Source organism: Mytilus edulis, chromosome 9, assembly GCF_963676685.1.
Source record: "Mytilus edulis chromosome 9, xbMytEdul2.2, whole genome shotgun sequence".
Classification (NCBI taxonomy): Eukaryota; Metazoa; Mollusca; class Bivalvia; order Mytilida; family Mytilidae; genus Mytilus; species Mytilus edulis.
In genome coordinates this window covers 84549789-84621877 of record NC_092352.1, presented here as the reverse complement: position 1 = coordinate 84621877, position 72089 = coordinate 84549789, and the positions used below count along the sequence as shown (strand labels likewise).

Below are 72089 nucleotides of genomic sequence, written 5' to 3'. Positions count from 1 at the left end.
TTTTTTTATGCAACACTAGTAAGCATAGTTCGTCTGTTCTCGCTTCAAACCAAGCCATCATAAATACACCAGAGATGACTAAAATGAAAGTCTTTTCGCTCATTGAGATTTTTTGGTAGGTATTAAGCTTCAATTCGACCATTAATTACCGTAAATTTTCGATTTTTGCAAAATTACGAAAAATATGTTATAATCCTTGACCTTCCCGAAGCTTATACTTCGTTTAGTCGATTGTATGAAAGTTTTTTTTAAGAAACCGGTCTTTTACTGCAAAAAAAAAAAGAAAAAAAAGATAAAAGCGATTTTTGTTTGAAGTAACGAATCTCATTCTTACAAGAAAATGAAAGTTTTCGTGTTTTAGGTTGTGCTGAAGCAAACGTAAAAGTTGAAATAAAAATTACACTCCGAGATTACACTAAAGACATTTCGCTAGCACACATGGGACTAGATTTATTAATTGTTCATTTGCAAGTCAAAATTAATAATCATGCAAAACAAATGATAAAACTTCCCAATTTAAAATTGAGAAAAAACCGACAGGAAACCAAAGTACAAAGGTACGGCATTTATTTAAAAACAATCTCCATCCAACTTCAAAATGTGAGGTAAATCGATTAGCTTACGCTAGCCAAGCAACCAACAGACAAAATAAATCTTGACTCTCCGATCAAGACTATCTATAGACACGGAATAAAAAATAACGGAAAATAATAGCATGTTAGAAAGGTTACAAACACATTTATACAAACATGAAGCAGCTGTTTTTTTACTGAACTGGTCAGTGGTAATACAAAACTAGGGTTTCAAAAAGATGAAGAAAAAGAAAAAGACATTTAAACATGCTAAAGTTTCTGAAAAAGTAAATCAGACATAGTGTTTAACTGAAATTGAAAAAAAGGATCATGATAGTCTATAATATGTAAACATTTATTTCAGAAAGACAACAACAAAATGAAAGGAAAAAGTAAAATCACAAAAATACTGAACTTAGAGAAACTATATATATGTATTGCTTAAAAACATTGACTAGGGCCGTAACAGCCTCATGTTTGAAAATTTAAAACAAAGTCACAGTACAAAGGCTTGTCTTCATATCAAATTGTTTTCACGGCGAATGTCTTGCAAGAAGCAAACTCCCATTACTCCGATGTCGCCCCTGCTTAATTTTGCGTGATCCATGCATTCCCTATTTCCATTCTCAATTTTATGTTTCTGAATTACTTGTCTTTTGTTCATTTACTTCCCTACTAAATGTCTATAGTCTAAGTGTTAATTTTCATTTGTAAATGTCTGGTTTCGCAATAATGCATGTCCACCAATATCCAGACATTGTGCGAAAAAATATAGTTTAGAAGATATTATTCTATGCTGAATACAGAAAACATATAGTCGTTTCTTCATGAAGATTTGAACTCTAACATTAAAGAGAACCAAACTGGCTGTCCTTTTTGAGTATTTCCATCTGGTGTCTTACATTTAAGGGTTTAACTAGTATTAACATGATTAAGTCGTGTCAATTTACTGTCAAGACAGACGCCTTTATAGAAAATAAAGGAATATGCGGTAAACATACACGGGACCTAATCGAACACAAAGTCAGAGCTTAACAAAAATACAAATTATCAATGGTCAGCGTTTGTATTCCTGTTCATCTTTATAGTCGCTAGAGGGTCTTCAACGATGAAAGAATCTGAGAGTACTTAAGTTTCTGACAGCTAGTTCACACTGTTACGTTTGGAGTCTTCCTGTCCGTCATCCCGCAATCTGATAATTTGATTATCTATCTCAGGACCTGTGCATATATAAAATACTTGCCACTGAACATTGAACCAAGTAAAATCAATACACATCGTTTCATATATAAAAATCAATCTACAGATGATTATGCATTTCTTAGTTGGTTAGATTCCCTTTTGTGGGAGTTGAACACTTTTGCGGGACAATTTTCTTCTCATGAGAAGATATATTTTTCCCATGGGAATATTAGTTTTTTCTTCTTTTTTTTTCAGAATTTGTATGAAATATCGAAATGGACTGACAATCATGCACTAGTAACCAATGACTGGAACAATATAACAGGCATTTCAATAAATTAAAAGTATTTCTATCATACTTTTACACTCAAAAGTCTTTTTATATCGTTGAATGATTGATAGAAATTCTACCGTTCAGCGAATGATTTTACAATTTGAATCTTTCACCTTTGTTTTCGGTCAATATCATCGTGCATTTCATGTAATAGTGTTCGCTGAACTGTCACGTATCAGAAACATGCCTTTTGAATTTCAGAATTAAACTTATAATTTTGTTTTAATCTATAATTATACATGGGGAATGACGAATCGTGTTTTTGATTGTTTTCTAATTATAACCTTTTAATTTCGTGAATTTACATCATAATTATTATGAATATAATTATTCTTTTTCGTCTCCGTAACTCGATATGCGTGTTTTTCGCCACTACAAAGATGAGCACGAACTTTTTTTGTTCAAATTTCCTAATCATGCTTATGCAATGTTGTAACTCGTCTACACAAAAATCTTTTATTTCAATTCATTTTTGGTCTTTTCTAGATCTTTTATAACCTCTCAGGTAATTTTCAAAGAAAATCCAGAGTTTTCGGCATTTACAAGGACGCGTACGGATGAGGATTAAATATAATCTTTTTGTGATATATTCACTTGTACTTTACCCGTAGGCTGTCTTCGTGTACTGCAATTTATGGTTTACATGTTTAAAGGAATACGAATACTTTATTTCTCATAAAACTTCAATTATTAGTTGTCAAGAACATACATACACATAACTATAAGGTAAAATTAGTACATGCATGTGTAAACGATACAATTAAATTAGCTTGGAGGACTGACTTTCACATTTATAACTTTTACATAGTTTTTCTAATATTACAATATTTGATGAGTTTAACTGTTGATCAGCTTTAAAGATATAAGGGTTTGACTAACAGTAGTTCCTTAAACATTTCCTTCTTTTTCTATAGTTTATATGTTCTACAATTCATAATGTAATGGTACTCATCATCAATGTTGTTTGTGTCACAGAGACGACATATTCTGTCTTCTCTGTGTAAATCCTGAAACCTTCTGGACTCAATCGGCAACTACCACATCTATATCTGCGTAATATATGAATTTAGAAATGTAAAAAGGAGTTTTCTAATTGATAATTCTTTTTGAAAATATGACAGCATTATGTTTTATGCGATTCTGCATAAAAGCAAATAATTCTTCTTGAAACTGGTCTTTGGGTTTCTGTTTAATACATTTTGACACCCATTTATCACAAACTGTGCACAAGGACGGAAAACAAATATACGTCCTTGCTGTGCACTATAATTCGAAATAGTTGTAAATTGCAATTTTTTTTAATTTCTATTTTTTCCTCACTAGATAGGTGAAAGTATGTATAAAATTTATTGTAAATTGCGAAAATGCATTACGAGCATAAATTTATAATTTCAAGTTAGAATTTAGAGTCTCAACTTTTTTCAAAATCTCTGTAATATTACTCATGTATTATTTATGTTTATGTCAAAGGCGTTTGATTGGATAATAGGTAAAGGTAGGCGTGGTTTTTGGTAACTTTCCTCCAATCAACTGCCCCATTCGAGAAACCTGTGTGCGCTGATGCGTGTAAACTGGGTATTGTAACGGTACGTGTCTTACATCAGAACCTATCGTGCGTGACCAATGTTTATTGTATAATTTCTTGTCACGTGGTCAAATTATCTGAAATACAAGTTCTAAGGTGCCCTACAGCAGAATTACAGTTTCAGTTGTTATAATTCAGACACAAATTAATATGGTTATTTTGAAATCTGCTGCATTGTTTATTCCATTAGCAATCATATTCACGAAAAGTTGTAAATCTTGAATATTCTGTAATATCTTTATGAAGCGTGATTGAGAAGTAGATTCACACAGATACTGCAATCATTGTCATCTTTAAAATTTACTTTGCATGCACTAAATTTCTAATCCATTTGTTTAGAACAATAAAATATGTTTAAACTACTAAATATCTAAATGAGATTACATAGGAATAACTTGTGGTGTATTCATGTATACTAGTATGTAATAATAATAAAAAGAAACCAACAGCACTATTTGACGAAGACGAAGACGAAATAAAGGATTGAATTTTAACGTTCAGTGACATATATTACAATGATGTCGAAACAGAACTTGAACTTGACAATAGGTTTTCATAGAACCGTCGCTTTTCCAAAGTACGCTTAGTTGCGATTTCACAACTTCGGGTTCGCATTATAGTTATACATGTACAAAATAACTTACAATAAACAAATTCTGATGATTTCTTCAACTGTTCGAGGACTTTCTAGTTGTAATATAAATCTGTGATTTTTCTATATTCGTACTTTCGACGAAGCAAAGCAGTTCGATCTAGATCTGGACATGTATCATCATTAAACATTTACAATATTTTTTTTGGTACATGTAGAACATGTAGAAAATCCGTCTTTTCGAATAAAATCTTAATTTACGTACCATTGTAAAATTGAGAATGGAAAATGAGGAATGTGTCAAAGAGACAACAACCCGACCAAAGAAAAAAACCAACACTGAGCAGAAGGTCACCAACAGGTCTTCAATGTAGCGAGAAATTCCCGCACCCGGAGGCGTCCTTCAGTTGGCCCCTTAACAAATATATACTATATATATATATATATATATAGTCCAGTGATAATGAACGCCATACTAATTTCCAAATTGTACACAAGAAACCAAAATTAAAATGATACCAGACTAACAAAGGCCAGAGACTCCTGACTTGGAACAGGCCCAAACATGTTTATGATCTCAACCTCCCCCTATACCTCTAGCCAATGTAGAAAAGTAAACGCATAACAATACGCACATTAAGATTCAGTTCAAGAGAAGTCTGAGTCTGAAGTCAGAAGATGCATATACGGACCCTGGATTTAAATCAGATATGATCTGGCGGTTTTTGTCTTTTTTTCAAAATACATATTTTTAATTGTGACTATCTTTAGTTTCGAATCTTTCTTTCATTCTAATTAATTTAGTTTAAATGAAAATAAGGAAATTGGAATTAAAACACTGTTGAAGAGAAACTACATATTCGGGTTAAATTCACCTTAGTTTGTTAATTCAAGTTTGACATCTAACATCTTAATCCGTAATCCACATTTACCCGACAACCTTAAATTGTTTATTAAATTTTATCAATCAAATATCCTCACACAGGAAACTAGACAAAATAAGTTATTTGTAATGGTATTTATCAAAACTAAAATGATTGAAAATATCTTTGTAGAATATGAATTTGCCTAATAAGCGAATAATTATAATACATATATTTCAACATCTTCAATAGAGAGATTACTGATAAGATGCCCAAAATATATGTACATGTATACATATTGCGATTAGTGCTATATAGTATGTCAATGATATCGAATGCCCGCTGAGTGTTAAACATGTTTGACACTGCTGGTTTTAATTTTCTGAATCAAGTATAAATTTAAGAAAAGTTAATAGTTTCTGAATATTTTTAGATTCAATATTTTATCATTATTATTATTTTTTAAAGTCTCACCACATACAAACATAAAATGAGAATCACAGAACTAAACAAAACATTTAAACATTTGCATTGTGTGCATCAATCTTTAAAAAGATAAATGAGACGCGTATAAGACACAATATATAAATATAAACAAATTTTTACTCATTTACATTCAAAATTTACAGTGTCCGTATATAACAAATGAAATGAAACATCTTTTTATTTAAGAACAAGTGAAATAAAATGCCGTTTCTTTTCAATAAAATATTGTTGATGTTTTTGGCATCAATTGCAGCAACATTGTCGTTATTGAATAAATATATAAATTTTTCGCTATTTGATATTTATAAATTGAAATGTTAAGCCTAATGTATTATTATATGTCTATAATGGGCATTTTAAAAGGACAGGAATATAAAAAAGAAGATGTGGTATGATTTCCAATTAGACAACAGTCCACAAGAGACCAAAATGACAGAGACATTAACAAATATAGATCACCGTACGGCCTTCAACAATGAGTAATGCCCATACCGCATGGTCAGCTATAAAAGGCCCTGATATGACAATGTAAAACAATTCAAACAAGAAAACGAACCGCCTTATTTATATAACAAAAAAAAATGAATGAAAAATAAATATGTAAAACATAAACAAACGACAACTACTGAATTGCAGGCTTCTGACTTGGGACAGGCGCATACATAAATAATGTGGCGAGGTTAAAATTGTTAGCGGGCTCCCTATCCTCACCCTAGTCTCGATCAGTGGTATAACAGTACATGTACAACATAATAAAAAAAAAAGAGGGTTTGCATGGGGTTCAATGATTAGAGAATAATGCTCTTGAAAAATGAAGATTAGAGAATAATGGGCATAAAAAATAAAGATTAGAGAAATGTGTGGTCTAAAAATATAATGAACATTGAATGATCAATAAAAGAAAACGCTAAAAGATACCTGAATTTTATTGAATGATTAATAAAAGAAAATGCTAAACATTATCTGGTAACAGAATTTTCTCTTCTTAAAATTTAAAGAAAATTATCAAAGTTATCATTGTAAAAATATGATAAAAGTGAAAACAAACTTGGTAACTAAACCTTTTTTGGTTTCGTGGTAACAGACTATAGGATTCAGTCAATATGAACTGGTTTCCGATACTTCTACTCGGACTTTAAATTCAGTGGCGGATCCAGAGGGGGCGTAGAGGGCGTACACCTCACCTTTTGCTTGGACTTTTTTTTTAAATGATTAATCAGACTAGACTTCGTGAATTAATAGGGAGATGCAGCATCTAAAATGTCCAACCCTTACACCTTACCAGCAACTACAAAATATACGGAAATGACACGGCTGGGTATTTTAAAGTTACTGAAGGTAGATTACTGGCAGGTGTATATCCCCGGGCGAAGAATTTACTGATTTGTCAAAACGGTTAGGTGTAACTTGTCATATTGTAAAGTTTTGAATCGCGCTCATCTCTTTTTTTTATTATATGAATTGCGCCAATAAATGAAACTTGACACATTCCCCATTTCCATTCTCAATTTTATTACTTGTGTCATATTTATCTCGAAACTATTAACCTATTTACACGTACATGTAACATTAGAATACCTACTTCAACTGTTGAATAACTTTATAATTACTAAAATTCAAAATTATGTACTTCTCCTTCCGTATGCTATGTTTTTTTGTGTCAATTCTATCTTTCCATCAGGTCCATAGTGCACTTTTTTGTCAGTCTAAGTGCACTAAGGAGGCCCTTTCAGTTTGCGATTTCTGTACCTACATGAAAATACCTAAAAGGACCGCCTCAGTGCACTAAGAAGAAACATTTGAAAAGAAGTCTATAATATTTGCGCAATTAAATGATTGTTTTATTGGCGCTAATGAATGTTGCAGTTTTTATGATAAAGTTATGCAAAAAAAGAATTCGCGTAATTAACTTGTGGTGCAAATTAATTCTTTTTTAGCCAAACTGGATATCGGCCTTCAAAACATTGTGTATACACAAACAAAGCAAGATTTATCTTTTGCGCAGTCTAGCCGGAGAATACAAGTTTTTGCAATTTGTGAAGGATTTTAATTTTAGAATGTAATGAACAAGTAAGAAGATCGTATGAAAGTTTGATGCGTCGATAAAAATTTCATGGATTCACTTGATAATTGTAAAGTTTCAAGTCTTTAAAAATAACTCCCATTTGTAGAACTGATTATTTCGATCAATCAAATATGCATGTGTAGAATAATAATAAAAAAATATATTATTAAGTCTCTTTCATATAGATACTGTAGATTTGTACAAGGACGTATAACTAACTAATATACGTCCTTGATTTGTATTTGAACATCGATTGCAAACATAACGTTCAGTGAGAAATATTTTTAATGTATTCGTACAGAAAACAAATCAACTTCTTTCAGAATACAATTGATTGGTTATTGAAGTAAATGATTTGCGACAGAATCATTGACACTTGGCCAGAAGCTTACCTCTAAAATAAAGAAATATAAAAAAAGGTAGAGTTATTTTTAATTCTGTATTTTACTCATAAAGGACTTAAGCACTTTTTACAGTCAATGCGGAAAATATGAAACACATCGATTTAAATTATGTACACAATAAATATTTTTTGTGTAAAAAGTTTTCCGTGTCTACATTTGAATACGAGTACAATATAGAAAACCATCATGTTATATATTTAACTATTTTTTTTTCAACAGATTCACAAGTTTTGCATTTTTAAACCGCGTGTGCATATATATTTTAATGTTTTTATTTTAATTCCTTACATATGAACATGATACGTGTATTATTCATTCGTTTCAACGTTTTAAATTGTGAAGCATGTGACTTTAATAAGACTATACGCATTTAAAGTTTGAAACAAAAAACGATAGATACATCGAGGTCGTTTTGCTTGGGTGATTTACCTGTAAAAAGCTCGGGTCTCATCCATGTTTAAAACGAATTAATGCATGTTTGAAATAGTTTAACGGGGGCGTGGCCTATTAGTTTAACGCAACTAACCAGCAACTTGATTTCAATTGATTCACCGCAGAGAAATCTATTTGACTGGCGTTAAAATGAATTGATATGAATTGATATGAATTAAATATAATTTTTAATTTTTGTCAATCTTTATCAAATAACGATCAATCTCATTTAAATAGCGTTAACACGTTTTTGTCCGTTCAAGTTAAATTCGGGTTACTAGTGTATGCAATTTCAATTGATATTTTGTAATATGTCTTTAGATGTTGTGATGTTACACTATTTTGTTCAGGTTAAGGTGGCGAAGGTTGCTTCCTATTAAAACGTTTAATCCCGCTGCATTTATTAACACCTGTCCTACGTAAGGGACCTGATGTTCATTAATTGTCGTTTGTTGATGTGGTTATAAATTTTTCTCGTTTTTCAGATCGTTAGTTTTTCTGTTTGAATGGTTTTACACTAGTCATTTTTGGGCCCTTTATAGCTTGCTGTTCTGTATGAGCCGATGTTCCGTGTTGAAGATCATACTTTGACCTATAATGGTTTACTATTTCCTCATAAGAATCATTACTAGGTTAGCTAAAATTCCCAATACCTGTATCAATTTAATGGTGAGTAATATAAAATTGATGCAGACTTGTGTGTATGATGACAAAAGTATTAAAACAAAAAAGTCCTTTAAACATTCTACATCAAATTGATACAGGTATTGGGAATTGTATCTAGCCTAGTAATGATTCTAATGAGGAAAAAGTAATAAAATATCGTTGGTATTTGAAACTAGACGCCTCTGGTATAGTGGTTTTAATCTTCATACTAACAGTTTTGAATTGCAAAACCAACGTTCAAATCATTGATCCTGGCAATCTCCAGCAATACAGTAACACCTATTCACCTGGTTTTTTTTTTAAATGAATTCATTATAAGTTCAATTATAGATATCATTTTTTCATAAAACTGGTTAAATAGTAAATTAAATCTATTTCAGGACATGAAATACTTGGTGTGAATGAAGAACTAGTGTCCCAGTGTTTTAACAGGCCTTCCGAAAACTCAACTGACATTTCATCTAGTTTTAAATATTCAAGAGTGAATAGTTTCACATCAAAAAGTCTAACGTTATCTACAACTGCAACCGATGAACCCTTGTCTACAAATGGTGGAAATGTAAACGAAATATTGACTACGCAGTTAGGCTTATCAACTGGAAAAATAAAATCGCAAAAACATTACTCCACAACGCATTTACTTACCTTTAAAAATGATGAAATATCTGAAAGTTTGTCCGCAACCACGGAATATACAAATTTAAATCAAGGTACACAATCAACTACAAAACATACTATTGATCTGACCAATGACGAGTATGTTTTAAACACTTTAACATCAACAGATTTTGAACAGACCGGACATTTCATTACGACTGACATTGTGTCTACAAGAATACATGTAGCACAGCAGTCTACTGTATCCAGCACTGAGAATAAAACCATTAAAAATAACCATAATTACAAATGCATGTGCCGATGTCCGACCTTTTCTAACCGTTGGCACTTTCTTTTAGGTCTTAATCTCACGAGAACACAATTATCGGTTATTATGACGCCATACTTAAGAAAACTGAAGAAGAGTATCGAAGTAAACCAAAAGGAAACAAACACTTACAGATTAAAACATGTGTGTGCAAATGATGATCGCCAGGCTTCGAAGTCAATTGGGTTGGTCGGAATTATAATACTTTGTTCTATCCCAACCTTTTTTGTTACGTTAGATATATTGGGATGTTTTATCGATAGGACGGACAAAAAAATCATTGAAAGAGAAAGTATTATAACTTAATAGTGTATGCTTTGTGTAAAAACTTTTGGCTCTTAAAACGTTTCATGAGTGACACATTTTACCTGTTGTTGTTTGCAGTGTCTCTGTAGCAAATCATGTACCGAGTTTAACACAATGATTATTTTTAATTTTCTATTCATTCTTGAATGCAATTTTCTTGAAAGATTTATATTCAATATTTCACTTAATGCATATTACTGCAAAGGACATATTTCATTTTTCATTTACTATTTAAAGACAGGTTTATTTTTCATTGCGAAATCGGAAAGGTTATTAAGAATGATGCAATATCCAAAACTTTATAACACATCGCTACTGTAGATATTAACTATCGTATTGGTCCCATATCATTCACTAAGTGTTTTTGCATTGCTCATTAATGACACTATCAGGTAATTAATAGCGGTTATAACGGCAATATTTTTTATCACACAAAAAAAAACTCGATGGGCTGTATACTTGGTAAGTGTTATTCTTATAGAAATTTCCAACAAATACATGTAACTTATTAAAAAGATATAGAAATGACATATATTTTTACTATTTCACACATTAAAGGTTCACTCGACTTTTTCGTTTTGATGAAATCATTAACCATTTTTGGGGGGATTTTTCCCGACAAACTGTAGTAGGCTGAAGAATTGCAAATATACGTTAAAAAGATCTCTTTTTTCTGTGGATTTTCTACCGGCTTAATTCATGCGTTTGCACAAAATCAAATATATATTGTTTTATTTGCACCTACCACAATTCACTGTTTATGAAAATTTGTCTAACGTTTGATATCTCGAAGCTCTATACTATAGTTTAAGTAAAAACACGTATGGCAGATGCATAACATTCTACATTATGCACCTTGGTTAAACCTTTAGAGTCCAAAAAACAAATGTTAAAAATTCAAATACACCAACTTGATCTTTTTACCTCCTCTAACGAAGATTTCAATTTCAACTTGATATCCTCCTGTATTGAAATGTCCTAGCTTGGCCAACCAAGTTAACGCACCATTAAACTATTTATCCATATCAATCGATTCAATATGATATCTTTCTTGCAGGAAATAAATATTAGATCAAAAGCATTTGAGAATGAATATATAACGCAAAGTTCACACTTAAAGTATATAGATTGATTCGATTGTCTTTCTTTTTCCAGAAAAAAAAATATCAACTTCAAGTCAACAAATGATTCGAATGTAAAATGTGTTAGCACTGTTGCCTTTATTTATTACCGAATGGGAGTAAATTGAACGTATGTTTGAAAGCTCCATTAATTGTGTGAGGTATATCATAAGTCTCTTGTCTCTTTAACCCACTATCCCCCAAACCAACATGGCAGTTGTTTTAACCCACTATCCAGCAAACCAATAACCGTCTGTATGGCAGTTGTTTTTATGCAAATTGAGACGAGGGTACGGAATCAGCCGAGTTCAGACGAATGTATGATAATCCTGACGGAGCTCGTTTTACTTTTGTTAAACTGTATATAATTCGTTGCAAATCAAGATTAAACCTCCTGTATATATTACATTAGAAAAGATTTCTGATGAAGTTCTTATTTATTTTCAATCAGCCAATGTTTGTAAAAATATCAGATACATTTGTATAGTAATACATCTTTACTTTGCTTGAATATTATATACATAATTTTTCCTTGTATTCTTTTATGTTGAGCTTACGATTATAAAAATTGTTTTTTACGTACCAATTCATTTTATGTCTATCTTAAATTGTAAGCATCAGATATGTTGTAGCTATAATTCCCTATATTGTTTTTTTTTTATCATAAACGGGGTATACTGTGCCCCATGTCTAGTCGCGCTTTAATCATTAGATAAACAATTCTTGTACATTATCAGAAAATAATATATATCTGTTAATGCGAGCTTATATAGTTATATTATAAAATTTACTGTTTGCAAAAGTATGAATTATTCTAAATAATAGGGATGTTCTTGTCCCAGACGGATAACCCTGGCCGTATTGGTCACACCTTTTTGGAACTTTTGGTCCTCGATAATCTTCAACTTTGTACTTGTTATGGCTTTCAAACTTTTTTTATCTGAGCGTCGCTGGTTATTCTTGTGTGGACGTGGCGCGCGTCTGGCGTATCAAATTTTAAACCTGGTTCCTTTTGTTGATTATTATTCTTTTGTTTCTCTGTCCTATATTTTCTCCCATTTATTTGTATTGTAGTTCTGTCATGAAATGTTGTCATTTTAATGTTATAACTAACATTGCCAAAAATGCCCTGTACCAAGTCAGGAAAATGGCCATTGTTATATTATAGTTCGTTTATGTGTGTTTTACATTTGTGTTTCTGTTGTGTCGTAGTTCTCATATATTTGATACGTTTCCCTCAGGTTGAGTTTGTAACCCGGATTTGGTTTTTCTCGAACAGCGGTATACTACTGTTGCCTTTATTTAACAAACTGGACAAAAAGCAAACAGTATGTCCTTAAAATAAAACACAAATTGATTTGTGAAGAATTTCCCTTTAAAGATATAATAGTGTGATGCTACTTTAAAATCTGTTTGTGTGGAATCTGATTTGTTCTCGAACAGTTTAAATGTTGCTCACCAAAAGATGAAGTCATCTGTGTAAATAGAAAATTTAAAAAAATACCGAACTCTGAGGAAAATTGTGAATGGAAAGTCCGTAAACAAATGGCTAAATCAAAAGCTCAAACATCAAACGAATGAATAATAACATATTCCTGACTTTGCACTTGCATTTTCTTATGTAGAAAATGATTGATTAAACCTGTTTTTATAGCTAGTTAAACCTCTCACTTGTATGACAGTCGCATTCAATTCCTTTATATATTTACAACGATATGTGAACAAAACATACATACATAATAGGTCAAATGTAATTTATAAGTAGCAAATATTTTTTTGTTTTTAATTTCTTCATAATGATGTGCAATCAATATTTCTTTTCATTTCATATTTTGTTAAATACAACTTGTCAATTTTGATCATTATAAAGATCATTAAAGAAATTCAAGTATGGCAATAATCAAAGAAAACCACAAAACCACAGGCTCCTGATTTGTTCTGTGGTTAACATGTCAAAAAGTACTTTTATTTATGTATGTTTCTGTCCTGATTGTACTTGCATTTATTTGTACTGTATTTCTGTCATGTAATGTTGTAAATTTAGCGGTATATTTAACGTTGCCATAAAGCGCGAGGTTTGGCTAGCAACAAAACTGGGTTCAATCTACCATTTCTTTTCTTAAAATGTCCTGTACCAAGTCACTAATAGGGCAGTTGTTATCTAACAGTTCGTGTTGATGTATGTTGCATTGTTGTTTGTTTGTTGTTGCACTTCAGTGTTTCTGTAACAGTTGTTTCGTTGTTTTCAATTGATAGTTGATGTGTTTCCCTCGGTTTTAGTTTGTGTCCAGAATTTGTTTTATCTAAATCGATTTATGACTTGTAACCAGCAGTATACTACTGTTGCCTTTATTATTGACAAAGTTTTTTTTAAAAAAAGCTTTAAAAGCAATAAAGATCAACAGAACAAGATCAGCAAAAAAGTCAAATGAAAAAGCCCTTTAGGGTGAGTCGATTCCTTTGTGTTTTTATTGCTCTGTTATTACATTGCAATGTTTACCACTGGGTTTTTTCATGTTTGCCTTTTATCTTGAAAACTATATAAGATAACAAGTTAAGAAAACAAATGAATAGCATGACCAAAACTTTCAATAAATAAACTTGCTGCAATCAACATCTTAAGAACATTGAAACAAAAATGAAAGTTCAAATGGCAAATATGATTAGCAAGACAATATCGAAGTATAGAAGAAATTGTCAATATCATAGTCATCCTATACGATGTTTTGCCCTTAAATGATTTTCGCTTTTGTCGAAAAAGAAATCAACTACAGAAGATTATTTAAACAGAACTGTTGATATTTTAAAGAGTAGCTCCCACTGCATATATTATGTAGATTTACTATAAAGATCTAGCCTGTAACTTTGGCTTGTTCATTATGGAAAAATTATGAGGGATTTACAAACAAATCTTGTTGTATAAATCCAGCTACCTTATTACATGTATATATAGACTTTTTTTCATAATTTGATTTTAAGGATTTGTTGAACTAAACCAGCCATAATTCAATACTCATTTTAGTGTGAGTATAAACGGTGACTCTTAAACAAATTAACCATAGTACAATGACACTATGACGGGATGTACAGAGCCACGCAATATATGTAACTAAGAAACATAAAGTTACAGAAAGGCATATAGACAAAGCACATAGCAAAAATGAAAGATGAGCAACAAACAAGTTTGGAAAGTAACACAAAAAGGCATATAGACAAAGCAAATTAGCAAAATGAAAGACTAGAATACCAAGATATCATACACAATAATGATAGAATGTTCTTGATTATGACGTAACCGAATGGTACTTGACAGTTAATCTTTCTTACGATGAGCAAATGAACGCATGTCAGCGAAACAATTTCAAAATCATGAACATTGTATAGATTTGCTTTATTCTATATACTACAGTCGATCAAGTTCTACGGAATAACACTTAATTGCTTCAAAATAGATATTAAGTATTTAGCAATTTCCGTGTAATCTTATTCAGCTTTTTTGAAAATATAAAAAAAGAGACTGGCACAGGTTTGTATGACAATATTTGCTTTCATAAAAGTAGTTGTAAATTTAATAGTTCCAATAAATTGTTTGTTTAAACTATCTTCTTCCGGTTCCGATAAGCACGATTTGCTCACCTGGCATATGTGATAAGAGGAGAATATATTGAATTGCCCAGACCATGAATTGTCTTTGTCACCAGATAAAATTAATCGTAATTTTACACAAAATCTGCCACGTAATTTTTCTGCTGTGTTGTGCTAATATCATATTCAAATTGTAGTTTAAGAGAAAAAATAAAAAAATAATTGGTTAATATTAAGTGGAAGTCTGTGTTTATGTGCCGAAGAAAAGCTATGACATATCAAGCGACGCTTTGCTCCAGGTGAGCATTACAAAGCTTAATATATAATTTACAATGCAGGTTACAAATCGTTGTGACATTAACTTTGGAAAAACTTCGAATATAGTCTTCTTAAACAAGTGTCATTCTTCGCTGTCATTAAGAAGTATTCAACTATGACTTTTACATTATTATCACAAATGGAAAACTTTCTGATTTATTCAATCATTATAATGAAAGAGGGACGAAAGATACCAAAGGGACAGTCAAACTCATAAATCTAAAACAAACAAATGAAAAAGACAAACAGAAAAACAATAGTACACATGACACAACATAGAAAACTAAAGAATAAACAACACGAACCCCACCAAAAACTAGGGGTGATCTCAGGTGCTCCGGAAGAGTAAGCAGATCCTCCTCCACATGTGGCACCCGTCGTGTTGCTTATGTGATTACAAATCCGGTAAATAGTCTAATTCGGTAGGTCACATTCATGAAAGGGAAGGGGATTGTAGTTACGACGTAAGGAACATATCCGATATCATTTGTGAAACGGTTATTCCATAACGGTCAACCAACTCGTGATGGCGTCCGTAAAATTTACGAAGGGATGATTTCAACTTCACCATTTGGAACTCTTGGTTTAATAGCTTCCTTGTGAGCAGTAACCCTCTATCAAGAAAATCATGATAGGAAATGCAAGCACGGGAATATCGTATCAATTGGGATCAATTGCTGCTGGAATGTTGCTACTTAGAAATGGAAAGTTCACAATTGGAAAGCTGAAATCAACTCTTTTGTCGTAAATTTTTGTTTTCAACCGACCCTCATTGTCAATTTCTAGATGTAAGTCAAGATATGAAGCCGACTTAACTGTATCTGTAGTATCCTTTATCTCCAATCCGATGGGATAGATGCGTTCCACATAGTCACCAAATTTTGAATTGTTTAGTGAAAGAACGTCATCTATATAGCGGAAAGTAGAGTTAAAGGATATTGCTAACTTCTTATCTTTCTTCCTAAGAAGTTCCTGCATGAAGTCAGCCTCATAACAATAAAGAAACAAGTCGGCAAGTAGAGGGGCACAGTTTGTTCCCATTGGGATGCCGACAGTCTGTTGAAAAACACGTCCTCTGAACGTTACAATATGTTGTCAATCAAGAAATCAAGCATCTTGATAATATCGGTTTCAGAGAATTTTTTGTTTGAATCAGAGTGATTCTTTACAAAGTATGATTTATCCCTCCCTAAGACAAGATACTTGTATCTACGTTGGCCATTCTTTTTTATGAAGCAAAGTAATACCAACTCTTTCAATTTGTCTTTTAGTTTGGAATGTGGAATACTTGTGTAAAGAGTAGAAAAGTCAAATGTTTTAATACTATTACAAGATGAAAGAGAGTTAGATTGTATGTTCTCTAAAAGATCTTTGGAATTTTTAAGTATCCACATCTGATTCACGCCACCTCTAGAATAGGCAGTTTCACAATAACTTTGAAGCCCGTCTTTGATTGCTGATAAAATAGATGTTAATAATTTAGAAAGAGGTTTCGTGGAGTACTTGGATGACCCAGCAATATACCGTTGTTTGTAAGGACACTTATGTAGTTTAGGTATCCAATACAGTGATGGAAGATCCAGAAAGGTGACTTTGTTTTAATGGATACTTTCAATATTTGTAGTATTGTCTAAATGTTATTGTATGAAGGTTGACATGGATTTAGGTCTTGAAAATCAGTTTAATAACAAACGTTACTCGTTGACATTTACTTCACTATTTATTGGATGATGATTCAATTCATAAATTTGTTTTTGACACTGAGAAAAAAATATGTAATGCTAAAATTGAAAGACAAAAATGGTTTTCGACTTGTTGCCAAAAAAATGGTTTGTTTTTCGCCGAAGGGAAAACAAATATATACCCCCCCCCCCCCCAATCCCTTTCGAAAATCAAATGGTTGCTGCCTTAGTATAGAAATCACATTCTTAGAATGCATAAATGTAAATTTTTAATACAAGTTTAGTGTAGAATGCAAATGAAATACAATTAATATTTTTATTTTTTCGTTTAATGTTCATTATCACATAATTTTATACTTTTTAATTTCTTGTGATAAAAACAATTTCTATTTTTTAGCTGCCAAATTAACCAATGGTGTCACAATATGTACATTGGCAAACAATGATCATCAGATATTAAATGTTGCTCCAGTCAACGAAACAAATCAAACATCTTTGATATTTTCAGTAAAATCGTGTAATGGCGTAAGGATTGCTTTTGTAAATAACCTAAGTAAAGTGTTTTTGACAGACGGACCTGTATTTTTGACCTGCATATTTTGTGTCTATGGCATACAAAAATGATATTATTCGCATCAGAACATGTTTAAAAGATGACGAAACCAACTGCTTCGATAATTCTGTTAAGGTTAAAGCCCCAGATTTAGTACACTGTACTGAGTTTAGATCGTTTTGGATTTCTTGGAAACAGAATATTACTCTAGGTAAAGAAAACGAAGTTAACAAACAGATTTTACTTACAAAACCATTGGATGAAACCATTGTTATCAATTTCATTGGACTGCGGACATTTTCTGGAAACAACGACACTTGGATTTTACTGTCAGGTAAGTTCGTTCGGAAAAAAGACGAATCTGATATACACACACATTTCAAATATAAAGTTCAGGTATCATAACTATTGTTTGTGTTTTATTACAAGAAAACTAGGTAAAAAGAAATTTCAAAAAAGATCGTTTTTGTATTATAATCGATTGTGACGTATGATTGATTTTGTATTTGAAAGGAGCGACATAAAGGGTGTATTATGAAGAGATGCATCGTCACAAGCACCATATATCATTCCCGATTTGTGTGGTGTTTGTGTAATTATGTTCCTGTTTTTAAATGTTGCGTCGTGTTCTTTTAATGCATGATCAGTATTTAACAATGTTTGATATTGCGAGAAATTTATGTTACAAAACATGCTCACATAGACCTTGCATTAGACGACTTAAAGAGTGTCAACACAATTGTTAATTTATTTAAAGAATATTCTAAGTGGTAGTATAGACTCATCTGGGACTAGATTCCAATTTCTCCTCTCTTTTTTTTGCTAGGTCTATATAATACTTTAACTGGTATGACAATACAAGTCGGTTCAAGTCTTCATTTAAAGATGTAACCTATTTCACATCCAATTTTTTATGGAAATATTCTTTATAAAGCACAAAAATGTCAGTATTCACCTCAGAAACTAACTAAACCTTTAAATAGACTTATCAAGAAGGAGTAATAGTTACGATACTGTTGTCAGGTCACTAAAGATTGCTTCTTTTGGCGTTAATATTGATTCACTTATAGGGTCTTTGCATCGGAACTAAACACATTTATTAAAAAAACAGTTGTTGGCATGACACGGGTTATGTTCTTCTCATATATGTTATGATGGTATGATACTAAACCCCTAACGGGAAGGATTGTGCCTGATATTCATATGATGAAATCATAATCTTTCAATCAGTTTAATTGAAGTCTGGAGCTGGCATGTCAGTTAACTGCTAATAGTCTGTTGTTATTTATGTATTATTGTCATTTTGTTTATTTTCTTTGGTTACATCTTCTGATATCAGACTCGGACTTCTCTTGAATTGAATTTTAAATGTGCGTATTGTTATGCATTTACTTTTCTATATTGGCTAGAGGTATAGGGGGAGGGTTGAGATCTCATAACCATGTTTAACCCCGCCGCATTTTTGCGCCTGTCCCAAATCAGGAGCCTTTGGCCTTTGTTAGTCTTGTATTTTTTAAATTTAGTTTCTTGTGTACAATTCGGAAATTAGTATGGCGTTCATTATCACTGAACTAGTATATATTTGTTTAGGGGCCAGCTGAAGGACGCCTCCGGGTGCGGGAATGTCTCGCTACATTGAAGACCTGTTAGTGACCTTGTGCTGTTGTTTTTTCTATGGTCGGTTTGTTGTCTCTTTGACACATTCCCCATTTCCATTCTCAATTTTATATTTTCCCATGGCAAACATGCTAGTTATCTTAAAGTAGCTAGATTATAATATTACTTAATTAATGCAAAATGTTACACTGCCTGCCAATATAATATTCATAGCTTTTTTTACTTTGAAAATTTCTTCGGTAATCAGTTCGTTTTTATGATAAACAGTATGCTCTTCTTTGACTTACAAATGTATGAGTATTGAAAGCACTTTGTTGTGTATATTCTATGTATGTATGATGCAAATCGATTACAGTACTTTTAAGCTAACAATGATTTCGATATACTAGTAATTCACTATCCAGAAGTAAATGAGGTATGTAAGGTGCATTGTCTCAGACATGTAAAAAACAAAATGTAACTCGGAGTTCAGAATTTTTGTGATTTTAATTTTTAAACCTTTTTCGTAGGCATTACAAAACGAAGGGGTAAGCAGAGATGGGGTCTCAACCAAACATGTCTGACCAAATCCATTGAAGATTTATCGCCAACAGTATAGAAATGAAATAATTAATGCAACGTAGTTTAAAATCAACATGAGCAATATCAAGAAGTTTAAATTTAACGACATGATTTGCACAATAAGTTAAGACAACCTTGGAAACGCAAAACCTTATATTGCGTCATGTTTTTGATTTCATTAAACATTTATTGATATATATTTATAGTATGTGAAATTTTCATAAAAGCAACTTTGTCAAAATGTCGTTTTAATATAAAATTACAATTGATGCATACATACTATGAACAACAAAATTATTTATTTTGTAAAAACATATTTCTGTATTCTATTACTGCATACCTTACTACAAACTTATTTTTATTTACCTGTGTACATTATTTATTTGGTGGCATGTTGTCCAAAGTTACAGTTGTGTTTCTGATATTGTTTAACATCTCATATCTTACTTATTGATTTTTGTATTAACATTGTATGATAGATCAAATTTATTCGTCCAGTGTATGTTCAATTGTTTGTGTTAATATATCTTTTGATTGAGTTATGCCATTTCAATTGATATTTTGTAATATGTCTTTAGATGTTGTGATGTTACACTATTTTGTTCAGGTAAAGGTGGTGAAGGTTGCTACCTATTTACACGTTTAAACCCGCTGCATTTATTAACACCTGTCCTAGGTAAGGGACCTGATGTTCATTAGTTGTCCTTTGTTGATGTGATTCATAAATTTTTCTCGTTTTTCAGACCGTTGGTTTTCCTGTTTGAATGGTTTTACACTAGTCATTTTGGGGCTCTTTATAGCTTGCTGTTCTGTGTGAGTCGATGTTCAGTGTTGAAAATCATACTGTGACCTATAATAGTTTACTATTTCCTTATAAAAATCATTACTAGGTTAGCTAAAATTATTCATACCTGTATCAATTTGATGGTGAGTAACATATAATTGATGCAGACTTGTGTGTATGATGACAAAAGTATTAAAACAAAAAAGTCCTTTAAACATGTTATTCTACATCAAATTGATACAGGTATTGGGAATTGTATCTAACCTAGTAATGATTCTAATGAGGAAAAAGTAATAAAATATCGTTGGTATTTGAAACTAGACGCCTCTGGTATAGTGGTTTCATTCTTCATACTAACAGTTTTGAATTGAAAAAAACAACGTTCAAATCATTGATCCTGGCAATCTCCAGCAATACAGTAACACTATATACCTGTTCTTTATAATGAATTCATTATAAGTGCAATTAAAGATATCATTTCTTCATAACACTGGTTAAATTGTAAATTAAATCTATTTCAGGACATGAAATACTTGGTGTCAATGAAAAACTAGTGTCCCAGTGTTTCAACAGGCCTTCCGAAAACTCAACTGACATTTCATCTAGTTTTATCTTGTTTTAAATATTCAAGAGTGAATAGTTTCACATCAAAAAGTCCAACGTTATCTACAACTGCAACCGAGGAACCCTTGTCTGCGAATGGTGGAAATGTAAACGAAATATCGACTACGCAGTTAGGCTTATCAACTGGGAAAATCAAATCGCACAAATATTACTCCACAACGCATTCACTTACCTTTAAAAATGATGAAATATCTGAAAGTTTGTCCGCAACCACGGAATATACAAATTTAAATCAAGGTACACAATCAACTACAAAACATACTATTGATCTGACCAATGACGTGTATGTTTTAAACACTTTATCATCAACAGATTTTGAACAGACCGGACATTTCATTACGACAGACATTGTGTCTTCAAGAATACATGTAGCACAGCAGTCTACTGTATCGAGCACTGAGAATAAAACCATTAAAAATAACCATAATTACAAATGCATGTGCCGATGTCCGACCTTTTCTAACCGTTGGCACTTTCTTTTAGGTCTTAATCTCACGAGAACACAATTATCGGATATTATGAGGCCATACTTAAGAAAACTGAAGAAGAGTATCGAAGTTAACCAAAAGGAAACAAACACTTACAGATTAAAACATGTGTGTGCAAATGATGATCGCCAGTCTTCGAAGTCAATTGGGTTGGTCGGAATTATAATACTTTGTTCAGTCCCAACCTTTTTTGTTACATTAGATATATTGGGATGTTTCATCGATAGGACGGACAAAAAAATCATTGAAATAGAAAGTATAACTTAATAGTGCATGCTTTGTGTCAAAAACGTTTGGCTCTTACAACGTTTCATGAGAGACACATTTTACCTGTTGTTGTTTGCGATGTCTCTGTAGCAAATCATGTACCGAGTTTAACACAATGATTATTTTTAATTTTCTATTCATTTCTGAATGCAATTTTCTTGAAAGATTTATATTCAATATTTCACTTAATGCATATTACTTCAAAGGACATATTTCATTTTTCATTTACTATTTAAAGACAGGTTTATTTTTCATTGCGCAATCGGAAAGGTTATTAAGAATGAGGCAATATCCAAAACTTTATAACACATCGCTACTGTAGATATTAACTATCGTATTAGTCCCATATCATTCACTCAGTGTTTTTGCATTGCTCATTAATGACACTATCCGGTAATTAATAGAGGATATAACAGCATTATTTTTTTATCACACAAAAAAAAACTCGATGGGCTGTATACTTGGTAAGTGTTGTTCTTATAGAAATTTACAACAGATACATGTAACTTATTAAAAAGATATAGAAATGAAATATATTTTTACTATTTCACACATAAAAGGTTCACTCGACTTTTTCTTTTTGATAAAATCATTAACCATTTTTTGGGGGGATTTTCCCGACAAACTGTAGTAGGCTGTAGAAATGCAAATATACGTTAAAAAGATCTCTTTTTACTGTGGATTTTCTACCGGATTAATTTATGCGTTTGCACAAAATCAAATATACTCTGTTTTATTTGCACCTACCACAATTCACTGTTTATGAAAATTTGTCTAACGTTTTATATCTCGAAGCTCTATACTATAGTTTAAGTAAAAACACGTATGGCAGATGCATAACATTCTACATTATGCACCTTGGTTAAACCTTTAGAGTCCAAAAAACAAATGTTAACAATTCAAATATACCAACTTGACCTTTTTACCTCCTCTAACGAAGATTTCAATTTCTTCTGATTAATTTCAACTTGATATCCTCCTGTATTGAAATGTCATAGCTTGGCCAACCAAGTTAACGTATTGGACTATTTATCCATATCAATCGATTCAATATGATATCTTTCTTGCAGGAAATAAATATTAGATCAAAAGCATTTGAGAATGAATATATAACGCAAAGTTCACACTTAAATTATATAGATTGATTCGATTGTCTTTCTTTTTCCAGAAAAAAAATATCAACTTCAAGTAAACAAATGATTCGAATGTAAAATGTTTTAGCACTGTTGCCTTTATTTATCACCGAATGGGAGTAAATTAAACGTATGTTTGAAAGCTCCATTAATTGTGTGAGGTACATCATAAGTCTCTTGTCTGAACATCTCTACTAAGAAGTTATGGATTTTTGTTTTTATACTTTCAATATGCCACTGGACGTTTAGCAACAAACAATCAATCTATTATACATTTTCATTTTAAGATCAAATTGGTAGATTCTTTTCCAGCTGCAAGTTGTTACGTTATTCAAAACCAATCAATCCACAGCAATGCAAGGCTTACAAAAGTAACACACATATTGCGTATAACATAAGAAATTTTTATATTGAACGCTTCTAAAGATTAAACAGATACGAGAAAGCGAATGAAATGCAAACGAAATGATAATTTAACCCACTATCCCCCAATCCAACATGGCAGTTGTTTTAACCCACTATCCAGCAAACCAATAATCGTCTGTATGGCACTTGTTTTTATGCAAATTGAGACTACGATGATCCATTCGGCAATCCTCGGTTAGATGAGGGTACGGAATCGGCCGAGTTGAGACGAATGTATGATAATCCTAACGGAGCTCGTTTTACCTTTGTTAAACTGTATATAATTCCTGGCAAATAAAGATTAAACCTCCTGTATATATATTACATTAGAAAAGATTTCTGATAAAGTTCTTATTTATTTTCAATCAGCCAATGTTTGTACAAATATCAGATACATTTGTATAGTAATACATCTTTACTTAAGTAGCAATAAACAAAAGAACTATGTCAATTGGACATGCTTTGATACTATTTATGCACTTGAATTTTTACTTGATAACATTTTTGTTCGCTTTGGAGATTCCGTATATTGTCAAGTTATTGGAATTCCAATGGGGACTAACTGTGCACCACTTATTGCGGACCTGTTTTTGTATTGTTATGAGTTACAATTTATGACTAAAATTAGCAAAGACCCATCAAAACAACATTTGATACAAAAATTTAACAATACTTTTAGATATTTGGATGATATATTGGCTCTAAATAATGACGACTTCAGTATGTATACTAAAGAAATTTATCCTGTAGAACTTACTTTAAATAAAGCTAATGATAACAATGACCACTGCCCTTTCCTCGATCTTGATATCTATATCATAAACGGGAAGCTTAATACAAAAATTTATGATAAAAGAGATGATTTTTCATTTCCTATTGTTAATTATCCATTTTTAGATGGTGACGTTCCCTTGTCACCATCTTATGGTGTTTATATATCTCAACTTGTACGATTCGCTCGTGTATGTAACAATGTATTAGATTTTAGCGAGAGAAATTTATGTATTACTGAAAAATTATTACACCAGGGTTTTCGATATCACAAACTGGTCAAAACATTTACTAAATTTTATCACCGGTATAAGGAAATAATTCGTAAATATAACTCAACATGCAGACATCTTATACGTTCAGGTATTTCACATCCAAAATTTTATGGAAATATTCTTTATAAAGCACAAAAATGTCAGTATTCTCCTCAGAAACTAACAAAACCTTTAAATAGACTTATTAAAAGGGGATATAGTTACGATACTGTTGTCAGGTCATTAAAGATTGCATATTTTGGCTTTAACATTGATTCACTGATAGGGTATTTGCATCGGAACTAAACACATTTATTTCTAAAAAAACAGTTGTTGGCATGACACGGGTTATGTTCTTCTCATATATTTTATGATAGTATGATACTAAACCCCTAACGGGAGGGATTGTACCTGATATTCATATGATGAAGACATAATCTTTCAATCAGTTTAATTGAGGTCTGGAGCTGGCATGTCAGTTAACTGCTAGTAGTCTGTTGTTATTTATGTATTATTGTCATTTTATTTATTTTCTTTTGTTACATCTTTTGACATCAGACTCGGACTTCTCTTGAACTGAATTTTAATGTGCGTATTGTTATTGTTTTACTTTTCTACATTGGCTAGAGGTATAGGGGGAGGGTTGAGATCTCATAAACATGTTTAACCCCGCCGCAATTTTGCGCCTGTCCCAAGTCAGGAGCCTCTGGCCTTTGTTAGTCTTGTATGATTTTAAATTTTAGTTTCTTATGTATAATTCGGAGTTTAATATGACGTCCATTATCACTGTACTATTATGCATATTTTAGGGGCCAGCTGAAGGACACCTACGGGTGCGGGAATTCTCGCTACATTGAAGACCCATTGGTTGCCTTCGGCTGTTGTTTGCTCTATGGTCGGGTGGTTGTCGCTTTGACATATTCACCATTTCCTTTCTCAATTTTATTTGCTTGAACATCATATACATGTTTCCTTGTATTTTTTTATGTTGAGCTTACGATTATAAAAATTGTTTTTTACGTACCAATTCATTTGATGTCAATTTTAAATTGCAAGCATCAGATACGTTGTAGCTATAATTCCCTATATTGTTTTATTTTTATCATAAACAGGGTATACTGTACATGTGCCCCATGTCTAAAAAAAAAGTCTAGTCGCGCTTTAGTCATTAGATAAACAATTCTTGTACATTATCAGAAAATAATATATCTGTTAATGCGAGCTTATATAGTTATATTATAAAATTTACTGTTTGCAAAAGTAATAATAATCTTCAACTTTGTACTTGTTATGGTTTTCAAACTTTTTTCATCTGAGCGTCGCTAGCTATTCTTGTGTGGACGTGGCGCGCGTCTGGCGTATCAAATTTTAAACCTGGTTCCTTTTGATGATTATTATTCGTTTGTTTCTCTGTCCTATATTTTCTCCCATTTATTTGTATTGTAGTCCTGTCATGAAATGTTGTCATTTTAATGTTATAATTAACATTGCCAAAAATGCCCTGTACCAAGTCAGGAAAATGGCCATTGTTATATCATAGTTCGTTTCTGTTTGTGTTACATTTTAATGTTGTGTTTCTGTTGTGTCGTAGTTCTCATATATTTGATACGTTTCCCTCATTTTGAGTTTGTAACCCGGATTTGGTTTTTCTCGAACAGCGGTATACTACTATTGCCTTTATTTAACAAACTGGACAAAAAAGCAAACAGTATGTCCTTAAAATAAAACACAAATTGATTTGTGAAGAATTTTCCTTTATAGATATTATAGTGTGATGCTACTTTTAAATCTTTTTGTGTGGAATCTGATTTGTTCTCGAAGACTTTAAATGTTGCTCACCAAAAGATGAAGTCATCTGTGTAAATAGGAAAATTACAAAAATACCGAAGTCTGAGGAAAATTGTGAAAGGAAAATCCGTAAACAAATGGCTAAATCAAAAGCACAAACATCAAACGAATGAATAATAACATATTCCTGACTTTGCACTTGCATTTTCTTATGTAGATAATGATTGATTAAACCCGTTTTTATAGCTAGTTAAACGAGAAGCGGATTATGTAAAATGTGAAGAGTCAAAAATTAGTTTTATGGTTCAATAAAATCAAAATAAATTATTGCCATTCATTATAAATAAATTTCTATCAAAAATAAGGCTCAAAGAACTTTTTATATTATTTATACTATCAATAACAACGTACACACATGTTGGCGTATGAATACACAACGTCAGAGTGGGCGTGTCGCCATCAAAATTGACAACATTGAAAATAAAACTAATAATTTTAACCAATCAGAATACAGAAAAAAACACCAAATTTATTTATTTATTTGTACTGTATTCCTGTCATGTAATGTTGTAAATTTAGCGGTATATTTAACGTTGCCATAAAGCGCGAGGTTTGGCTAGCAACAAAACTAGGTTCAATCCACCATTTCTTTTCTTAAAATGTCCTGTACCAAGTCAGTATTATGGCAGTTGTTATCTAACAGTTCGTTTTTATGTATGTTGCATTGTTGTTTGTTTGTTGTTGCACTTCAGTGTTTCTGTGAAAGTTGTTTCGGTGTTTTCCATTGATAGTTGATGTGTTTCCCTCGGTTTTAGTTTTTATCCTGAATTTGTTTTATTTAAATCGATTAATGACTTGTAACCAGCAGTATACTACTGTTGCCTTTATTATTGACAAAGGTAAAAAAAAAACATTAAAAGCAATAAAGATCTACAGAACAAGATCAGCAAAAAAGTCAAATAAAAAAGGCCATAAGGGTGAGTCGATTCCTTATTTTTGTTTGTATTGCTCTGTTATCACAAAAATGCAATGTTTACCACTGTGTTTTTTTATGTTTGCCTTTTATCTTGAAAACTATATAAGATAACAACTTAAGAAAACAAATGATTAGCATGACCAAAACTTTCAATACATAATATTGCTGAAATCAGCATCTTAAGAACATTGAAACATAGATGGAAGTTCGAATGGTAAATATGATTAGCAAGACAAGATCGAAGAATAGAAGAAATTGTCAATATTATAGTCATCTTATGCCTTTATTTATACGATGTTTTGCCCTTAAATGATTTTTGCTTTTGTCGAAAAACAGAACTACAGAAGATTATTTAAACAGAACTGTTGATATTTTAAAGAGTAGCTTCCAGTGCATATATTATGTAAATTTACTATAAAGATCTATCCGGTAGTTTTGGTATGTTCATTATGGGAAAATAATGAGGGTTTTACAAACAAATCTTGTTGTATAAATCCAGCTACCGTATTACATGTATATAGACTTCTTTTTCATGATTTGTTTTTAAGGATTTGTTGAACTAATTAACCAGCCGTAATTCAATACTCATTTTAATGTGAGTATAAACGGGTGGCTCTTTAACGTCCAGTGAAAAATATCATAGAAATTTACAGAATAATGACATTATAATAAGATACAAAATTGAATTTAAACTGACATCGTGCTATACAACTGACATAGTTTTCTAGTTATCCTAATGTACACGCATAACCATATAACAGAGACATCACTATGAAGTTTTATTTATCATTCTGATAAGGCAATTGAATGTCAACATACTTTAAACATTCTCCCAAATTTACAGACTGATGGTCCATAGTCTCTCGATATTCACAAATCTTTATACAAAATGAGCTTCAATCTGTCAACGCTCTTACACCAACATTACAACTAGAAACTAAAACTTAATTTAAAGATGTTTGCTACTCTGTTTCGTAATGTCAAGCTTTTAAAAGACTGCTATATAAATTGAGCGTATATACATGGATGAAATCAGAGGATTAAAAGACTGCTATATAAATTGAAAGTATATACATGGATAAAATCAGAGGATTAAAAGACTGCTATATAAATTGAAAGTATATACATGGATAAAATCAGAGGATTAAAAGACTGCTCTATAAATTGAAAGTATATACATGGATAAATTCAGAGGATTAAAAGACTGCTATATAAATTGAAAGTATATACATGGATAAAATCAGAGGATTAAAAGACTGCTATATAAATTGAAAGTATATACATGGATAAAATCAGAGGATTAAAAGACTGCTATATAAATTGAAAGTTTAAACATGGATAAAATCAGAGGATTAAAAGACTGCTATATAAATTGAAAGTAAAAACATGGATAAAATCAGAGGATTAAAAGACTGCTATATAAATTGAAAGTATATACATGGATAAAATCAGAGGATTAAAAGACTTCTATATAAATTGAAAGTATGTACGTGGATAAAATCAGAGGATTAAAAGACTGCTATATAAATTGAAAGTATATACATGGATAAAATCAAAGGATTAAAAGACTGTTATATAAATCGAATTGTATACATGGATAAAATCAGAGGATTAAAAGACTGTTATATAAATTGAAAGTATATACATGGATAAAATCAGAGGATAGTATATACATGGATAAAATCAGAGGATAATATATACATGGATAAAATCAGAGGATAGTTTATGTACATGGATAAAATCAGATGATCCTGAATATCTGACAAAAATTCAAAAACATGAAGAGCAATCTTTCTTAATTTTATTACATCATTACATATGGTTAAAAAGACTGTGACGGAAACTTTTTAAAGAGAGTTCTGGCTTGTGAGACAATTCATTAAATGAAAACGTGTTTGTATAATTTCTTAAAAACTAACATTCCAAGGAGTTGAAACAAAAAAAATGATGTACAGTTTTCACGCCTTAATGACGAACCCCACTAAATCTAAAAAAACAATAAAACCAGCGACAGCAACCAAAACAAGTGAACCAATCACACCAGCGAAACGTGAAACAAAACGATTATCATCTGCACACCTAAATTTAGATTTAGCGATTCTGGTACTTTTCAGATTTATTGAAACGGAGGCTTTTAAATCTGTAAGACGATCCTTTAGATGTAAATATAATTGTTCCGTTGTTAAATTAAGGTCATTCAGATAGTCCCAATGGTTCCCACTGGGTATGCATGAACATGTACAATTCGGTGGAATTTCCGGAAGAGTTGTTGTTTCATCTTCTCCTTCGCAAACAATGGCAGCATTTAAACCAATTGTATCATTGATTTCTGAAAAAAATTACAGTACGATTATTTATTCTCTACAAATTGTAGTTCTGATATACATAATAGATATAAGACAATGCTTATAATATATTTAATGGTTTGCATTCTAGAGTGGTGTCATGAAAGTTTATAGATGTTTATATGAATTGAAAACTCGCCCATAGTTGATGAAATAAGATAAGACAATGTAATATAGTGGTATTTTATCTGAAATATGCATACATTATCGGAAGTAGCAACCCTTATCTATAACGATCTATTATGCCGGAAGTTGCAATTCTCGTCCATAACGATCTATCATTTCATGCAGATACATGGGACAACAACTGTTTTAAACAATAGATATAATTTAACGCGCAATGTGGCATGTTTAAAATATGTGCAACTCTAAGAATAATTGCAGTTAGTTAAATCTAGTAATAATAAGTTCTCATTTTTCTGATAATAAATAGACCCTGGTTCTTATACATAATATTTGTATTTACCCCTATGCAAAGGGACTCAATTAGCAGATTAAAAATATTTTTATCTTTGTTTTTCAAAAAAAAAAATGTATTTCCTGTCTATTTGTATTACATTATCAACTTTTACAGTAAAGTTGGCATACATATTTCTTTGTTTTCTAGTAATGTGCAGTTTACTATCCATATCCGTAAACTGAAAAAGTCTAAAGGGATTTAAGTCGCCATTTTGAATTGCATTTTTGCTTACCCATCTTCAAAGTCATATGAAAGTTCAAATTAAAAATAAGTTATGGATATGTTTTTTTTATAACTAAATGGCTAGTTTTTATTATAAAACTCGTGCACATATACTTTTTTCTCGAGAAAATTTAATAATTTGCTCAAATTTAGAAGAAGTTTACTTTTTTTAATTTGCTTGCTTCCAGCAAACAATTCGACGACATGTTTTCCGTATGCAGGGCGTGACTTTTCTCGTAAAAATCCGATGATCGCAATACGCAAGTGCGAATGGAAAACCAAACGTAAACATCGCTCCGTCATCAAGATAAACTTTATCTTATTGTACCTGTTATACACGTGCTTACCTGAATATCCATGCTTCTCTGTTGATTGTTTATAAAACGGGTGACAATCGTTTAACTTCGGCTTCAAAACACGACAATTAATTAGCTGACATATTTTCACAACAAGACTGACCAAATTGAAATATTTTTTGACAATTATACGAAATTTATGAGAAAAAAATGACAAAATCGTGCAGAAAAGACTACGTTTATGATATATGTATGCATTGGTGCAAGAATTGAATTAACATTGTTTTACCGGTCACTTGTGTGACTGTGTCATAAGACTTTATATTAACAAAACAATTAAAATTATTTCTATGTGACTTCATATCCCACAAAGACACTCTTTTCCTTCCTTATTGAATCTTCTATGAGAATCATGTATTGATTTTCTAATCAAAGATACCCTTACTCGGCTATCGTTTTATTCAGGTCAAAATATTCAAATTTCCAGACAAGCATGTCGTTTTTCATTAACATAGATGATATGGGAGATAACCCTGTCATTCAAAAACTTTCGGATACACAAAATTGTAATCTACTAAACTTAGTTTGTGTATCATATACTGTGGATAGTATACTAGGAATTGATAGTAAATAGCAAATACAAGAAAATTGTAATATAATTATGTTCTTATAATAAAGAAAACCGCGAAAATAATTGAAATGAATGAAAAACGAAAAAAATAACGGATTTGGGAAAATGGGAGGGCAAAAATAATAGTGCTGTTCCCAAATACCAATGAAAATTACCATGGCTAAATTTTAACTTAATCTTTATCAATTTTTCAACGTATGCTCTGTTTAGTTGCTAACCATTTTTTACCACCTAATAGGAAAGTAGCTCGCATCAAAATGTCATTTGGTAACACCAGCCGGATTTCAAGTTATGATTTTGTAAAATGGACTTTTCGTCAATTTTTAATCTGGGATCATTTATATAGAAGATTATTTTCATATGTGCTGTTCGGTGTGAACCAATGCTCCTTGTTTGACATTTAATTGTTAACTTTTTATACATTGTGACTTGGATGGAGAGTTGTCGTACCACATCTTCTTATTTATATTGATAAAAGCTATATTATACATTAATATTTTAAACAAGAATATGTCCCTAGTACACGGATGCCCCATCATTTTCTATGTTCAGTGGACCGTGACAATGGGGTAAAACAAGTTTCAAGTTGATTGGACTTCAACTTCATTAAAAACTACCTCGACCAAAAACTTTAACCTGAAGCGGGACGAACGGACGGACGGACAAACGGACGCACAGACCAGAAAACATAATACCCATAAATGGGGCATAAAAATATGTTACCTGAGTTGAATTTCCATTTATCATTATCGCCAGATACAGTTTGAATTCCAATAAAATCAATGACCACCTCATTGTACAGCATCTCCGATCTTGTAATGTTATCTCCGATGATGTCCCCTTGTCCAAACGTTATATTGGCGTTCCATGATACCCAAAATGTTCTAAACTCACTACAACTCAAAACAGAAGGAGTTTCTATTGAAGAATATAAACATCTCGTGAATTTTTCACTAAAACACGTGGTGATTCGAGACACTATCTGATGTTTAGTCCATAATCCGATTATAATTATATATGCGGGTCTAAATGAAGTTGTATTGTCAGTCAAAATGATTCTTGCATGCTTGCATGTCTTTACAGAAAATGTCAAAGACGTTTGATTCGTTTGCGTGATTGGTACCGTATTTAAAATCTGGTAGGAACCGGTTTGTGTACATATGGAGACTTCTCTGTTCGACTCGACACTAGAAACTATAAAATAGAAATAAAAGGACTTTTCATTGTTATAAGGGACGGTGCAATATTTATCAAGCAGGGGGGACCGGTGCAAATCGCAAAACCTGTTCGGAAAAAAGTATTGTCCCATGCTGATGTGATAGGAAAAAAAGGTATGTCCCATAACCTCTATTCATTAAAAAAGTATGTGTCCCATGAATATCATGAATATATTGAGTGAATAAAAACACAATCTGTACCTTAAATAACGTAAAGCAACAATATTTATTGTGATATAAATGTTTTTGACAATCATTTTAACATTCTCGACTAGTCTTGACCTTCAAATTTAGTTTTGACTGGTGTAAATCAGCCCATCTAACTTAATTAAATATTGATCTTACAAAATTCAAGCTTATTAGGTAGTTTGATTTATTGCTGTGAAATGAAAGAATTTAATTTTACAATAGGTAAAAATAAAAATTATTATATAAATTCAGATAGGCATCTTTAATTTTTTTTATAACTTTTTCAAATCAACTTGGATTTTCATCAAACTATGCAGCTATCTTAGATATATATTAAGCTTACTGAATCCCATGTCATTTAGTTTTTTGTTGTATTGCTGTAAAATTTAAGAATTAAAGTTATCTTGGTAAAAAAAAAGCTAGGATTTGCAATTAAGATGGGCATCTTTAATTTTTTTAATAACTTTTTCAAATCAACTTGGATTTGCATCAAACTATGCAGCTATCTTAGAGATATATTAAGCTTACTGAATCTTAGGTCATTTTGTTTTTTGTTGTATTGCTGTCAAATTTATGAATTAGATAAATCTAGGTCAAAAAAGCTAGAATTTGCAGTTCGAACAAAATAGAGATAGTACATTTTACAATTTAATTGTTAAATTTGACAGCAATACAACAAAAAACAAAAATGACCTGGGATTCAGTAAGCTTAATGTATATCAAAGATAGCTGCATAGTTTGATGAAAAACCAAGTTGATTTGAAAAAGTTATTTAAATAATTAAAGTGTACTATCTCTATTTTGTTCGAAATGCAAATTCAAGCTTTTTTTACCTAGATTAATTTAATTCTTGAATTTGACAGCAATACAACAAAAAACAAAATGACCTGGGATTCAGTAAGCTTAATATATATCTAAGATAGCTGCTTAGTTTGATGATAATCCAAGTTGATTTGAAAAAGTTATTAAAAAAATTAAAGTGTACTATCTCTATTTTGTTCGAACTGCAAATTCTACGTTTTTTGACCTAGAATAATTTAATTCTTGAATTTGACAGCAATACAACAAAAAACAAAATGACCTGGGATTCAGTAAGCTTAATATATATCTAAGATAGCTGCTTAGTTTGATGATAATCCAAGTTGATTTGAAAAAGTTATTAAAAAAATTAAAGTATACTATCTCTATTTTGTCTAAATTGCAAATCCTAGCTTTTTTTACCAAGATTACTGTAATTCTTAAATTTTACAGCAATACAACAAAAAACTAAATGACATGGGATTCAGTAAGCTTAATATATATCTAAGATAGCTGCATAGTTTGATGAAAATCCAAGTTGATTTGAAAAAGTTATAAAAAAAAATTAAAGATGCCTATCTGAATTTATATAATAATTTTTATTTTTACCTATTGCAAAATTAAATTCTTTCATTTCACAGCAATAAATCAAACTACCTAATAAGCTTGAATTTTGTAAGATCAATATTTAATTTATTTAGATGGGCTGATTTATACCAGTCAAAACTAAAATTGTTTATCATATTCTGTTTCTGTTTTAATGTTTCTTGTGTGTATTTTTGGGCTAATTAAAATAAAATGTTTACTACTTAAGCATTTGAAAAAAGTGTATGTCCCATGCATTAAGATAATGAAAAATCATCAGGTCCCACTACTTTGCACGTTGAAAAAAGTACATGTCCCCTTACCATTTGCACCGGTCCCCCCTGCTTGATAAATAATGCACCGTCCCTAACAAGGCATATATGCTCAATTTTCAATATGTAAACTTTCTCACTGTTAAATGTTAAATAAAAGTAATCATGTTTCTGTATTTAGTCGTAGATACATGATTTGTTTAAGTTGTTATTTGCTTTTAACTAGCTGTCAGAAACTGCGAGTACTCTAAGATCGGAACTTGTGTCCTTTTGTTGTTGGGATGTACAAATACCCTGTTACGTCCACATGTGTTTGTTATATGTATTTCTTTTTGTATCCATCTGATGATTTAAGCCTTTTCAACTGATTTTTATAGTTTGTTCTTATGTTGTAATGTGACATCACTGTCCCAGGTTAGGGGAGGGTTGGCGCCCCGCTAACATGTTTAACACTGCCAAATTCTGTATGTATGTGCCTGTCCCAAGTCAGGAGCCTGTAATTTAATGGTTGTCGTTTGTTGATGTGTTCCATATTTGTTCTTCGTTTATTTTTTGTACATTAATTAGGCTGTTAGTTTTTTTCGTTTTGAATTGTTTTACATTTGGGATTTCGGAATCGTGTATAGTTGGCAATGTGGTATGGGCTTTGTCCATGGTTGAAATCCGTACGGTGACCTATAGCTGTTTATTTATGTATCATTTGTTCTGTTGTGGAGAGTTGTCTCATTGACAGTCATACCACATCTTATTTTCCATAATAACTGATTATCTAACAGAATGATTTTATATTCAAACTGTATAAAATGGATTTCAAAATATAAGGGTTCGTTTATTGTAATGTATGAAAGAGTGAAATTGAAATGCTTTCAAAAAATTTCTTCAATTCTTAAATGTCTTAATTTAATGACGGGGATACAATAAACAGAGAAAATTTTCTTAGTTTTTTAAGGGTAATTAACTTTTTAAAAGAGTATTCATAAATTAAGCTTTGACTCCGATGTTCTTCTCAAAGATGTGTATTAATCATTATACTATATCTACCCTAAAATAAGGTTCACACAACTTCAAGACAACGGAAAGAATTTATAAGATAAAAAAAAATGCATAGAATATGAATAAGAAAGAATGATGATGTTTACATCAATGCGGCACCGATCAAACGACACCTACAATCAAAAGACACATACAACCAAAGACCACGGCCGACAGTCGGCTAACCGAGAGATTGGTCGGTTAATCTATATTGAGTATGCGGCTATATCGGCAGTGGGTCTGTTAATCGGGTTGGCTATACGTCTGTTAAGAGTAAAACGCACAATTTAATGTTAAACTCGATCAAATATACAGATTTTTGAAATATTATAAGAATTAAATCAAAAAAAGAAAAGTGTTCTGAAAAATGATATCTATCAAAGAACATTTTCCACCTTTAAAAACATTTCATAGTCTGCGCAGTTTTCAGTAAAAGTAAAAGGCGTCGCGCAAGTATGTAGTATTTATGATTACATGCATAGCAATTTTTTAATAAAAGGCGAAACAAACAATTTTAGTTTCATTTAAAAGACACAAAATACTACTTTGGTTCTTAAATATAAATTGACATTAGTAAATATTTCATAATTGTAACATAACGTGAGTAATACCACGTTTTAGTGAAAATTATGTGAATAAGGTCTGTTAATGGGTTGGACAATTGAAATTGTGTCAGTTAAGAGTTATTTAGCCGAGAAAATAGTTGTGCTACCTTTATATTTTCCCATTGAAAATGTTAAAAATGAGATGTTCTTGAGTAAAAAAAAATATTGTAAGGGATCCGCGGAACCCAGTGTCTCGGCTACTTTTGCTGTAAATCGCAGGCTCAACAAAAATGAGGAAAAAAATCAATAAAAAATATTCCTCTTGATACTATTTTATGATTGTAAGAAGCTTCTGTCCAAGTTTAGTAAAAAATTAGGATAGTGAATGAATCTAATAAATGTTTTGAAAACTTTAACTGCAGACTGTATTTAATGTTAACTGGAAGAAAATCTAAGTCCATTTAAAAGTAAAATACAGAATAAATGGAGTTATCTTTTTACAATATTTACTTCTGGATACTATCTTATGATCATAAATAAGCTTCTGTCCAAGTTTGGTACAAACCCAGGATAGTTTAAGAAAGTTAAAAAAAATTTAAAAACTTTAACAACAGAGTGAATGTAATGTTTCCCCGCAGAAAAAACTAAGTCCATTCAAAAGTAAAATACGGAAAAAAATGGATTTACTTAATTACAAAATTTACTTCTCGATACTATCTTATGATCATAAACAAACTTCTGTCCATGTTTGGTACAAACTAAGGATAGTTTAAGAAAGTTATTAAAACTTTAAAAACTTTAACCACAGAGTGAATGTAATGTTTCCCCGCAGAACAAACTAAGTCCATGATTTATAAGTAAAATACGGAAAAAATGGAATTTTATTTTTACAAAATTTACTTCTGGATACTATCTTAATATGATCATAAACAAACTTCTGTCCAAGGTTGTTAGAAATCCAGTATAGTTCAAGAAAGTTATTAAAATTTCAAAAACTTTAACCACAGAGTGAATATTTGTGGACGCCGCCGACGACGACGACACCGACGACGACGGAATGTAGGATCGCTTAGTCTCGCTTTTTCGACTAAAGTCGAAGGCTCGACAAAAAATAATAATACGATGCAACACTATCCTTCCAGTAAAAGCATTTTTATTTTGACTTTCTTTGCATTTTACTCAAGAGTGTGTCACTTCAATATAGCGTGATCTGGGTTGGTCGCTGGAATATGCATGAATTTATTATTAACGATTTCAATCAGCCTTAATTTTTGTGTCTGCTCAAAGTAGCATGTTCTCAAATCCGATTGAACGTGTCTTTCTAATACAACACAGGGTACATATATAACGTGTTGTCGTTTTTATATGCACATGACATTTGTCACTGGACGTTTAGGTGGTACCCAACACTACAGGGAGATAACTCTGTAAAGTCAGTGATACGTTTTAATTACGTTGAGTTGTAAAGGGAATAATAAGCTTCTCGAAGATCAAAATTGGTGTTTGTCAAACTGCTATATAACCAGTTAATTTTTCTGACAAAACGGTTGGTTCAAATTTTTTGAAATTTTTATATTTCTGTTAAAGGTTCAAATTAAATACTTTGTCAAAATTTTATCCAAATTAAACGAACCACATTGATTTTAGTGAAAGTGTTCGGTACCACCTTAATTCTAATTCCTCAGCATCATCCAATTGTTTTTTTTTTTCTTGTATTACTTAATCATCTGTTGTTTACAAATCATTCTAAAGAAATAAATGGAAAGGAGCGAATGCAGCTACATTTGGTTGTATTAAAATACAATTCATTTTATTTCGTTTAGTTCCTTTTTTACATATGTGCAGAGGAGAACTGCAGGTGTCCACATGTAAACGTCAAGCATTTGTCACCAATATGAGTACATCGCAATCCGTTACTGTTTCAACACCCAGGGGGGATTCATGTCTTTATTCTTAAACAATTTGTTTTCTTCTCTTTTTTAGCAATGCATCACTCTCTACTGTCCTTATCTTTTATTTTGTATTCTGTATCTCCATCCAGATTCTCGTGTATACCATGAGGGTACGGATTGGGGGGTGTTGTTTATTTCTGTATTCTTTAAATGGTTATGTTACTTTTCTCTACATTTTATTTATCTTTTTTTTTTTTTTTTTTTTTTTTTTTTTTTAATAAAATAATGTCTTTATTGCACTTTTCTTTGCTGTTGTAACAAATTACTCGACCTACAGCATTTTATTTATCTTACCCATTATTCTTTCTCTATTCTTTATATTTAGGCATCACAATATACTGATGTTTAGTTACATTACGACGTTAATCTCTGATTTATATACTGGTTACCAATGTAGATGACACATTGGTGTCATTCATGACAATTAAACAGAATCCACATGATATATGCGACCATTCTCGGATAAAATCAATTTTACTTTAATTTAACACTTTTTGAAACCATTTTTATTAATTTTCAATATCCATTGCCTACATTGTTATTGTTCGTGTGTTTTGTTCCGTATATTTTATATTCCATTGCTCATGTTTTGTTTCCGTATATATTTTATGTTCCATTGCTCAAGTGTTGTTTCCGTATATTTTAGCCGCTCGTCTTGAGCCTACCAAATGAACACACCATAAAGTAATAAAATTATACTTTTATTGTCATTCATAACTCTTAACAGACTACTTAACAGACCGGGTTTTATACATCCGACCCATTAACAGACCAGGTTTTTAATAAAGATTGATTTATGTCACCAAAATACAGATTTTCGTGTAGATTTTTCACAAAATGATATCAATTTGGTTAACACTCATAATGCCTGTCTTTTTTCGATGTTCAAAATAGTGCATGCAAGTAAATTCAACCCAAGTGTCATTTTGTGTACATTTTGTGTGTGTAAAATGTGTATAAATTTACTGATGAGTAATTTGCCTTTTCATTTTATAGATCGTACATAGAAGCTAGAAAAATAATAATTACACCACTGGATTCAGTACATTGAATAGTTTTGTCAGACATAAATATTTTTTATGATAAACATATATTTAAAAGGTTATACAATGAAACATTCTGAGTTTTCAATGATTTTCTCGATAACACCTGATTAACAGACTTTAGCCAACCCGATTAACAGACCCACTGCCGATATAGCCGCATACTCAATATAGATTAACCGACCAATCTCTCGGTTAGCCGAGTGTCGGCCGTGAAGACACTTACAACCAAAAACAGCTATAACCAAAAGACACCTACAATCAAACGATACCTACAACAAAGATACACCTACAACAACAAAAAAACAGCTGCGATGCATGATATTTTTAAAACATCTTCAACCTACCTGTTAATAAAGTACTGCATGCCAATACAAATGGAGTAAAATAATATAACATTCCGCACTATTTAGAATCTGTGCAATCCATCAATCTAGAATTTATATCTCTTATCATCGTTACATATATATTTCTCGTTAGTGCTGTTTTAACAGCTATATATTAATATGTTGTAGATATCAATATATTGTAGATATTGCCCAATCAGCTATTGATATAGCATGAATATCGTCGTACCAGCTATAAATATATCATATATATATCGTCATTCCAGCTATAAATATTATAATAGATATTGTCGTACGAGCTGCATGAATATATGTGTCATGGATATCATCGAACCAGAGTTACGTATCAAAGATAGTGTCGTATCAATTATATTTTTATCACAGATATCATCGTACCGACTATGAATATTATTATAGATATCGTCGTACCAGCTATAAATTTATCACAGTTATCATTGTACCAGCTAAAAATATCTCATAGATATACGTCATACAAGCTATACATATTATGTATCGAAGACAGGGTCGTATCCAATATATTTATATCACAGAATTCGTCAAACCGTCTATTAGTATATTATGAATATCGTCATGCCATCTATGAATTTATAGCAGAAATCGTCAAGCCAGCTATGAATTTATAACATATATCGTAGAACCAGATACACGCATCGTAGATTTTGACGTGACATTATATACATGTATGTATCGTAAATTTAATTTGTATCTTATTTAAAATGCCGCAATACCTTAAACATATTTTTCCCTAATGGTACAAAACAATTCATTCTATAAATCTGGTTGGAATGATATGAAACCAATACTAAGCATGTTTAGAGAGCATTCCATCTATTAACATAGCTATTATAGGTGATCATGTCAGGAATTATTCGATGAAATACTCAGCACGTATTTGAAAAAAACATTCAGTCCATTACTGATATTTGAAGTGTCTACCGTTTTGTTTTGTTTTTGTTTTAACGTTTTTTCAATGTCAAAGTCATCAAGGAGCATATATATAGTTCTTAATGAAACGAATTAATGTATTCATTTGACATTTACCATTAAGCATGAATAATTTACTAGTATAATTATAATTTACTACTTTAATATATTGCATTTTTATCCATTATTTTACTTTTGAAGTAAATTGATGTCGATTTACGGATTGAATTATTCATTTGTTGAAGATAGGCTTGTGTTTATCTATAATCATCTATAGTCTCAGTGGATCTTTTAACATATTCTTCATTTTAAAGTACGAATGTCGATTATATATAACTGCTAATGCAAGTGAACAATACATTTATTGTATTCTGTTAATTGTCGATTGCATAAAAATAAACAAAAAATATTCTGAACATTACCGTTTTTCTCAAAGTTTATTATTACAGAATTAATATTAGTTTTTTATGCAAATATGGAACTTTAAAGCATTCCGTTTAAAGATTGGAACATTGCAATGCAATTAAAAGATTGATTTCATCTTTTCACCTAGAAAAGTTATCATGTGTGACAACCTTTTGTATCTTTATCAGTTGGACGAGTTATACATGTACCAATTAAAATTATAGTACTGCTCAGTAATAATTATCAAACTATATATATTACATGTATAATAAACTAATTAAAAATGTTTAACACAACACCTTCTCGGAAAGTATACGTTTGAAAAAAAATTACAAAAGAACCTGTACATCCAGACATCTGTCAACAACATGTATGCGTTCAATTTAAAAACTAGTGGCTCTAAAGAACCTGGGCCCAGTTTCACGAAGCTGTCTTAGGACTAAGACATGTCTTAGGATGGTCTTACGACATATCTTAGTCCTAAGTGGGTTTCACAAAGTGGTCCTAAATTAGGACATCTCTTAAAGTTGGTCATAAAGTTAGGACAACGCGAGAGGTGTCTTATGATGGTCTTAGGATGGTTATACGTTTATTTATACAAATTACACTTATTTTTTATATTAATTTTGAAAAAAATATCTTATCATCTTATTATCTATTCTCCTGTTCCTGCTTTTAACGTAATTTTTCTAGATTGACGGATTATCATGACTTGTCAACAATGTAAATTCGATGTATAATTGATATCAAGATTGCACGATTTTATCCCTTAACCTTTTATAACCAATAAAGTCGAAATTGAATTCAACTCACTTGTACCAAAAAAATTATCATTTTATATTCTTGTCTTAATTTCTCATTAAAAATTTCATATTTATATTGATGTATTGTTTGAAGATAATTTATAAATAAATGACTTTTACTTTTTTTATATTTATTTTGCAAATTATGTCATTTATATTGATCAATACGTTTAGAATAATTTATGGTAAGACATACTACATTTACATGATTTTTTTCCGTAAATCATATTTATATTTGAAAATTTAAAGAACTTGAGACAGGTTTAGGATGTCTTAGCTAAGATCATCCTAAGACAGCTTCGAGACGAGGTCTGAGATATGTCCTAGGATAGTCATAAGAGGATCATAAGACATGTCCTAAGATATGTCTTATGACATGTCTTAGGATAGCTTCGTGAAACCGGCCCCTGTGTCTCTCACCTTGGTCTATGTGAATATTTTATAACATTTAAGAAGCAGATGGATTCATGACAAAATTGTGTTTCGGTGATGGTGATGTGTCTGTACATCTTACTTTACTAAAAAGTCTTGCTGCTTACAATTATCTCCATCTATAATGAACTTGGCCCAGTAGTTTCAGTGGAACATTTTAATAAAAATTTACAAATTTTATGAAAATTGTTAAAAATTGACTATAAAGGACAATAACTCCTTAGGGGGTCAATTGACCATTTCAGTCATGTTGACTTTTTTGTAAATCTTACTTTGCTGAACATTATTGCAGTTTACAGTTTATCTCTATCTATAATAATATTCAAGATGATAACCAAAAACAGCAAAATTTCCTTAAAATTACCAATTCAGGGGCAGCAACCCAACAACGGGTTGTCCGATTCATCTGAAAATTTCAGGGCAGATAGATCTTGACCTGATAAACAATTTTGCTCCTTGTCAGATTTGCTATAAATGCTTTTGTTTTTGATTGGCCGGGTCACCGGACACATTTTTTTAAACTAGATACCCCAATGATGATTGTGGCCAAGTTTGGTTTAATTTGGTCCAGTAGTTTCAGAGGAGAAGATTTTTGTAAAAGCTAACGACGACGGACGACAGACGACGGACAACGGAGGCAAAGTGATGGGAAAAGCTCACTTGGCCCTTCTGGTAAACCATTGTTATAAAAGTTCGAGGTTTGGCTAGCCACAAAAGCAGGTTAAACCCACCATATTTTTCTTAAAATGTCCTGTACCAAGTCAGGAAAATGACAGTTGTTATCTTATAGTTCTTTTCTCTGTGTGTTGCATTGTCGTTTCTCTTTGTTCACTTTAGTGTTTCTGTTGTTTCTTTGTTTTCCTTTTATAGTTTATGTGTTTCTCTCGGTTTTAGTTTGTAACCCGGATTTGTTTTGTCTTTATCGATTTATGACTTTCAAACATCGGTGTACTACTGTTGTCTTTATAAAACATTATAGTGGAATTAATCTATTTAATATCACACTTCCTATATGATGCATAAAATAATCGTCAGTACATCATTCCATATACCAAGAACCAACACCAGAATTTAAAACAAATAGCCATACAATTAAAAACAAACACTAGCAAACAAAACATGGGTCAGATCGCCAATTTTGATTCAGACACAAATTGTTGTAAGTTTTAAATTGACCAGTTTTCCGCGCGTACACACCACTCTCTTTGTCTATCTAGACTATGCGGTATGGGTTTTGCTCATTATTGAAGACCGTATGGTGACCAATAGCTGTTAACTTCGATGTCATTAATTCTCAGTGGAGTTGTCTCATTGTTAATCATACAACATCTCCTCATTTTTATGTTTAATTGACGAAAAACAACAGCTATACATGACAAAGTTCAAATGAAATAAATGTAAGCAATTATAGGCAACCATTCAACAATGATAAACCCCATACCGTATGAGCGGTTATAATTAAGAGGCCCCATCATGAAAAATATGAAACAATTTACTTTTAAAGAAAATTAATTGCCTAATTTATATTGTTTTATAACTGAATCAGGCCGTTATTTTTTTTCTCTCGTTTGAATGTTCATAATGTATAAAGGAATTTGATGTTCAGTAGATGTCGTTTGTTGATGTGGTTTATAAGTGTTTCTTGTTTCTCTTTTTTTAGAAGACCGTTGGTTTGCCTGTTTTACACTAGTCATTTTTGGAACCCTTTATAGCTTGCAGTTCAGAGTCAGCCAATGCTCCGTTTTGAAGACTTAGAACCTATAAAAGTTTACTTGTATAAATTTTGACTTAACTGGAGAGTTGTCTCATTGGCACTCATACCACCTCTTCTTATTTATACAGATGTAACATACCAAGTCTCCGTGTTGAAGACCGTACTTCGACCTATTATGGTTTTAATTTTATACAAATGGTGGCTTGGATTGGGAGTTGTCTCATTGTCACTCATGCCCTATCTTCTTACATCTATTAAAATTTGGAGATATTGTATGATTGCAAGTGGGATCTCTTCAAAAAAGAACTACACTCATCAACATGTGTACGCGTCTAACTCAATTTTAAGCACTGAAAGACATTGGAATCGAATTTGTAACATAAAAAAAAACCATACCTGTCCATATTTCACATAGAATTAAAAGTTTGATCAAATATTGAAACTGTCTATGCATCCTTGATTTTCCCCTTCTTTTTTTTCCAATTAGTTCCACTTCGATAATGACCAATAAAACGTATTAAAGTATCTAGTATACTTAATTATAGCTGTGAAGTGTGGGGTAATCATAAAGCTGATGATATAGAGAAAGTACATTTATATTTTTTAAAACGAATTCTAAAGGTTAGAAAAACTGCTGTAAATAACATGGTTTACTGTGAATTGGGACGTTATCCAATGTATTATGAAAGACAAAGAAGACTGATTCAGTTTTGGTTTAAATTATTAAATACTGATAACTGTATACTTAAAGCATGTTATGAAGATATGTTGGAGAGTTCACTTAAAAAACCCAATGACAAATCGAATTGGGCATGTTCAGTCAAAGATATTTTATGTAGATATGGTTTTCATGATGTATGGCTAAAACAAAGCGTAAATAATGTTGATATATTCATACATGAGTTAAAACAAAGAATGAAAGATACCTTTATTGCTGATGCTAATGCTTTTTTTAATAATTCATCAAAATGTATACTTTATAGATATATATATGACACAGATATACTGCAATTTTATTTAGATAGACCTGTTAATCAAATATATAAACCTTTTATATGTAAATATCGTATATCCGCCCATAGCCTCAATATAGAAACAGGCAGATATTACAATGTAGATAGAGAAAATAGATTATGTACTATGTGCAATAACAATATTGTAGAAGATGAATACCATGTTGTTCTAGAATGTAATAGATATAGTGATGTAAGAAAACTATACATTAAGAAATATTATTGGCAATATCCATCCACTTTTAAACTTATACAGTTGTTATCAGTTCACAATGTGAAAGAACTTAATAATTTAGGTAAATTTTTGTTTAATATTGAAAAAATTCGTAATATGTAGTTGTATTAATTATTTATCATATGAATTTATTTTCATTCTCCGCCATACATGTATTGTGTATAATTATTGTATTTATATTTCACTGATACAAAATATTGTAAAATTGTATATTCTATAAGCTGTATTGCTTCTGAATAAAGTATTATTATTATTAAAGTATGACGGCTTTATCCGTTATTCAATCTTATCTCAATCCACAGTAACACAGTTATTTCGAAATAATAATTATCTTATTATTAAAAGAATTGAAAACCAAAACCAATAAGAGAGTATTATTACGAGATCCACTTTTCCATAAGTTATTTACTTTATTTGTTTTATAATGATATAATCATAAAATCGAATCACTCGGGTTAATATGCTGATATTTGTTCGATACAAAACGTTCACAGTTAACATATAAACTCTGAAGATATTTCAACAAAATGTCAAACAGAGAAAAGTAGAACAAATCGTAATCAGCGATTGACTCCAAATAACAGTTATTGAGTTTAAATAAGAGTTACGTTCTTTTTAGCTATCATTTTGCATGTTGGACTTCAAAATTATTTAACCCATATAATATATAGAAACGACTGGGAGCTTTGAATATATAAAAAAAAAGATCAGAAAGTCAAAAATAAAAGCTCAAATAACTTCCAAACATTACAGATAGAAGTGCATACTTTCAATTTTAGGCAAAAAACCTAGGTTCCCTAGAGTCTCTTTTTTATGAAGGGTAATTGAAATAAATGGAAATCTATATACAGTTAAACTAAATTAACTTGTTTTTTCTTTTTCTTCTTTTAAACTACATGTAATTAACTTGTTTTTTTTTCTTTTTCTTCTTTTAAACAACATGTAATTAACTTGGTTTTTTTTTCTTTTTCTTCTTTTAAACTACATGTGGAACTTCTCTCGTCATGTTATCTTGTCATATATATATAAGTATTATACACAATCAACGGGTTGAAAAGTTAACAGTCGTGATCCTTCAAAGATAAGTTTGTAACAAAAACAAACAAAACATACGTATCACAAATATACAACCAGACAAGCTTAAGTCTTAAAATAGCCATATTTTTTACACTAATTTTGCAACTTTGAAGCTAAAATTTAGAATGTTAAAATTAAAATAAAAAAATTGAAATTTGATGTAATTTAACGGGGGGGAAAAAACGCATTAAGAGTGAACATGAGAACTTTTTATGTAATTAGTTAATCTAACGATTATTTCTACAACTTATCAATATAAACTGGTAGTAGAATGAAATTTTTGAGATATAATTCTGTTTTTATCATTTATGTAAGATACAGCTGACGTTTTCAGTTTCTTTGATACATTGTACAGTAATTCAAACCATGTAATTTATTTAAGGTAAGTGCTTTGCATATTTATTATTTGTTAGAATGTCGTTTCAGTGGACATGATTATGACTCTTCGATGTCCAGCCTCGTATATATATGATCATACAATTACATGACTCGAAGTGGGTATGCTAAAAAGTCTTAAATATATGGTGATTGATAGATTTTTTATGTTCTTATGCCATTTTCGGCACTATGGCTATTTTGTGGCGATCATATTTCATTAGTAAAGGATACTTTAGTGCACGGAAAGAACCACCAAACTTCTGTGTGGATAATTGTTTTGTGATATCGTCAGGAAAGTTTAGAAGAAAACTTTTAGTTACAGCAATCATTTTCGATAAAGTTATATAAGAAGCAGTGTGAACTATACAAACTCAACGACTTTATTCGGAGTTGTGGCGTAAAGATATATTTTTTTCAAGCAACTTATTGACAAATATCTAAGTAACATAAATTCACATTCTAAATAAAATCAACTTAATCTAACATTACATTTTTTCACTGATCTGAATTGATATGGTTTTTTGTTCTTCTTCAAATAAATAAAAGTATTTTTTACAAAACTAAAAAAAAAACAGCATGCACATTCAGGAAGATTTGGTATCAACTTGATAATGTTGTAATCTCTCTTCTGTTCCTGTGTCACGGAATATTACAGAATCAAATGGAATTAACAATTTATAAATTTCGTGTGTCCGACGGGAACGCTCAAACTGAAAAAAAATCTAAAAATGCTAGATTCTATAAATACATGAGATAACTAAAAAGGCCTAGGTAAAATAACCAAATGCATCTAAGGTCAACTTAGCCTTGAAACTTCACAAGAACAGTCTACAAAAAGACATGTCATCCTTACCGGACATAGTAATCCAACCATAAGCAAAAAAAAAAAGCAGCATAAGCAAATTTTAAAGTCTTTGATTTAAACCGGTCGTTGCCGAACTCACGACTTTTGGCATTCTAAAGATTAAGTTGATAACGAGGTGGATATACACTGTAGGGAAAACGGTAGTACAAAATTTTCCCAGCATTAGGTTGGCCTTTTGTGTACCCAAGGCAGGTGAAGGAAGTCAAATTAGGAGCGCTGTGATTGGATGTAAGGGTACAATATATTTTTTTTTATTAATCTATGAATAAATGCAGTGTGTATATATATTTACAATATAAATTTTGAAATCTATTGAAATATTTTCTAGAGAATTATTCGAAAAGACTTCAAAAATTTCATAAATTTGTTGCAAAATGACGGTGGGCATGGATAACATAAACATATAAAGACGTGTTATGAGTGTCAATGAGACAACTCTGCAATATTTATGCATGTTAACTACAATCCCCTTCCCTTTCATGAATGTGACCTACCGAATTAGACTATTTACCGGATTTGTAATCACATCAGCAACACGACGGGTGCTACATGTGGAGCAGGATCTGCTTACCCTTCCGGAGCACCTGAGATCACCCCTAGTTTTTGGTGGGGTTCGTGTTGTTTATTCTTTAGTTTTCTATGTTGTGTCATGTGTACTATTGTTTTTCTGTTTGTCTTTTTCATTTTTAGTCATGGCGTTGTCAGTTTAATTTAGATTTATGAGTTTGACTGTCCCTTTGGTATCTTTCGTCCCTCTTTTAAGAGTGCGTTATCCTGAATTCTTTGTCAAAATCTGTAATTAAGTACAGTATTATAAATTAAAAAGACAGATATTATTTTGAATTGATAATTCAAATGTATTTAGTATTTTGTTAAATTGTTGGGTTTTTTTTGTATTTTAGATTATTGTGTTGTTTGAGCAATGTTTCTTGGGGCATCGCTAGTAGCCCTTTGCGCCAACGCTTCACTCCTTAACTTCTTGTCAACACAATTACCAGACGAAAAAGACCCGGATGGTATATTTGATCAACCTTTCAAAAAATACTACGACTACATTGTTGGTTTGTATTGTTTACACTATCAGTCAACTTTATATGATGCAGTAACTGCCAGTTGCAACTTTTAATATATTATACTACAATAGAAGAGACCGATTTCATTGACCCGCAACTCCTCTGAAACCATACGAAGTCAGAAATATTTGTGATATGACATATAAATTTAGTGTTTTGTACTTCCTAAATTTGTCTTTGAAACAATCTTTTTTTCCACAGAAAACGCCATTTTTTGAGAAAATAACCCAATTCGGAGACCTTTATCGAACCGTGTCGTATATGCTTTCACGCAAGCTCAGTCGACGTTCTGCATGAAAACTTTAAAAACGCTTTGTTTCAACATATTCCCAATTGTACCGGATTTGGCGGGCTTCTAATTATAATATATCTAAAAGATTTTGGTCAAATTGTATCATTTTAAAGAGAGATAGACTAATATTCTGACACTATCAAATAATCAATGTCTTTTGGTGAGATAACTATGGGTTTCAATTACTTAGAAATAATAACCTTTACTGAAACCTACGGAAGCGTATTAGCGCCACACATTTTGTTTTTATTTTATTGTTCTTCCTATCTTTGCGTTATTACGCAAACCTTTGCGTTATAATGCAAAAATTTGCGTTTGCGATAAGTTTGCGTTATAACTCAAACATTTGCGAAATAACGCAAACATTTAACGCAAACATTAAATTTTGCGATATAACGCAAATATTTGCGTAATTACGCAAACATTTGTTTTATCTTATTTCTTATTTAAAGCCCCAGTCCCACTAGACCACGATCGCACCACGCTCACCACGATCTGAAATAAATAAAGATCGTGGTGAGGTCGCGGTATGAGCGGCATGAAAATGTAAATTTTCGTTGCTTTCACGATGCTACTACGTCCTCATTACGCTTCTACAACGATCCAGCTACGATTATACCACGTTCTCACAGCGCTTATTCTGCGACCTCAGTACGCTCATCAATTAAGATCTGTCTACACTCATCACGTTCTCACTACGACCGTACCACGAGTTATCCGATTGCAACACGATCTTACCATGCTTCTTCTGCGATTATAGCACGTTCTTACCACGATTATACCGCGATCTATTCTACGCTCTCAGCAATAACGTCAACATCGTTTTCCATATGAATACAGTTCCATTCCTTCTATTTCTGATTAATACGTTTTCTCGAAAACAATAGTCATGCCACCAAAATCTACTAGAACACGTGGGCGTGGTGGTAGGGGTTGATGTAGTGGCAGAGTGAGCTCTGATAGTAACGAATCTTGATCAAGTAGTTGTTTCGGACCGACCAATCCGACGTAAATTAAAACCTATTGCTGGTCTATAAATCTGAATTGACGATATTTTAGTGAACGATAGCAGAGATGTCACAGATGTGTCAATAGATATAGGAAGATGTGGTATGAGTGCCAATGAGACAACTATCCATCGCCAAGTAAATATTTTTAAAAGTATTCCAATATAGGCCAAGGAACGGCCTTCAAGACGGAGCCTTGGCTCACACCAAACAGCAAGCTATAAAGGGTCTCCAAAATTACTAGTGTAAAACCATACAAACGGGAAAATCAACGGTTTAATCTATATAAAAACGAGAAGCATGGTTGAGCCGTAAGACAAAATGAACAAGAAGTCCCAATTACATACAGACAAACAAAACCTTGAGATATTTAATATTTTTAATGTGAAAATGACAATGAGAATGATGATAGTAGTATGAACGTAGTCAGGTCGTAAGAAGAGCGTGATGAAGACGGCAAGGGCGTGCTAGAATCGTACTATGGTCGTGAATAGCGTGGTATAGTCGTAGTGGAAGCGTAGTTGGGTCGCAGTGAGAACGTGTTGGTCGTAGTGAGGTCGTAATAACGTCGCAATGAGATCGTAGCGCAGTTTCTCTGAATAAAATCACGCTTTCGCTATCTTGTTATGCGTTTACTTTTCTACATTGGTTAGAGGTATAGGGGGAGGGTTGAGATCTCACAAACATGTTTAACCCCGCCGCATTTTTGCGCCTGTCCCAAGTCAGGAGCCTCTGGCCTTTGTTAGTCTTGTATTATTTTAATTTTAGTTTCTTGTGTACAATTTGGAAATTAGTATGGCGTTCATTTTCACTTAACTAGTATATATTTGTTTAGGGGCCAGCTGAAGGACGCCTCCGGGTGCGCGAATTTCTCGCTACATTGAAGACCTGTTGGTGACCTTCTGCTGTTGTTTTTTATTTGGTCGGGTTGTTGTCTCTTTGACACATTCCCCATTTCCATTCTCAATTTTACTACGATCTTAGTGCGCTCTCACTACGCTTCTACTACGATCTGATTTCGCCATGACCGCACGACGATTGTTTTGAACATGTTCAAAGTTAGCCACGCTCATCACGATCTTGAAGACCTCACTACGACCGTGATACAATCTTACTGCGATCTACACGATCGTACTACGATCATCAAAATTTGCATTTTTTCCACAGATCGTAGTGCGATCGTGGCCTAGTGGGACTGGGGTATGAGATTTAAAGGAAACATCAGTTATTAATGGAGGAGGCTGTCTATATTAAAATTTATCACCTTTGTAGTCAATGCAACGTAAAATGCTTGAATATTTAGAACATATCAATTAGGAGATAACTGTATTGTATTTTAAGCTGTACGGCATCAATTGGGGATTTGATGGTCGCAAATTAAGTTTACTGGCGACGCGTTAGCGTAGACTTTAAACGGGTATTTGCAACCATCAAATCCCAAATTGATGCCGTCGGAGCTTAAAATACAATATTGTTATCTCCATTCTAATGAAACTGACAGAAAACAACGTTAAAATATGTATATAAAATCTGTCATAGGTCGTCAGCGCTTGCACGTACTCCCATAGCATCAATTGTCAATTGATGCCATGTAAGAAAGTGACGTTATCCAATCAAAATGAACGTTACAAACGTTGTTGCATTAGAATGGCTAATAAAAAGCAGATTAATATAAGTAGATGTGGTATGAGTGTCAATAAGAAATCTCTCCATCTAAGTCACTATTCGTAAAAGTAAATCGTCATATGCCAAAGTACGGTCTTCAACACGGAGCATTGGCTCACACCGAACAGCAAACTATAAAGGCCCCCAAAAACAATATCCATGTTACTACTTGTATATATACTAGTATTACAAAGAAATTGAATAAATTGAGGTTATACCGAAAAAAAATCATCCCTTCTAATATAGCTATAACCGAATATAAATATACTTCCAAAGTAAGCTCTCGTTTGAGAACTGTGTAAAGATAGATTCAAACAAGCTACCCTTTGGCAATAAATGTATAGAATGAAGATGTTTTATTAACAAAACTATGTTCTCTCCATTGAAATTGCTACCCAAGCATCTTAAAAGTATTTCACTACATTGAAATGAAAATTCAATGACTTTCTATCATATTCTGAGATTTCTTGCTTCAAAATTATAAAAAAATGTTTCCCAATTAATAATTCATTTTAAAGCTGAAAGATCGTTTTGTCTATTTGACTTGGAAGTTTCACAATTGTATGACATTATTTTTGATCTTTCAATTTAGATATGCCTATATGCTATACTATATCTATTTTCTTGTTAAGGTGGTACCTAACACTACAGGGAGATAACTCTGTAAAATCAGCTAAACGTATTTTTACGTTGTGTTGTAAAAGGAATATTAAGCTTCTCAATGATCAAAATTGGTGTTTGTCAAATTGCTAATCAGTGTAATTTTTCTGACAAAACGGTTGGTTCAAATTTTAAATTTTTTTTATATTTTTGTTAAAGTGTCAAAGTAAAATTGAGAATGGAAATGGGGAATGTGTCAAAGAGACAACAACCCGACCAAATAAAAAACAACAGCAGAGGGTCACCAACAGGTCTTCAATGTAGCGAGAAATTCCCGCACCCGGAGGCGTCCCTCACCTGGCCCCTCAACAAATATATACTATTCCAGTTATAATGAACGCCATACTAATTTCCAAATTGTACACAAGAAACTAAAATTAAAATAATACAAGACTAATAAAGGCCAGAGGCTCCTGACTTGGGACAGGCGCAAAAATGCGGCGGGGTTAAACATGTTTGTGAGATCTCAACCCTCCCCCTATACCTCTAACCAATGTAGAAAAGTAAACGCATAACAATACGCACAGTAAAATTCAGTTCAAGAGAAGTCCGAGTCTGATGTCAAAAGATGTAACCAAAGAAAATAAACAAAATGACAATAATACATAAATAACAACAGACTACTAGCAGTTAACTGACATGCCAGCTCCAGACTTCAATTAAACTGACTGAAAGATTATGATTTCATCATATGAACATCAGGCACAATCCTTCCCGTTAGGGGTTTAGTATCATACCATCATAACATATATGAGAAGAACATAACCCGTGTCATGCCAATAACTGTTTTTAGAATAAATGTGTTTAGTTCCGATGCAAAGACCTTGTCAGTGACTCAATATTAACGTTAAAATATGCAATCTTTAATGACTTGACAACAGTATCGTAATTATATCCCTTCTTAATAAGTCTATTCAAAGGTTTTGTAAGTTTCTGAGGTGAATACTGACACCTTTGTGTTTTATAAAGAATATACTGTGACAAAATTTTATAAAAATTGAACGAGCCAAATCAATTTTAGTGAAAGTGTTTGGTACCACCTTAAATTATATACTTTTCTGATGCATAAATCAGTCTTTTTTTTATCATGTTTATGTATAACTGCACTTCAAGTATTCCATTATTCCTATGCATATCTATTACAATGATTTGGCCTTGTATGTATGTTTTTTTTTTATCTACTAGTATATCACAACCGAAATGAATGACAGACGGACATATATACAAAACTTAATGAATAATTGAAATCAAGATATTTGCGTTATAACGCAAATGTTTGAGTTATTTCGCAAAGGTTTGCGTGTTAACACAAAGGTTTGCGTTATATCGCAGAGGTTTGCGTTATTTTGAAAAGGTTTGCGTTATAACGCAAAAGGTTTAAGTTATTTTGAAAATGTTTGGTTTGCGTTATAACGCAAAGGTTTTTTTGTAAAGGTTTGCGTAATAACGCAAAGATAGGATGAAAAATAAAAAATAAATGTGTGGCGCCAATACGCTTCCGTAGTATCCCACGACCTAAGTGAATATTAGTACTGTTTTTCATAAGTCAATTGATCAGGCAACATATCTAAATTATTCCGATAAAATATCTATTGATAAAATACCAAAACCAAAGTTACATCAAACATTTAGCTTCAATTATACATATAAAAGCATGTACCTTTAGCGGTATGAATACCAAGTGGTTGCCATATCTCAAGATTGCACTTGACTTCTTGGTTGGGCCAACAAGTAGAGACTTTGTTATTCCGTTTGTAAACAATTTTGTCGGCCATTCAGTTCATCAAAACAATTATTTATTAATGTCTGATATTTTCAATGTTTTCCTGTTTGTCCACATTTGAAAGTGAAAGAGAAAAAAGTACCGTTTGGATATTTAGCACCGCTCAACTACACTCTGTAGAATATAGCTTTGCATGTAAATTGCAAATTTGAAAGCAATTTGTTAAATATTATCGGCGGAAAAAAATATCAACTAATTTTCTGTACTTTTTTTATACTTTACAGTTGGCTCCGGATCTGCAGGAGGTATAATTGCAACCAGATTATCCGAGGATCCAGTCAGAGTTTTATTGCTAGAAGCTGGTGGGTCTAACCTAGAGAACGAATATACCCGAATACCTTTGCCATGGAAACGAGCACTAAAATCCAAAGTAAACTGGGGGTTTTATACAGTTCCACAAAAATATTCATGTTTTGCCAGTAAAAACAAAGTAAGTGTTTAGAAAGAAGCTTTCAAACAAAGCAATGGCAGTTATTAATATATTGTAGCCTATTTTGTTGTGTTCATGATATAAATAAGATAGTTTGCTCTTTTATTATACAATACTTTTACAGAATAACATGTATCTGATAATGGTTTCAAAGATTGTCCATAACATTAACCAAAACTGATATATCTGACTTTCATCATAAGAAACTTTTCTGTCGTCGGTATCATTGGAGCCCGTTTTTTGAACTAATGAATTACCCTTCAGGAGCAAAGTTTGAAAAAAGTTTAAAAAAATACACTAGTATGACTTTTTTTTTTATAAAACTGATGTATGAAGGAATGAATCTGTAGAAAAAAGGAAATTCAGTAGGATTTCTTTTGAAAGAATCAAAAACATACAAGGATGTAAACCATTTTAACCACTGTGCGACCTTCAACAATGAGCAAAACCTATACCGTATAAAAAGTACTTGGCAAAATGTGAAACAATTTAAAAGTAAAAATAATCGACCTGATTTATGCTAAAAACCACAATGGAAAAACAAACAAGACTGACAGAAACTAACGATACTGATCAATAACAAGCTCCTAAATTGGGAAAGGAACACAAAAAGGAAGATGTGTTATGATTGTCAATGAGACAACTTTCAACAAGGGACCTAAGTTTAATGGTGTAAACAACACCAGGTCACGATACGGCCTACACCAATGAGCTAAACTCATACCGTAAAATAGGTCATAACAATTATTCTATGTAGATTTCCTTTTTTTTTTAGAAAGCTAAAGCGACGCGTGGTAAAGTATTGGGTGGAACCGGAAGTATGAACGGAATGAACTACGTAAGAGGAAGCCGCCATGATTTTGACCAGTGGAGAAATGAAGGATGTGTAGGATGGGGATATGACGACGTTCTTCCGTATTTCAAAAAGTCTGAGGACATTCAAATACCAGAACTTATGAATTCATGTAAGTTGAAAACAAAACACCTTATCGCTAATCCCGGCTGACCCGGCCGCTTGAACTTTTGACGCATACAACAATCACTTTTCTGTTGCGGCGTCAGATATTTTGTTTTATGACGTCAACATTTTACGGGAACCTGTCTGATATCCAGTAATGGCGGACAAATAGCGATAAGGTGTATTAAAACAAACGATACAAGGTGCAAATCAATCAATCAACTACTTGCAAACATAATAAAGCAAAAATTAAGGGAACAAACCCTAACGTCCATGCAACATAAACTAAAAACCGTCTTATATGTACCGTATATAAATCTATAACTGAAAACGATTGATGAAAATACATTTTGTGAAACGCAATTACTGGATTAACATTCATCAGGAATGCCCAAGAGATATATGACTAAAACATAGCCAAATACATCTAAGGCCTGCTATAACCTAGACTAGTTCCGACATTTCCTTGTCTGGTTCACCGCAGTTCTATTGAAATGGAAACGCTTGTGTCATCTTTGATAGCCAATGTTTACGATGCAGTGGAGAGAAGGGGTCTGGATCGTAACCCTTGGTTAGCTGAGATGACACAAGTACTGAAACCTACGTTTGGAGAATGTCATTTACTACAAAAGTAATAAAGCATTTTCCTTCTGCGTTCAGAAGTGTTCGTAGATTATGCTATGAAAAGATATCTATGCCTTTCAAATCTTACCCATGTATTCCAGGAAAGTCTAAATGCTTCGAGTAATATGTTGGACGAATCTTTTTTTATGACAAACACAATTTGTCATGGTACTACATTTGCATAAATGATGCGAGAATGGGAGTAATTATTCAAAAAAGAAAGTAACACAGCATCACAGTAAAATATACATCTAGAGGTGAACACATAATGTGTTGTGTCCTGAATATGCATGACAAATGCTTGAACTTATTTTTAATATTGTAGCTTTTCATGGGAAAGGAGGTCCTTTGGTTATCACGGAAGCCCATACATCACCAATGGAATTCCTACATAGGTCTGCCGCCATTGAGAAGGGTTTACCAGTTGTTGACTGTAATGGCTATAACCAGATTGGTACGCAGACATTTAGAATGAAATTCAAAACAGCGTGGCTGTGGCTATTGATTGACACATTAAATTCATCCATTGGCTGGGACAATTTAAGTGAACGTTTGTATGTAACGACCACTGCTCACTATGTAATTTTTAAAAACACTTAAACTATTGGGTCACCAAAGGTTCTCAACACCTTAATAAAGTAATTCGAAAAATTAATCAGAAATAACACGATGTTTTGATTTATACCAATTATATAAATCAAAACATAAAGGTTATTCCTGATTAATTTTTCGAATTATTTTATAATTAAAGGCGTTAAGAAACCTTTGGTGACCCCACAGTTTAAATGTCTATCGTAGGTACGTCGTGAGCAGTGGTCGTTACAGACAAACGTTCACGTAAATTGTCCCAGTCAATGGATGAATTTAATGTGTCAATCAATGGCCACATCCACACTGTTTTGAATTTCATTCTATATTGCCTTAATCTGTTTTAATTTTTTTAATTATATATTACCATAGTGCATAAAGTTTTTAATAAGATAAGAAGGTATGATTGAAAAGTTGGTTTGAGACAGTGAGGCTGTAAAATGATAAGGAAATTGTTAATAAATACCAAAGTTAATTTTCACTTTTTCAAGTTTGCAGCTTAAACAATATCGACGGATTAAAAGCGGACGTTATTACAGCATGTTAAACAATGAATTTTTAAGTGGAAAAAAAAATTCTGCTTGTAAGTTATCTAACAAAAAAATATCAGTAAAGTATAACAAACAGTATTTGTTTGTAGGATATTGTCCTTTGCAAGCAAATATTAAAGATGGTGAACGTTGTACTTCAGCAAGCTGTTTCCTAAGACCAGTTCTGTCAAGATCTAACTTACAAGTTGTAACCAATAGCCATGTTGCAAGGGTACAGTCAGTAACAATCTTATATATACGTTGTAACAATCTTTCGGTAATCTTATTGCATTTTTTTATTTGAAAAGAAAATTCTCCTCACAGCATCCGTAAAATGCACTTTTATTCCTGAATTTCATAAAAGAAAAAACGTTCACTATACAACTTATTATATATAAACTCTGAAGGAGAAGGAATTAACACTCTACTCATTTTAAATGATTGTTACAAACCGGAGCATCTTAAATTTATTGCTAATAGTATACCTTGATACATTTGTACATATTGTAAACTTTAAAAGTTATTGCTGATTCAGAAAAGTTTCCAGAATGAGAAGAACTCGGTATGTTTTGTTATGTCTATTAGTTAATTATACCACTGTTAGTATGATAAGCTGCAGCTAAAAGAACGCAGTTTTATTTTCCGTAGTTACAGCTTATCTTTCGTTGACTAGGATTTTTGTTTTATTATTTTTAAAACACCATGGCTCTCCAATGAATATATGGTTTATTCCTGGAATGCCAACACCCTTTGATTTACCGACAATTTACCTGTAATATTATGTTGGCATTCGAGGAATAGGTGCAAGAAGTTATCACAACAAAAGTGCATGCTCAACATGGTAAATTCCGTGTAGCTATATCAAATTCATGCTTGTCAAGGTGTGTGGGGTTCGTGTTGTTTATTTTTTAGTTTTCTATGTTGTGTCGTGTGTGCTGTTGTTTGTTTGTTCTTTTCGTTTTTAGCCATGGCGTTGTCAGTTTGTTTTAGATTTATGAGTTTGACTGTCCCTTTGGTATCTTTCGTCCCTCTTTTGTTGAACATCATTTTTTGCTGTTACTGCTTGATCAATATGATCTTCTCTTAACATAAAACTTTTTATTTTAATGGTTGTATCACAAAAACAACATGTGCACATTGTCAGGAATTCAAGGATGCACAAGTTCTACAATAGACTCTTTGGACTTTGAAGTTTCTTTTCAATATTTATAGTTGTGTGTGCTGTAATATCCTCTAATACTAGAGAAAATCTGTTGTCATTAGTCCAGTATGAGTGCATACCTCTTCTGGTGTCATTCGTCCAGTATGAGTGTAAACCTCTTCTTGTGTCATTAGTCCAGTATGTGTCTAGACCTCTTCCGGTGTCATTAGTCCAGTATGAGTCTAGACCATTTCGTTGTCATTTGTCCAGTATGAGTGTAGACCTCTTCTGGTGTCATTAGTCCAGTATAAATGTAGACCTCTTCTGGTGCCTTTAGTCCAGTATAAGTGTAGACCTCTTCTGGTGTCATTAGTCCAGTATGAATGTAGACCTCTTCTGGTGTCATTGGTCCAGTATGAGTGTAGACCTCTTCTGGTTTCATTTGTCCAGTATGAGTATAGACCTCTTCTGGTGTCATTAGTCCAATATGAGTGTAGACCTCTTTTGGTATCATTAGTCCAGTATGAGTGTAGACCTCTTCATGTGTCATTAGTCCAGTATGCGTGTAGACCTCTTCTGGTGTCATTAGTCCAGTATGAGTGTAAACCTCTTCTGGTGTCATTAGTCCAGTATGAGTGTAGACCTCTTTTGGTATCATTAGTCCAGTATGAGTGTAGACCTCTTCATGCATCATTAGTCCAGTATGAGTATAGACCTCTTCTGGTGTCATTAATCCAGTAGACAATGTTTTAATGATTTATCACATACAGTCTTCTAGTTAGACATTTTATGTACTAAAAAAACATCAAAATTCATTCGAAAAAAAATGATTGAATGAGATTTTCCTTATCCGTTCCGACAAAATATGATTTTTTTTTTCTTCATGTAAGTAGTCATTCTAAGTTTTCAAAACTGGCAATGAGATCACAGTATTAATGAGTCAGAAATATAATGTAAAACATGCAGTATATCTCCTGTTTCTGATTTATATTATTTAGTTTACGACCACTATAATGCAAATTGGTCAGCATACAACATCCCTTTGTAGGTCATTATACGAAATGGAACGGCCAGAGGTGTCACTGTGATGAGGAATGGGAGAACGACACGAGTTTACGCTAAAGAGGAAGTCATTCTATCGGCAGGGGTGTTTGGATCTCCTCAAATCTTGTTGTTATCTGGTATAGGACCCAAAGCACATCTGCAAAAAGTTGGGGTAAATAATGTTCATTTTAGAAAACGGCAGTATTTGTGTGAGGTAACTTTAGAACTGTTCTAACTTAACTGTAAGTATTTCACGCCTATTCTGTTTAAAAATGAAATGTCCAGAGTATATAAAGAATATTGTTGATTGTCTCAGATCCATTTACTACATTAGAAGGTAGCTATAAAAAGTTGAATAACAAAAATACCGCACTCCGAGGATAATTCAAAAAGGAAAAGCCCTAAACAAATAGCAAAATTAAAAAATCAAACACATAAAACGAATGGATAACAAATGTCATATTTCTGACTTGGTACAGACATGTTCGTATGCAGAAAATGGTGGATTATTCAAACCAAATATAATTACATCCACTTCATTTTAACTGTGGTTGATTGTTGTTGCATTTGCAATTATACCCCATGTCCTCATTACCACGAGTGAACGTCCGGCATTTCGTTTAGTAAAATAGATTTCTATTGAATAGTTGAAATTGCATGTTCATATATGATAACAAACATTTTTATTTTAAAGGTTCCTCTGAAGGTGGATATACCAGTAGGTGAGGGAATGCAAGACCACATGCAGTACTATTTTCAGTATTCTACCAATACAAGTCTGAACATGAATCAGGAAAAAGCTTTAGACCAAAGAGAAATTATGGAATATGTATTTTACAAAAAAGGTAATTTATATACAGTACTATAATTGTTGATTTGTAAGTAAGAAACACATTTTGATTTTTTCATTTTCTTTTCTTTATAACACATAAGCAAAACACAGTTTTGAGTTTCTTCAATAACTCATCAATTTATAGTAATAATTCAATTGGTACATTCGTCTACATACATGATACCTTCCGAATTAGACTAGTGACAGGGTTTGTACTTACACGAGTAACACGACGGGTGCCACATGTGGAGCAGGATCTGCTTACCCTTTTTGAGAACCTGAGATCACGCACAGTAATTGGGTTCGTGTTGTTCAGTCTTTAGTTTCTATGTTGTTTTTTGTGTACTATTGTTTGTCTTTGTCTTTTTCTTTTTTATTCCTAAAGTTATTTTTGATTTATGAGTTTGAATGTCCCTATGGTATCTATCTGTCCTCTTAATACTCATCAATTCCGCTCGAATCAATAAAGTATGAAGGCAAATTAAAATAAGAAGTTGAAAAGCATTTAAACAGAAATTTCCGAACAGATGTGCAGATATAACCATTGAGTAGAAAAAAGAAAAATAACAAAAATACCAAACTCCTAGGAAAATTTTAAACGGAAATTCTCTACGCAAATGGCAAAATCAAAAGCTACAACTACATGAAACCAATGGATAACGACTGTCATCTTTTAGCTTTAAACAAACATTTTCTTATGTAGGTGGGTAAAGATTTTTGGTTTTCCAATAGTTTTACATTGTATAGACAGCAAGTTTACCAAAAATTAACATATCAGTGCTATTTCATGTCAACACAAATGTCTGACAACTACGAAACTCATTAAAAAGTAAAATCATAAAACTCAGAGGAAAATTCAAAACGGAAAGACCGTTATCAAATGGCAAAAACAAATGACAAAACGCATCAAACGAAAGGACAACAACTGTCATATTACTGAATTGGTACAGGTATTTTCAAATGTAGAAAACAGTTGATTGAACCTGGTTTTATATTGCTAAACCTCTTACTTATATGACAGTCGCATCAAATTCCTTTATATTTACAACAATGCGTGAACAAAACAGACATACTAGTAATAGGTAAATTTGCCAAAATATGGTTTTGTATAATATTAAAGTGATTAAATTTTATTCAGGTGTTCAAACGCGCCCTGGTAATGATGGAACAATTTTCGCTCATTTACCTGATAATGAAAATGACCATTCGTATCCAGATTTACAGCTAAGTTTCAAAGCATTTGCAAATGAGAAGGATCCAATTAAATGTGCTGTTGACAGGATGAATAAAAGGGTTTGTTAATTTCAGGCGCATAACTCTGTGATGCTATTGATTAATTATTGAAAACATAATAACTAAGGTAAACAATAAACAATGTGGTGCACCAGATGCGTATTTCGCGTGATTTTAAATGTCCGACAGAGTTAGTTGTTTGAAGTATATTCGTTGAACAAAGCGGCATAACTACTTCTGATATAGGCCAAACACATCAAACGAATTGGTAACAAATGTCATATTCCTGATTGGTACAGGCATATTCTTATGTAGAAAATGGAGGATTAAACCTGTTTTTATAGGAAATTCCAGTATATTAACTACGATGTGTGAAAAAAAACCCAGACACAATAGGTAAAAATGTTCAAATTTTGGTACAGCAGTCAACATTGTGATTTAATCATCATCACTATTTGGGCATACAAATATGCATAACAAAGAAACATAAAGGGCTTAAAATCAAAGTGCATACGCAAAAATTAGGGACAAGAATACAAGCACTTACACAATGACGCTTTATGTTGTTTGTTACAAGGACTAGGTCACCTTTTGATGAAATATTAAACATCCTAATACTAGTAGTTAGTTAGTCCTTTTTGTCAAGAGAATTACATGGTATGGCAATCCTAAATCGCTGTTATATTTCAGGGGGAGTTTGCAGAACAAAACAGAACTGCTTCTATCGGATTTGCTGTGCTTATATGCAAGCTGCATCATAAAAGTAGAGGAACGCTACGTTTGAAAAGTAAAAATCCACTGGCACCACCTCGTATAGACCCTAATTATCTGTCTCATCAAGACGATGTTGATTCATATATGAAAAGTAAGTAAAAATCTAATCGTTGAAGAGAATTGGATTACTGATTCAGATATCGCCTGCACTAATTTTTGTTTTTAGGTGATTTATCTCATTAGTTGCTGTTTCGTGTTGATATTTTACTCTTTTTTTCTGACAACTTATAGAATGAAGGATATTTTTGTTTGCTTTACTAACAAGAAAGTTTTTTGGGAAACAACTTCCATCTATTTCTTAATATTTCTCTTTATTATTATTATTATATATGAACATGCTTTAACAAAATCTTGAAAAGATAGGGACATATATATCTTTCTAGTGGCAGTTTTTATTGCATAGCAACTATTCGATACTGAAATATAGATTTTTTGTGTTTTTATTCAGTTTTGAGATTTGTACAACACTTATCAAATAATACGGCTTGGAAAAGCATTGGAACAACATTTGTCAGACAGGAAGAGTGCACTAGTCATTGCAAGAATTTGACCTTTGACACGGATGATTATTGGAGATGCATGGTTCGTCACTATGCTGTTGAATCTAATCACCAAGTAAGCACGTGTCGAATGGGTGCAGATAATGACACTACAGCGGTCGTTGATCCGTATCTGAGGTAAGTGCATTTTATTCTATCATATTCAGTATCAATAGTATATGTTGTAAATACATGCTTAAGTGTGGCAGCAACAGTTTATCATTCTAAACATCAAAGTGAACCTTTTGTTTTCGTTATTTTGTCACTGTGTGAGAAAGGAATGTAGTGATTTGGGTGTCAGTATGTTTGGCTTTGAGCGTTCCTGATGAAGGTAAATCCAGAAAAGTGCTTCGGACGCAAGAAATTATTAAACGTGTTGTTTTCAATTTTTTAGATAATTCGTTTTTTTATTCTGTTTTACGCTCGCCTTTCACTTCTTTCATTTGTTCGTTCGTTTTTCCGTCCGTTCTATTTTTGTACATTTGGTGTATCTCGAAGCATTTGCAGATGTCTCTGAAAAAACTCAACCAATATAGTTTTTTATCGCTATTTTGTGCATTTTTCTTTTGATCTTTTTTTGTGATAATTTTCATATCATGCTTCTCGCTTGAGATGGCAAAATTATCGCTAGAAACTAAGGAGGCCACGTGGCGTTGCTAACGAAATTGACATGAAATTGACAACGTCCTCATAGGTAAAATAGCGATAAACAGATTATCATTGGTCATCTCAACTCGATTGCTTTTCTCACTTTCGCTGTACCAGCTCAAGCGAGAAAATCAATCTCGTTGAGATGACCAACGATAATCTATAAATATATCACTAGGTTCCTTTCAAGTAGGAAATCCGTTAATCAATTCTACTTTTCACACCCAACTCGCAATGTTAATCTCGCAGTGAGTGATAAAACGAAAGTTCGGGACTGGTTGTCATATCTTTAGTATACGAGTTAGGTACATTGTGTTAAATCAAAGAGAATTATTTCGGATTTGTTAAGTGCACGGTCACATTACACGGACTTCGTTAAAAGGGGCGTGGTCCTTACACAAATTCTGCTCCAACAGGTGTATTCGGAAATAAGAAAGAAATTAACACTACCAAAGTGGCACGGTCTTCACCGCCAACTGGTTAGCCTATATGATGTGTTTGTTTCTCAACTCAGAAGTAACATTTTTTCGTGGTCTTAAATATGTAGATACCAAAATAGTCGGCTGATCTGTAAATTGTGACCTATTCCCGAATGTGTTTTCAGACTGAGTGTGGATTTGAATGATGAGTGAAACATGCATAGTAGGATACTCTGTTGACACTCTCAGTCCTTTTGGAATGGGCATTTTTTGGTTTAAACTTAATTAGGTCTTTCCACTTTTCTGTGGAAAGACCTATTGTATTTGTTCTGATTATTATTTTTCGCCACATTTTGTTCTTGCGATAAATGTGTGTTTCGCAATATGTCGCTTAAATATTTCTTATATTGTATCTTATAGTTTATCCGCTTTTAAATTTCACCCTGCTAAGCCGAACCATTTTCTTTGTAAGAGTTATCTCCCTATTTACTGTTTATCATCAGAGTGCATCTCCTTCGTAACAAGATATCGACAAAATTCTTTTTACAAATTGTTCGTTACATCCTCAGGAAGTTTTGGCTAATTTGGATCAAAGCAATTCGATGAAATTTTATAGGAGTTATCTACCTTTACAAAATAAATTTGTCAGTATGTGTTTTCAACTCATCAACTATTAACCATATAACCCTGTAATTTTTTTATCTGAGGCCCCTAGGTCTTAACTTAGAAAATGAGGTCTAGGTCAAAGATCAAGGTCAAGTTCTAAATTTTGATTTTGCCTTGTTTTGAGATTTTCTCCGACAGTTTTAAAGATATACATTAAAAAAACAAGCGCAAAATGTTTGCTTTATTGTAATGAAGATATGTTACATTTGATCTGATACAATTAAAGTGCATCTTATAGGAGTTAATGCCCCTGAAATGTCTCAATATATAGTTATTTGATTATAACTTAAACTAAGTTCGTTATAAAGCCATATGACCTTGTACAAAAGGTTAGGTGACATATGACCTTGAAAAATGACAACTGGAAGTGACCCTGAGAAAACCAAAAGTAGCTATTTTTGCACTTTTTTATATCAAAATACTCAGAATCCATATATTTTGTAATTTAAATACATTAACTATTCACTAAAGACTAAAAGTGACTTTCTGTAAACCGGAAGTGGTCAATTATATCCCGGTTTACAGGAAAAGTATATAGAAACTATATATTTTTGGAATCAGTGTGAAAGAAGTTATCATATGAGACCAAAAGTAACATTTACTTAACCGGAAGTAGCAGTTTATCTACTTTAGTTCACTTTCAAATATATCAAAACCATTATTTATCGCATCAGTCTAAGAAACTAGCTTCTTTTCAAAGTTTCTTTGGTGTGGAAAGGCCTTCAATTGTTCTCTGAACAATTGGTTTTTAATTTTATATCTTCCTATTAGATTATAAGATTTGACCATTGGTAAACTATTGTTGCTTCACATTTGAAAGTTTGTTCACACAGCGTTGTTAAAAGGGAAATCACCAAAATTCTTAACTGCGAGGAAAATTTAAAACAGAAAGTCCTAATCTAAGGGCAAAATAAAAAATCAAACAAATCAAAAGAATAGATAATAACTGTCACATTCCTGACTTGGTACTGGCAATTTGATAGAATTGGATGCGACTGTCATACAAGGGGGGAGGTTTATCTTACTATAAAACAAGAGTTAAGGTGGCTAGGGTGTCTTCCGTCCTCTTGGATTTTGAAGAAGCAGATAACTTTGGTCTAGATATTTGATGAAATGTGCAAATTTTGAGAGTTGTATGTAATTTATGTAAAAGATTTTTGATAAAATTATAGAAAATAGTGTTTAATCATAGTTACAGTTGTAATTTCACCTTTTTTGTGTTTGATTAGATTTTTTTCAACTTTGCCAAATAAGGGGAGATAACTCAAATAAAGTAATTTTTATAATAGAAAGTGTTATGAATTTACCTATTTTGATATGTAGCAAGAAAACAAGTTTGGTGACCCCATTTTTTCTTTTTCTTATCTGAATGCGTGTTATAAGAACTTCATTTTGACAAGTTATCAAAAAATTCTATCAATTTTAATTAAGAAAATGCCACTATTAAGTCAGAAATATGACAAGTGCTATCCCTTCGTCTGGTGTGTTTAAGCTTTTGATTTTGCCATTTCATTAGAGGGCTGCTGTTTTGAATTTTTCTCGGAGTTCAGTATTTTTGAGATTTTACTTTTGAACAAAGATCTATATCAAGACCGTGTCATGTTTGTTGCATTACACAAGATCGATCCCGGATTAAAACAATATATTTAGCTTATCTTTATGTATGAAATGTTTGGCAAACGTTTACCGAAATTCTTTTAGAGTTAGCGCCATATGACATATATCTTATCAGCTTCAATACCTATGAAAACTACAAATCACCGTAAATCATATGTGGAAACTAAAAATTGGTCAATATAAGTCAAAAGAAGAGTTTTAACAAAATTAAGTACAAATCAATTAAATAATCAAAAAGATATTATATTCTTTGAACTTCTTCTGAATCCAGGATCTTTAAAACAATTCGACAGACGGGTTTAAGGAAACATTATTTGCTTTTTATGTTTGAGGTAAGTTGGAATAATAAAGAGATATAAACAAAAGATGTCCCATTAAACTTGCTTTAAACCAGGCTCAATCCACTATTTTTTTTTTCTTAAAATGTCCTGTACCAAGTCAGGAAAATGGCAGTTGCAATCTTATAATTCGTTTCTGAGTGTGTTAAGCCTCGGTCAAACCTTAACGGATAGCTCGACCGGATGCCTAACGGATAACTTTTTTCAATCCGTTGATGTCCGTTAGACGTCCGTTCTTATCCGTTAGACGTTTGTCCATATCCGTTGCATGTCCGTTTAGCGTACGTTTTATCCGTCGACGTCCGTTCTCTCCGTTTGAAAATTTTGATCATGTTCAAAACTTTGAACGGACGTCCAACGTATAAAATGTCCGTTGAACGTCCGGTAGACGTCCTTTTCATACGGTACTCGTCCGTTTCGTTTCCGTTTTGTATCCGTTACGTGTCCGATATACATCCGTTGAATGTCTGGCAGATAAATTCACCAACAGACTTCTTATGGACGTCTAAAGACTAAAACGGATGTTGAACGATTGTGAAACGGACTTCTACCGGACATATAACGGATAAAACGGATGATGAACGGATCTGAAACGGATTGGTCCGAGTACAAAGTTATCGTCCTTTGAGTTTCGTTGTCCGGGACAAATATAGTCCCTAGTGTGGACAGTGTGTTACTTGCCAATTTTTGAATACCTCTTCCAAATTTATTTTTTCATGTTTTATACCTCAACTAGGGGGATGAAATAACACTGTAAAAAAAAAAGGGGTCATGAATTTGAAAGTCAAGTAGTGATTTGCTCCAGCTAAAAAAACGTTAAAAAATAGCATTTCGGAAGCTGTCAAAAGATTTCAAGACCCCCTTAACATAAAATTTTCTAAAAGTAGTACAACATATTGTGATAATATTACTCAGAAAGCGCAGGTGGGATTTTTTATTTTTATTTATTGTCTAAAGGAAATGCACAACGAAATGACTGTCGTCTCGGACCTGCGAATTGAAAATTAGATTTCTTAAGGTTCATGAATTCTTATTATTCATAATCGATCTTAGAGTAAAGGCACGTCTTCACAATCAAGCATCTCTTATTCAGGCCAGACACTGCCCTTTGGTGGCATTTTAAAGACCAATCCAAAACCATTTACACAGACACATTTTGAATATTTATACGATTTACATGTCTTATTATTGTCGCCTTTAATTATTCCGTATATCTTGTTCATCCGTTTTATCCGGTACGCTTCCGTTAGGGGTCCGTTTTATGTGGTATTCGTCCGTTGGATGTACGATCGGCATCCGTTCTGTCCGGCACGTTTCCGTTTCTCGTACGTTGCATATCCGTTGCGTGTCCGTTATGCATTCATACGCGTCCGTTTTATTTGGTCAGGTAGCAATACACAGTTAGGAGTTTAGTTTCGCATTTTGGCCCCTGTGGATTTTTCAAATAGGAAATTAAAGTTATTGTGTAATAAAATTCATTTTTAGACAGATGAGTGCTAATTTAGCCTTCAAAGATGGTTTTTAAGAGCATCAAGATTATTTTTTACATGTTTTATGGGCTGTTTTCTGTTTGACAATCCGTATTTTCATAGCTAGACCGGCCATCGGTCCAGAAATTAATATACTGTTTACAAACACTGTTTTTCTACACGAAGTTTTTGACGCAATTTTACAAAAAAATGAGACGAAAGACATATGATTTTCATTGGATTTGCTGAATGATATATGTACACAGTTTCAGAAAAGGTACTACTTCAAGCGATTGAAATTCTACTTTTAGCCAAATTTTGGGGTAATATGTGACATCTTTCCCCCCCTTTTTGCAATATTTTATAACAAATAAATGCAGATTGTTGCCATGGATACACCAAAAAGAAATTATATTTTACCATTTTATATACTGGATATAAAATCTATGGAAGATTCTGATTACATACATATGCCCATATATGACACAAACAGTAAGCTTGATATTGCAAGAAAGCAATGAAAAGGGGATGGTAAAATTCATAAGGGCAAATTTTAGTATTTTTTCCTAACTGTTTATTGCTACCTTATGGCATACTTACCAAGCTCAGAATTGTATAATTTAAGACTTTTCATGCCACAAATCTATTGATATTTAGATTCTAAATCAACTTCTGAGTAAATTAAGTGTTTAAGAATGACAATATATGTCAATTTTATTGTTTACAGTCCTTAGCAACCAAAATTAGACATTTTGACACAAGGCTTCTATTTGTACTCTATCGGCTTAACTCTTGCTTCTGATGGATTGGGCTGCATGTAGTAGCCTAAGTATTGAACGCGTTGGTTTTTTTCTTGCGAATATATCAAATTATTGTTTTTATCAAGATTTCATGTTACATTTTGGCATATATTAAATGTATAGTTAAATCAGATGTAAGAAATTGATTACTTATCACCAAGTTTTTAATCAAGTCTTTGGTATGCAATAAGCATAAAGATTACCATTTTTATGCTTGAAATTGCTAAATTTTATACAATGTTGCATCATCAGAGATTTATTAAGATATTCAACATTAAAAAACTGACAAAAGAGGTACAGTTTTTAAGATTTGGCTAAAAATTGAGGTGGAGACAAGATTTTACACTTTGACTTGGCACCTTTCTTTAAAATCAGTTTTTGTCGCGTTTCAGTGTCAACTGCTAACCTTCATAAAATATTCATTACTCAACCAATTTTCAACAATAAAAGGCCATTTTACTCGTATTAGCTAGCAGAACTCAGAAAATAAGTTAAAAGGGAGAATTTGAAAAAAATATTTACTATTAAGGTAGCAATACACAGTTAGGAGTTTAGTTTCGCATTTTGGCCCCTGTGGATTTTTCAAATAGGAAAGTTATTGTGTAATAAAATTCATTTTTAGACAGATGAGTGCTAATTTAGCCTTCAAAGATGGTTTATAAGAGCATCAAGATTATTTTTTACATGTTTTATGGGCTGTTTTCTGTTTGACAATCCGTATTTTCATAGCTAGACCGGCCATCGGTCCAGAAATTAATATACTGTTTACAAACACTGTTTTTCTACACGAAGTTTTTGACGCAATTTTACAAAAAAATGAGACGAAAGACATATGATTTTCATTGGATTTGCTGAATGATATATGTACACAGTTTCAGAAAAGGTACTACTTCAAGCGATTGAAATTCTACTTTTAGCCAAATTTTGGGGTAATATGTGACATCTTTCCCCCCCTTTTTGCAATATTTTATAACAAATAAATGCAGATTGTTGCCATGGATACACCAAAAAGAAATTATATTTTACCATTTTATATACTGGATATAAAATCTATGGAAGATTCTGATTACACACATATGCCCATATATGACACAAACAGTAAGCTTGATATTGCAAGAAAGCAATGAAAAGGGGATGGTAAAATTCATAAGGGCAAATTTTAGTATTTTTTCCTAACTGTTTATTGCTACCTCAATGCATCAACGGACTCCCAACGGATAACAATTTTGTCAACGGACAAATTTTATTTTCATCCGTTAGGCGTCCGTTCGTAATATCCGGTAAAGTGTGACCGAGGCTTAAACATTGTTGTTTGGTTTTTGTTGCACTTTGGTTTTTCTGCATCTTCGCTAGCCAAGGGTTACGATCCACTCCCGCTCCCTTCACCCTTGGCGGATTGAGATAAAATTTCGGAGACACAAGGTAAGGATTTTTATTGGTTGCAGTCAAAACTCGCTGCATCCAATCAAAAAGCGCCTATAACATGATCACATGTAAATGCATAAAGTGTTTGTTAACAATTACCACGTGTTTATTGTGCAACAAGTCTTTACATCCCTACACATACGACTATATTTAGTGACAACTTGAATGTTTTTAATCAACTAATAGAAGTTCCTGTGTATGTTTCATGCACAAATGCATGAATGTTGACGTATATTTTCATTTCCGGCTTTACCAAGTATGTAGAATCTAGATGCTACCGTGTTTTTACCTCCAAATTGAAGAGTTCAAGTGCTACCATTGGTCAAGAATAATGTATTCGGAATGGGCGTGATTTTTATCTTCCGATAGATGTCGCAACATTGTTATCACAAATGTTGGCTCAATCCGCCAAGGGTGAAGAGAGCGGGAGTGGATCGTAACCCTTGGCTAGCGAAGATGGTTTTTCTGTTGTTTCGTTGTTTCCCTGTAATATTAGTAGTTGATGTGTTTCCCACGGTTTTAGTTTGTAACGATTAGTTTTCTCTCAATCGATATATGACTTTTTACTGTTGCCTTTATTTATAAAATCTTCCTTCTTATAATGAGTCATTTTTACTTCCAGGGTGAAAGGAATCAAGAGATTGAGAGTCGCAGATTCATCGGTCATGAGAAATATACCGTCTGCCAATACAAATGCTGCAACAATGATGATAGGAGAAAAAGCAGCTGACATGATCAAAATGAGCAGACGCTTAAAATATAACTCAAAATATGGGAAAAATCTTGGTTTATGAATGATATAGTATTAGTCACCGCATATTTTCATCGGCAAAGTCATGCATTTTTTTATAAAAATAACAAAACTTAGACCATATCAATTTGTGTTTTTCCCATTATTAGTTCATTTTTAAGTACATTTTACAAAATAGGGTACTTAACCAGAACCAATTGTTACACTGGACACAATTTTGCAAGTGAGATCGTCTTGTTTGTATTCAAATCCATAACAGTCAATATTTGACGTACAAGTCCTAGTGTAACGGTTTATTTCTTCCTCTGTGATATTTTATCCTGAGGGTAATTTGTCCCGGTAATTTTTTCCAGGCATGGTATTTCACAGGTTGATTTTTTCCAGAGGAGTGAAAATCTATCTGTGTTATGCAGATAGTATGTACCGGTCTATATTTGCCGTACTATATTTCACAGAACCGTGTGAAATAGAGTCCCATTAACTACTATGTAAGTTACTCACAATCTATATATACCTGACTATAATTATAAAATACTTCACAAAGGTAGACCAAATTTGCATAATTTATCAAAGGGAGGTAATTATGAGCAATTTATATTTTAAAGATATTAATATAATATATTTCTGAATCTATTTTATAGTCAATTTTTTCCTTCAATCTTATTTTTTATATATTCATCTATATAAAAAGATGACTTACAACTTGATTTTATAAGACAGATAACATTTCACAGGTAAAAACTATCCAGCTGTTAAACATGCTTTTGTTCCAATATATTATTATGTTATGATTTATCTGATTTCCATATAAGCAACAACTACATCTCTGTCCCCAGACAAAACTATTTATATAGTTAAAAATATCATCATAATCAAATTCTTCTATTACTGTTAACAGTATTATGCAAATATATTTCTACCTTACTTTTAAATGTATATTTGTACTGAGATCTGAAAACAACTCACTTTAATCATCGGTATTTCACTAACCTTATTTAATATTGATATTATTTTCACAATTACGATCTTTGAAATTACTTCTGGTTTTCTTCCCTATGTTTCATGATAATTTTCTTTTTTAAAAGGATGATATTGACTTGAATATTTAAGGAAAATTTTCAAGGATAATTTGTGAAATTATTTCTCATTATAGTACATTTTTTTTTTAACAATTTCGCTTTATTTCAAATACAATATTATTATTTCATAGTATTTTGAAGGATAAGTTTTTTCTAATAACTATTCAATAAGTTAACTACCCAGATAGAATTTCACGGCAAAGGAAAAAATATCCCAGGGAAATATTTTCCTCCGGATAAAAAAATAACAACAACTACTGTGACATTTTTTCCTCCGGATCAAATTTCACCCGGATATAATTTTGCTTTACACTAGCACAATCAATGAACGACATTGCATCTGTTGTCAATATCACATTTTGTAAAATCTCATGTTCTTCTTGCTCAAAGTATTCGTTGATAAAGAAGTCTTCAACTGCCAAAATAAATCAGAAAGTAAGTAAAATATCACTGACATTGCACAAAACGTCCGTAACCATCCGTATCACGGACAGTTGGCGTGCTCATAATGTTCAAGGCTATTGTTGTTTTGTAGACGGCATTAAATGCAGGATATGAATTATT

The 72089-nt window shown here is 32.1% G+C and overlaps 1 protein-coding gene and 1 long non-coding RNA gene across 2 annotated transcripts; one reads left to right on the top strand and one right to left on the bottom strand.

Annotated features, from left to right (window-relative positions):
• Nucleotides 1–29125: 29125 nt before the first annotated feature.
• Nucleotides 29126–40081, bottom strand: LOC139489222 (uncharacterized). The gene is made up of 3 exons (XR_011656166.1): nucleotides 39274–40081; nucleotides 32017–32487; nucleotides 29126–29668 (listed from the first exon to the last, which is right to left on the bottom strand). It is a non-coding gene; the product is annotated as an uncharacterized lncRNA (long non-coding RNA).
• Nucleotides 40082–46177: 6096 nt separating this feature from the next.
• LOC139489221 (glucose dehydrogenase [FAD, quinone]-like) lies at nucleotides 46178–70569 on the top strand. The gene is made up of 12 exons (XM_071275438.1): nucleotides 46178–46279; nucleotides 48043–48201; nucleotides 53845–54050; nucleotides 54826–55015; nucleotides 55958–56086; nucleotides 56861–56982; nucleotides 58940–59107; nucleotides 59630–59780; nucleotides 60906–61060; nucleotides 61691–61865; nucleotides 62223–62451; nucleotides 70318–70569. Exons 2-12 carry the CDS (start codon nucleotides 48063–48065, stop codon nucleotides 70487–70489), a joined length of 1836 nt encoding a protein of 611 aa, XP_071131539.1. The 5' UTR covers nucleotides 46178–46279; nucleotides 48043–48062; the 3' UTR covers nucleotides 70490–70569.
• The last annotated feature ends 1520 nt before the right edge of the window (nucleotides 70570–72089 follow it).

Coding starts and splice junctions, on each gene's coding strand:
- LOC139489221 (XM_071275438.1), top strand. CDS start 48,063: ATGTTTCTTGGGGCATCGCTAGTAGCCCTTTGCGCCAACGCTTCACTC. Junction 56,087..56,860: donor TAATGGCTATAACCAGATTG/GTACGCAGACAT, acceptor ATTTGTTTGTAG/GATATTGTCCTTTGCAAGCA. Junction 62,452..70,317: donor GTCGTTGATCCGTATCTGAG/GTAAGTGCATTT, acceptor TTTTACTTCCAG/GGTGAAAGGAATCAAGAGAT.